At 41.2% G+C, this 72,089-nt stretch overlaps 1 long non-coding RNA gene across 1 annotated transcript in view; it reads right to left on the reverse strand.

Moving 5' to 3' along the window:
* Positions 1–72,063: 72,063 nt before the first annotated feature.
* The window catches only part of LOC143267769 (uncharacterized), a 3,051-nt gene continuing 3,025 nt past the window's right edge, over positions 72,064–72,089 (reverse strand). Inside the window, exon 2 of the long non-coding RNA XR_013043202.1 lies at positions 72,064–72,089. This exon is cut by the window's right edge and continues 772 nt beyond it. This is a non-coding gene — a long non-coding RNA (uncharacterized LOC143267769).

The raw sequence follows: 72,089 nt of genomic DNA on the forward strand, positions 1-72,089 counted from the left end.
GTCATAAACTCCAACTCCTAAAGTTAGAATGACATATTCTTAGAAACGTGGCTTTAGAAAGCCACAGACTGTGCCAGAGAACCTTAAATTTGCATTGAAAGCACCAAATTTGGGTGTATGGCTTTAGGACAGAAGTGTTCTGGGAGAGCATCCCTGTCCAAATGGTCTACTTTATACTGAAATCCAAATCTGAGTGGCAGTGATTTCTGAGTGAATGTCCAGCAGGGTATCTGCAGTGACTTTTCCAACTTACTAATAGAAATTGGTTTTCAGAAATTCAGCTATCAAATCTCCTGGACCATCAGTGCTCTCAATTTTTGAGTCTTTGGACAGCTTTCAAGTAGCCTGAGATTTGCCCAGTGTGTAAAATGAAGAAACATCAGGGTCTGGGGAGATGGCTCAGTCGGTACAGTGCTTGATGTGCAGGCTTGAGAACCTGAGCTGGGATCCCCAGTACCATGGAAGAGCCAGTCTTGGCTGTCAGCAACTGTGACCACAACATTGGGCATAGAGCAGAGACAGGCACATCCATGGAGCTTGATGGCCAGTTCAGTGAGACGTGCTGTCGCAAAACACAAGGTGGGGAGTGATAAAGAAGGACAACCAATATCAACCTCTAGCTTCCATAAATGTATTCATGAGTATACACACACACACACACACACACACACACACACACACACACACACACACACACACACACACCTCTCAAAATAAATGAAGGGAAAAGAGAACAGTCAGTCAATATAGAAATGTGTTTGTTCTGTCTAAAAAGGATAAAAGAGAATAAAATATATTCGAAATGGTTATCAGGAATTTTGTAAATATCAGTCTCTTGTAGGCATTGTTTCTATTTGAGTGCTGAGTTAAGACACAAAGAACCACAGCAGTTCCTCTAACCTGGATGCCACCCAGGGACTGACAGTCAGAATGCCAGCACACTCAGCCTGGACATAGTTAAATGCCAACAGTGGTGTTCTGTAGTCATTACATTTCCTACTTTAAACGTATCTGTCAGCTTAAGGAAACTCTGGGAATTCAGGGTGAGATCCTCCCAAAGAACGTCTTAGGTTACAAGGCAAATACCACCATGACTGAAGCAGAGTCAGAACAGGAGGCCCCTGTCATTGCACAAAGCAAGGTCTAAGCTCTGCACCACTTGGCTCACTCACTGACTCGTCCCCTGATCTTACTTTATCCATTCCTCACTTGTCAGCCATTCTCAGGACACTCTGGAGTGGGGCCAACTACTCAGATAAAAATAACACTGAATTTCAAGCCAACATCCAATGATCCAGCTAAATTCTTTAGTATGTCTTCTTAGCTTTTTTCCCCCCTGAGATCCCTAGTGCGCTCACAAAAGGTTCCAAATTCCTACTTTATATCTTGCTGAATTATTCATCACATTTCCCCAGCATGACTGGACTGTACCACATTAGAATTATACCACGTATTCTTTATCCTTATTCTCCATTTTCTCCAGGGGAAGGTGTTTCTCTTTAGTCTCTGAGTGTACCTGTCAAAGAACAGCCTTCAGTGATAAGAATAATCGTTTAATATGCTCTTCTAGAGAGTCTACGATTCCCCAGAAAATAAAATTCTACATCATAAGAAGCAATAGAGGACACAAGAAAATTAGTTTGAACCAAAGCCTAGAGCAAGGAAGGGGGAAAATGTCTTCACTAACTCTTGTTTTCATCCTTTATTTAATAGCCATTACCAGATGTTAGTTCTGAGCACTCATCTCCCATCTGGCAGCCAGGGCATAAAGTTAGGACATCTGATCCACTTAGAGCACGCAGAGTTGTGTACCTACGTTATTTGTGTAAGCTGGCATTGCTCCTGCCCTTGCCAACATTGTCAGTGCATCTGTGACACTTGTGAAAGTCTTACTTTTCAACTTTATTTTCATTTTAATTTTGTGTCTACGAGGGTTCATGTGCAGGCAAGTACAGGTGCTCATGGAAATCAGGCGACAGTGTCCGAGCTCCTGAAGCTGTAGCTATAGGTGGTCATAGTTGTAATCTACCTTTCATGGGTGCTGCATATGAAGGTCATCTGCAAGAGCGATAGGAGCTCTTAATCACTGTGCTACCTCTCCATCCCCTACTCCACTTTAACCTGAGGAATCAGAACACAAAATCAACCCTTGTGGTTCGTGATCCCTCATTCTAAAGCACAGGGGACACCACCAGCTTAACGGTTCACAGCTCTTGGTCTGGCCAAACAAAATCTAGCTTCTGGTTTTCAACCCTGAACTAACTAATTTAAAAAAATATTTAGAGAATAAGAAAAGATAATATGGATTACATAATATTTTTCTTTCCACGTTAACCAAAGAAACTGAGTTTTCTGAGGTTTGAATTGTCTAGATAGTAGATGGGGCCACAGTTGAAAGCTACTTAGAGACTTAACTGCCTTACTCGGGCATCTGTCCAATTCACTGATTCACCCCAGATCTCCTACATTAGCTCTCCAGAGCCCAAGAACACTGAGGAAATTCTGTGGAGCTCCAAGAGGACCAGGACAATAGGGACCTCTCACTTTGTGGATGGAGTAGCTAAAGTGTTCTCCAGCTCTCCAGTGTGCTGATGGCCACTGTTGGACTATCAGCCCCTATCAGTTAGAAGCCATTCTCATAAACCTCCTTCATAACATGTACACATTCATTAGTTCTGAAGTTTATAGCTTTATTAGACTTCACTCTTCATGGTCTACCTGATCCATGTTTTCTATGTCTAGGTCAGAAGTCTGGGTCCTCGGCAGACTCACCTGTATGCTTAGTGTGGTTCAAAGTTGAAATATCTCCCAAAGAATTGTGTTCTGAATATTTGATCCCCAACTTCTCACACTATTTTGAAGTCTGTGGGTGACTGGGCTCACTAAGGCTGGGGTTTTGAATGGTGAACCTATCCCTGGTTCTGACCTGTTCTCTCTGCTTTCTTTTTCTTTCTCTTTTGTTTGTTTTTGCTTTTGCTCTTATTTATAGGTTTTTTGTTTTTTGGGTTTTTTTTTTTTTGAGACAGGCTTTCTCTACATAGTCCTGGCTATCCTGGAACTGACTGTGTAGACCAGGCTGGCCTTGAACTCAGAGATCCACCTGTCCTCCTCTCTGCTTTCTTATATACCAAAATGTGAAACAGCCTTGCTGCCTGTTCTCAGTCCCTGAAACCAGGCTAGTCTACCATGCTTTCTCTGCTATGACTGTCTGAAACCTTCTGAAACACTGAGTTAAAACAAACATTGACTTGGCTGCAAGTACATAACAGACTTGATCATTGTACACTGATTGAACTACTTTGAATGCAAAGTCATTTTAATACTAATGTAAAGTTCAACTAGATAATTTTTTAAAGTTCCAATAAAGCAACCAAAAGAAATTAAAACATTTTGAATGGTCTCAATGGTGTTGTTCCGAAAAGCATACTACAGAGAAGTGGTTAACCACTTAGGAATATTTTGCATCTTACCAGTAAAAAGGAAGGAGCATTCCTGTATTCCGAGTGGACCACAATAGTTCTACTTCAGGAAACAGAAACTGATGACTGATAGACTTTAAGATAACAATCTTCAACCTTGGCTGCCATTTAAATAATCTGAGCAGCTTTTTTAAAAGTACTATGGTGTGGGTATACCATCAGGAGAAATTTTTTATGGACTTGGGCGAGGCTCAGCCATGAATATTTATTCAAACCTCATCATTATTTCCAGTTTATAGCTAGGATTGAGAACTGCTTTCCTGAGATGAGTGTATTAGGTAGGAGTCTCAAGAACAACAATAGATTGTATTATTAAAGGAATTTACTAGACTGGATTACAACTAATAAGAGTTGGATCGTCCAACAATGGCCATCTGTATGCTGGAGAAGCCTGAGAAGCCGGAAGTTGCTAACTCCATGAAGCCAGACGACTCAGCAGTTCCAGTGTGGCTCTTAAGGGTGATAGTCTTCAAAACACAGTAGAAAGCTAAAGAAGCTCGTTTCTGATGGCTGTGAAACATGGCATCAGCAGTAACACCAAAGGGATAGATGCACTTACCAGCAAGAAGAAAAGGCAGGAAAGCAAGCAGCCTGCCTCTTCCTGGGGCTTCTTTAGACCCCTTTGAAAGGTACCATACCCGAAGGAAAGATCCCTTTACCTCAGTTAATCCCTCCTGGAAATGCCCTCAAACACTCAAGATCTAATCAAGTTGCCAATTAAGACTGAGGATACTTCAGAGATATTACTGGTTTTCTCATTGTGTCCCTCAAATTTCACAGGTTGTCTTGCAAAAATCTCTCCCATTTCCATAGCTATGTAAAGACAGGTCCTACAGTAGCTTTCTTCCTAGGAAAAAAAAGTTTCCCACTCCTAAAACACTATAACACTCTTTCTTAGATGTTACACTTCTGAGGGCTCGAGACTCCCCCAAAGCCTGGAGGGCTTGCAAAATCTATCCATCACTCTCCACACAAGGTAACTTGTTTCTTACTCAAGTGAATTAACCTAAATAACAATTATTATCCACAAATGTGGCAAGTCCTATAAATAATGAACTCCCTTTTATCTTGGTTTTTCAAAGAGATCTTCAAGGGTAAAAAAAAGTAAAATAAACCGCATTTATGATTTCACATTATTAAGCTACTAGCATTGTGTGGCCTAAAACTGCAAACACCTGTCTTTTGGGGTCTTTGATAACTTTGTTCTAAACTTTACTCAACTAATTAGAAGTGTTCAAAGGCTCTTATTTTGAACCACTTAGCTGATGAGAAATGCATGCTTAATAGGCATCCTTGAAGACAATTTAATGAATCCAGAAGCAAAGCAAAGCAAATTGATTATTATGCAATGATTTGAGAGTGCTCCTTGTGACCAGCTTGCAAACAGCGAGACACAGAGGTAACCAGGACATGGAGGTTGGCAGCTTGGGTTATTAATGAGGACACCAATTGTGCTAATGATCAAGGAGCATTTTTTAAAAATTAAATCTTTGGGGGCTCTGACAAAATATTCCAAGTTAATATTATTCAAATAGTACTTTGAAAAATCTCACTTAACCCCCATGAGCTATTTAAACAGCTTCAGAAGGGATAGAGGGCAAGCTATTGGGTTTCTTTGGCTGAGAAGACTTAAAAGGCATCCTTCCCCCAAGAATTCTGTGGCCTCCACATGCAAGGTAGATTATGCTAATCTGTGGTGTTTGAACTGAGGTCCATCTGTATGGATGTCACAAAGTTTCTCTTCTGTTACTTCATACTTGTTTGCATTAGGAATGTGGAACGGAGACAACCAATTAGGTACCCTTTTGATTATTTCATAAGGGAAGTGTGATGGTGAGTATTGATGATCAAAATGATAGCATCTAGTATCACCTCGGAGATGAGCATATCTCTGAGAGAGTTTCCAGAGTTGCTTACATGAGGTGGGAAGACCTGCCTTGAACATGGGCAGCACAATGCCCTGGGCCAGACTGAATAAAGAGAAAGAGCAAGACAGACAACAGCATTCATCTCTCCCTGCTTCGTGGCTGTAAATGCAGCGTGGCCATTGCCTCACACTCCTGTAGTCATGCCCTTCCCACAATGATGGACTGCGCCCTTGAACTATAAGGATAAACCCTTCCTCCCCTAAGTTTTTCTTGTCAGCTATTCGGTCATATTAATGTACACAATAGCCAACATAGAAGGTCATCAGTCATACCACATTAATAACTTGAGATCCACCAGGCTGAGATTCTTATCTCCTCTGCATTCCAAGGGATTAAAAGGATGAAAGTGAATATCACACCCAACTGATGGAGAAAGGCTATTATAAAGTTCAACTCTTACCAGCCTGTGCCTACCTTTGTCCCTTCAACACTTCCCAAATTTACACACACACACACACACACACACACACACACACACACACACACACACACAATTCCCCTGTTTGTGTAGATCAAGAGGCCTTAGTATCACAAGGTTTAGCTCTCACAGTTTCAGACTCAGTAGCTATGGGGAAAACTTTAATAATTTGCTTTTCTAACAAGTTTTTAGCGGTGTGGGGTTCCTGATCTAGAAACCATACTGGAATGCCTTCTCCTGAGTATTCATTGATTCCAACAAGCGGGGATAACTGCCATTATTGTGTGCATACATCTCGTACCATTCAACAGCAGCTCCACCCCTCTCCACGCACCCAGACTCAGTCAGAAAAAGCTCTGGGCACTGCCACCATATTCATAGCCTCCTTCCTAAGTCACATTGTGTGTGTACATGCATGTTTACTGGAGGGAGCTACGGTGCGATTTCAGGTCAGAAGATGACGTCCAGAAGTCACTTCTCTTTCACTGTGTGGGTTCCAAGGATGGGACTCCAAACCTCAGGCTTGGCAACAGGAGCCTTTATGCACCCAGCAGTCTACCTGGCCCTTGATTCTTACAACTTTTGTCTCAATCAAAGCACTTGTATATTTTAAGCTGGGATTTGGGTATCTGTGTGTGCATATGTGTTAGTGAAATAGTATATCCTCTCATAGCATATGTGTAAAAGTAAAGGTCAGGGCAGGGAGAGATAGCAAAGTATAAATATACATAAGTTATAAAGATATTATAAGGGTCAGTGGGATGGTTCAATGGGTAAAGGGACATTCTGCCGCATCGAAAGAGCTGAATTCAATCTGCAGAACCCACATGGTAGGAGAGAACCAGCTCCCTTAAGTTATCCTCTGACCTCCTTATACATACCTTATCATGCATACACACACACACACACACACACACACACACACACACACACACACACACACCACAATTAATTAATAAGGATGGTCATATAAAGAGTTAGAGATATTTTTATTTTTTATAAATAAATATGACTTTTTAAAGGTAGATTTGACCTATTTATGGCCATTACAAAGGTTCTTACCTCTCAGGACTGAGCCCCTTTCCTCGGGACTATATGGGTTCTGAGATGCTGTGTCCCAATCCTAGTTTTGACTCATTTGTTCCCAATCAAATGTATCTCTTTGGCTCTTCATTAGTGAGATGTAAGATGAACCAGAATACTGTGCTTCCTGCTGTTCTCTTTCAGAAGGGATCTTCCTGTACTGGGGAGGCAGCATGCTAGGTAAAATGCTTGCTCCATCTCTAGAACATCTGTAAACAGCGGAGCCTTGTGGCACAGGCCTGTCATCTCAGAGCTAGGGAAGCACACACAGACCCCTCAAGCTGACTTCTAGTTTGGATCCCCGAACTCATGGAAAAAAGCTATGCACAGTGGCTGGAAGGAACATATAATCACAGTGCTGTGAGGTAGGAGGTGCCAGCAGATCCCTGGACACTTATGAGTCAGCTAGCCTGGTGAAGCTGCAAGCCAGTGAGGAACCTTGCCCCAAACAAGACAGTAGCTGCCTAAGGAACAACATTCAAGGCTTCCCTCAGTTTTCCATACATGCACTGTGCACGCACACATGCAAACACACAAATCAGAGCACATAAAGCTACTTTTTGCCTACACTGTGACTGGGAATAGGGATTTGGGTGATGTGCTGTCTGGTTTTATGTCAACTTGACACAAGCTACAGTCATTTTGGAAAACGAAACTTCAATTGAAAAGTGCCACCACCAGGTTGTCCTGTGTTCTTTTCTTGATTGATGGTTGATGTGGGAGGACTCAGCTCACTGAGGGCAGTGCTACCCATGGGTTGGTACTCCTGGATGCTATAAGAAAGCAGGCTGAATATCAAGAACAAGTCGGTAAGCAGCACTCATCCATTGCCTCTGGATCAGTTTCTGACTCCAGGTTCCGGCCCTGAGTTCTCTGCCTTGACTTTCCTCAATGATGGATTTGTAAGTTGAAAGTTGAAGGAAACTGTTTCCTCCACGAATTGTTTGATCATGGTGTTTATCACAGCAACAGAAGTCCTAATTAAGACAGGTAGTAAAATGAAAATATTGCACAAACAGAATAGTTTATGGGAAACATTATGCCTTATGGTGTGCCTGTGATTTCTTCCCATCATTGTTACATTAAGAACTGCATTGATTTCCCAAACTCACACAGAACTCCCTTCTGTTCCGCAAGTGAACATTGCCTTGACAGATGTCTGTCAGAAGACATGTTATCACTGGCTACCAGTGCTGGTTTATGAACACTGGACTGAGCTGTTTTTTAAGGTTCATACATCAAGAAAATTGGAAGTTAATGGCTGCTGGAGACAATGTGTCTTTTTTCTTCAGAAGTTTAACAACTGGTAAATTGCTCGTTCTCCAGGAAATGACCTCTGCATCTGTCCTTGTGTAAGTTACCCTAATCAAACTCAGTGAGTCACCAAAAAGAAAGTCTGGAGATCAGGCTAAGGGCTAAGAGCACTGGCTGCTTTGGGAGAAGACTGGAGTTTGGTTCTAAGCTCCTACAAGAGCTAGATCTCAACAGCCTGTAACTCCAGCTTCAGGGGATCCAATGTCTTCTTCCCCGCATGGTCCTCTGCATACCACATACACATGAATAAAAACAAAAACATAAAAATAAAATAGTTTAAGAAACCTGAAAGTTGCAGAAGGATTTGGAAAGAAGGTTTGAAAGGTAATCAAACTACAATATATGCATGGATAAAACTGTCGAAGAATGAATTTAAAACTATTAAATGTCAAGAAAATGCTGCATATTTAACACAGTTTGCAGGTAAGCTCTCTCGCCCCTGATATCCTCAGGCCTCCGTTAGTATTCAGTTTTCTTGCCAAGCTGTAGCACAGCCTTTGGTAATTAACATTAGTATTGCAAAAAGCTGAACAACAATAATTTGCTCCTTAAATATCTGCTATATTAACTCACTGTCACTTGGTAATTTGCATAATTACTTTATAATTACTTATAATTCACTCTAAGCATGTATTTACAAAATGAATTTGTGGGTATTATCCCATGTTTTCTTGCATTGGTTCTTAAGTGCATTGATGTTCTTCCATCTAAAACCACATTTTTATTTGCATACGATATTTCAACAAGTTATGGCATAAGAATAAGCATATTTCATCAAGATATTACCAAGTGAATTGGTTGTAAAAGTTATGCCTGGTCACAAAGGTCCAAATTAAGGGTGAAATTGGTAACATTCCATTTCTATGCTGATTCTCTCCCTTCCTGGCTAAGCCTCCTCCTCCTTTCTTTCTTAGTAGCTAAAAATCTGATCGGCTCAAACATCCTCAAGATGTTTCTAGCACTTTCCACTTCCAGGCATCTAAATCTACTCTCAGTAGAAAGTCTCAAATTAGTTAATTGTGTCCGGTCATCTGGAGTTTTGTAAGGTTCTCTGAATACTTGCAAATACCTCATGGCTTTCTTGGGAATTTATCACATTTTACCAACTTGATGTTTTGTATTGTTTCATTTTGCTTTTTAATTCTCCACTCCAATTCTAACGCATGTAATAGCTGCATGCATCTTTCAATAAATAGAATTTTTTTTCAAAAGTTATTGTGAAGATAAGCAGAGTAGGAGAGGAAAAGGGGGTTTGTCTGGAGGGTATACCGGGAGATGACAGAGCAAAATGTGGAAAAGGAGACAGAGCTAACAGAGGGTCACAGGAAAGGTCTGGTATCTGAGTCTTTCCCTCATAGGCTGAGGACAGGGAGAGGGATGAGTGTCCTTGTGAAAGTGTGTCAGAACCCAGGTCAGGACTTGACCTTACAGATGATACTTTCTCTCTCACAGAACCCAGTCCCAGAGAGTCACACCAGGCAGCAATGTATTGAACCAATATGATGAGGGCAAGGTTGCTAGCTGACCATACCTGAGCTGCTGAGTATGAAGAAAACCAGAGCTCCAAGCACATGAGGCACACACAAATTCTCAGCACTAGGGAAAAACAGTAAGGAAAAGCAGGTCAGATGTGGTAGTCTGTATTTTAATCGCAGCAGGAAGCCATGGCAGAAGGATCTCAAGTGTGAAGCCCGTCTGCTACACAGTGAGGTTTTGAGTCATCCTGAGCTGTATGATGAGACACTGTCAGAAGAACAAACAAGAGAAACAAAATGAGGAAGAGAAAAAGTTGGCAAAAAGGAACAGGTGGACCAGGGAGAGAGGGAGGAAATAAATACCAGTAGGGAGAGGAAAAAAAGGCAGAGAAGAGAAAGGCAGGCAGCAAAAGAACGGAAGTGTTACAAGCAATGCTTCTGTGTGCAATTTACATATTCATTTTGCCTAGTTGTTGCACAATGAGAGTAACAATTAATAATTCTGGTGATGTCTTATTGCACTCCATGTTTTACGCATAATTTTTTAGACATTATGCTCATTTTCAAATCACAAGGGCTTGTCCTATACAAGAGCACACAGCTACGAAGTGGTGGCCTGAGAGCAGACTTTTATGCGAACTTCTGCCTTGTGAGCATGATGTCACATGGCAAGTTTGTCACCCACTGGAGAGGGGGAGACAGGAGGATCTGTGGGGCTCATTGGCCAGCCAGGTAGCCTGAATGACCAAGCACTAGATCTCAGTGAAAAGTTCTGTTTAAAAAAAAAATTAAGCTGACTCATCCTTGTGGACTCCTGAGCACTTCCCTAGCACCAGGTTTCTCCCTATCCCCACGATGTCTCCCTCTATCAAGATATCTCTTTCATTGTTCTCTCACTCTGTCCCTGTTCCAGCTCAACCATCCCATTCCCTTATGTTGTCATTTCCCCATCCCCTACCCTCCATTGCCCCCCTCACCCCCAGTTTACTCAAGAGATCTCATATATTTCCCTTTCTCAGGCTGATGCATGCAGCTCTCTTAGGATCCTCCTTGTTAGCCAGCTTCTCTGGAGGTGTGAATTGTGGTCTGGTTATCCTTTGCTTTACATCTACTATCTATCCACTGATGAGTGAGTACATACCATGGGAACTCATGAACTTTAGACCAGCAGCTGTTCAGCCTCCATGGGACTGGACTAGGCCCTCTTCATAAGCGAGACAGTTGTGTAGCTTGGTCTGTTTGAGGGTCCCTGGCAGTAGGATCAGGATTCATCAGTGATACATGAGCTGCTTTTTGGAGCCCTGTGGTTGGACATCTTGCACAGCCTTGATGCAAGAAGAGGGGCATGAACCTGCCTCAGCTGAATGTACCAGGCTCAGCTGACTCCCCATGGGATGCCTTACCTTTTTGGAGGAGAGAATAGGGGATGGATTGGCAGTGGAAGGGCTGGGGGGGGGGGAGTAGGATAACAGAAGAGAGGGGGATCTGTGGTTGGTATATAAAATGAGTAAAAAAAAATTCATAATAAAGAAAAAACAAAACAAAAAATTAAGTGGCCAGCTCCTGAGGAACAATGCTCAGGATCAACCTCTGACCTCCATGCCTATGTACACGTATATGTATGTGCTCAGACATGAGGATGCACATATACGCATGCTTTGGCTTGCTTCTTTCCATAATGATGCATATGTTCTTTCTCTTGCATTAAATATTTTTCAAGTTCCTTCTGTGTAAAGTTCAGCAAGGTCAACACTCTCAAGAAGATGCTCCATCTCTGTAAGGCCCAGCTAACATGGAGTCTGTCATTATAACGCAGAGCCAGGCATGTATGACCCTCATTCTATGGAGTGTGACACAAATACTCAAGACATGGAATTTTTTCTGTCTCTGCTTTTCTTTTCTTAGATTCTATAGAATAGTTAAACAAAACCTGCTGATTTGCAAATTCATCTCCCCTGTATGGAACATATTGAATGAGGTCTAGGAACACAGGGCTGAAGATGGCTTAGGGGGTGAAGGACCTTCCTGCCAAGCTTGATCACCTATGTTGAATGCTCAGAACCTACATGATGGAAGAAGAGAACTCACTCCTATAATGTGGCCTCTGATCTTCACACAGATGCTGTGACATTCTTCTACACATATACACATACACACATACACACATACACACATACATACATACATACATACATACACATACAGTTTTAAAAAGTATCTGAGAAAGCTGATAACCAAGTTCCTACTTTTCATTCGGACCTATTCAAGATCACTTCTAGAACCCAAAATGTTGGTCCAGTCTCACAAGTCAACATTATATATCAGATTCCTGTTCAAACCTATCTGCACTCGGACTCTATCCTAGGGAATTCTTCTAACCCAGTACTTACCTCATTCCACTGCAATTGCACCTTTGATAACTGTCTTCCTGTGAGAGAAGTAGCCCACTACTCTTCAGAGATGGAAATTCACCTATCTTTGTAGTCCCAAGGGCAAGAGCCATGTCTGGCCCACGACGGCCACTCTGCACATGTGGAGTGAAAGGATGGGTGGGTTAACCCAGATTTAGTCCTGGACCAGCACCTCCAATGCTCTAATGATAGGGGACAATAAAGACTGTGACAATTTGAACCCCTGTCATCTGGGGCTATAGGAAAAGGAATAAGTAAATGAACCATGTATTTTCAAATAATGATTTATATGGTTGGATATGAAATGCCTCCCATAGATTTCTGTATTATATTCTAGGCCTCAACCTGATGGCTCTATTTCAAAAGATTCTGGGAACTTTTGGAGGTGGGATCTAGCTAGAAGGTATAGGTCCCAGGGGATTTGGGAGGTCATCATGACCCTGGTCCCTTGTGCCTCTGCTTCTTGTCCATGTGAGGAGAACAGATCTTCTTGGCCACACACTCTGACTGCCATGATGTTCTTCCCGAGCATGTGAAACCAAGCAACTATGGACTGAACTTCTGAACTCATCAACCAAAATAAATTCTTTGTCTCTGAAGTGCTGTATTTCAGGTATTTTTCTCACTGTGATGAGAAATGTAATGATACAATATGAATGCCCTTTATTGCTAGGACACTCTATTCCACTGACTTGCTCCAATATAACCTGACTTAGTAAAGTGAAGACCTCCTCAGATGGCGGTCCACATTACTACAGTCATATGACAAATATATTGGTGAAATTATTTTGGCCACTCCACATAGTTAAAAGGATATTTATTTAATGGCGTAACTCACAAATTAAGTAATAGGTAGGTCGCAGGGTCTGGGGAAGGTGTATCACAATCCAGTGGTGTTCTCTGGAGCTCTGCTCAGTCGACCTCCACCGTTCTGCATCCCGGCACAGAGAGAGCACACAGAGAAAGTGCTGGTCCATCCAGCTCTCGCCAGTTGCCAGGTACCTCCCCTGGCCCCGCCTCGTAGGCATGACAGTTGCCAGAGTCTCAATGGGGGTTGGAACTTCCAGATCCAAGCTGGAATGGCTACCCACTACACAAATAGGAAAAACTAAGAGGGGAGAAATTAGGTAAACTTGGGCAGGATTTTGAAAGATGAAAGATTTTCTGTGGCTGAAATATTTTTGACTGACTTGGAAAGCGATTGAGTAGTACTTACACTTATTAAAACTCACTCTGACTCATGAACAGAGAACAGTACTATTAGGAAAGGTGGTCATCAAAGATCAAGGTAGGGACTTTCTCCTGCAGAGGATGGTGGCTTGGGCCAGGGTGTCTGGATGGATATGATGAATATTAGTAGTAATCACACATCAGATATCTGAGAGGCAAAGCAAAGGAATTCACTGATGGCCCTGGAAATGGCAAGCTAAGAGAAAGACAGCAATCTAGGTTCACTAGCAGGTCACTGAGCAATACCAGAAAGTGGTAGGACTGTTTTCAACCATGGGAAGTGAAAGGGAAGAGGCAAACTTGGAAAAAATCCAGAGTTCTGTTTCAAACATTTAACTTGACAAATACTCAAATGAATGTCCTTAGTGGAGAGACATGTTATTGGGAATCCATGAGTATCTAGTTTGAAAGCATATTAAGAGAATATGGTGTTTTAAACCTTAGGGTTATATACAGTTTTTTGGTTGACAGAGGAGATGGAGAAGTAGACTGCAGGCTGAGGACTGGGCTCTAGAACCACAAACAGGTGAAGGTTGACATGAGCAATGAGAGAATCCAGACTGAAGGGGCAGGGGTGACATGGAGATGGAGAATCCAGGCTGAAGGGGCAGAGATGGCATGGAGATGGAGAATCCAGAATTGTAGTTAGAGTTTTCCTGCCTTGCCCACAGTCAGGACAAATCTCGTCACCCGCCAGTCCCACAGCCGCTCAGACCCAACCAAGTAAACACAGAGACTTATTTTGCTTACAAACTGTATGACCGTGGCAGGTTTCTTGCTAACTGTTCTTATAGCTTAAATTAATCCATTTCTATAAATCTATACCTTGCCATGTGGCTCGTGGCTTACCAGCATTTTCACATGCTGCTTGTCCTGGCAGGTGCCTGGCAGGCAGTCTCCTTCTGCCTTCCTATTCTTTTATTTCTCTTCTCTGTTAGTCCCGCCTATACTTCCTGCCTAGCCACAGCCAATCAGATTTTATTTATTGACCAATCAGAGCAACTTGACATACAGACCATCCCCCAGCACAGCCAAGTACAGACCATCTCAGACACCTGCACTCAGGCCCGTGGTCCTGATCATCCTCTATGCGGACCTGCTGGGTAAAGCCACGAGGAACCCAAGAACCGGCTCCCATAGGACATACAGAGCATCCCACAGCACAGAATAAATGGGCAGAGGTGACATGGAGATGGGAGAATCCAGACTGAAGAGGCTGGGATAACATGGAGATGCAGAATCCAGACTGAAGAGGCAGGGAGAGTTTCAACAGAAAGTACAGTCATAAAATAAACTGAGAGAAGTTATTTTGGAAAGAAATGTGATGAGTTAGATCTTTTTGCTTAGCCTCCACTAAAACCAAGTGAAAGTGGCCGATGGAATGCACAATTATAATCTAAAATAGAATTAAGATTTACGTTTCAACACATGCGCACACACACACACTTTCTTTAAAGTGTCAAGGTCACAAAATATTTATTTAAAAAATAAATGAAACGTAGGCTAGGGAGGTGGCTCACTGGTAATGTACTTACCACACAATGTGAGGATCCAGTGCAGAGCTCTGATGGGGGCACAGGAGCATGCAACTGGAATCCTAGAAAGGCTGGGGGCTGTGACAGGCAGATTCTTAGGAATTTGTGGGGCAGCTAGCCCAGCATATGTAACAGCAAATGACAGAAAGACTCTTCCTCAAACAGGGGTAGAAAATGATGAATGACACCTGTACACACTCCATAGCATGTGTACATCCAAATTCACACATACAACCATGCTCACATTCACACACAGTACACACACACACACACACACACACACACACACACACACCACCCCACAAGATTAAACCTTAAGAGAAATCAAGAAGCAAGGGAAGTAAGAAGAAATATGAATGTGTGTGTTTGGTCCTAAGGATTTTTTCATAGAAGGTAAGCCTGAACCTTTGCTTTGGTCATGAGGAACAAAGCTCTCTCTAGCTTTACTAATGAAATGGAGCCTCATACAACCATTCCAATGGCCTTAAAGTTGGGATCTCAAAGTTCTCAGCACCAGTGGGAGAATGGTACAGAAGTAAAGTCTCCAAAGTTTTCCAATTCTGCTTGATGTTATCCAGAGAATGATCTATAAATTAGCATGTTTTCTGTTTTGAATGAGTAGTATGCTAAGCATATAGCAAATCCAAGCAACATAAATGGCAAATTATAGATAGATCATGATGATGATGATGATGAAGATAGATAGATAGATAAGTAGACAGATGTTAGAGAGATAGAAGATAGATGATAGATAAATACATAGAGAAATAGAGATAGATAGATAGAGAGATAGAGAGATAGAGAGATAGAGAGATAGAGAGATAGAGAGATAGATGATAGATAGTAACAAAACATCATCATATGGATATTAAAATCATCTACCAAAACTTGCTGTGGAAGCCCCATTAAGAGAGTCAACTGAAACTCTTGATAGAGGAACTGTGGAGCAGGATAGAGAGAGCATGCCCTAGGGTGAGGTTTCTAAGTAATTTAGCAATGGATAGAGATGACGCACTTACATACACATGTGTACACATAACATGCATGCACATGTACACACACACACACATATGTAACATACATGCAAGCATGCATGCATAGGCACACATGCTCACATACACACACCACATCAAAAATAAAACCTTGTCTTACACATTTATTTTACAGAATAGGGAAGAAAGGGCAACCTACAAAACAACTATGTCCTTCTCTGGTGTGGTTCAGAACTGAAGGGCTCTTCCTTCACGTCTCACCACACACTTCAAAGTCAGCCCCAGGGTCAAAAAAATCTAAATCCAAATCAACTTTAACCAAATCAGTTCAACCAAATGATTTATTCTTACATTTTCAGACAGGAGGATGCAAGAGTTTTTTGTTTGTTTGTTTGTTTGTTTGTTTTGTTTTGTTTTGTTTTCTCTAGTATTTTCTTCTCATTTGTACCGACAAACACTGTTGATTTCTGGTAAAGCTCAGTTCCAAGGATGCATCCACAGAACGTCTCCTCTCAATCCAGACGTCCAATCCCACGAAAAGAGAGCCAGAGAACTTGACTTTCAAGCACATCTTCTCTTTCCCTCAATCCACCCCCCACAAAATGCCTCAGTTTCCTGCCAAAATTATCTTAATCATGCCAGCAGAATCTCTACTTACTACACTTAAGACAATAACTGAACTCACTTCACCAATTATTTTTGGAAGCCAAACATTAAGCAACTAGAACTGAGAAGTAGATCTTTGAGCCTTAACGGAGAAATGAATTGAGCATTTTCTTAACCTTTAAAACACGTCAAGATCGTAAATCAAAACACACCAAATTGCCTTCAGGAGAAAAGAGCAATTCTTTAGTACAAATGCCTTGGCAATTCTGTAGGTAAGAGGTCATTTTCTTCGAAAACATTCAGAATGGTATGGTTCTTTAAATGTGTTGTACAAAGAAAAAATCCTCCCATTCATATTGAGCAGCTGACAATTCAAGGTCTAAGAAAAGCAAGATGAAAATGGAACCAGGAAAAGGTTATTTGAGAAATTCTCAACAAGAGTTGCTGAACTCCTAAAAAATAATAATAATAATAAAAGTAACCATGTAGCATTTGAAAACTTTTCCTTGAACTTAAAGTGATAAGATTTTTTCTAGTTACTGAGTGTTCAGGAAACTGTCACCTCAGTCCCTCTGAAACTCATGGAGACTGGATACGAACATATTCTAGAATCCTCCTTATTTAACCTAAATAAATCCTATTTCTGCAATTTCTTTGGAATCACAGAAGGTTCACTGATTTGATTTTCTTGTGAAGTCCCTACAACCTAGAATCTCCAGAGAAGAGGGAACCTCTATTGAAAAATTGCTTCAATCAAATTGGTCTACAGACATGTCTGTGTGGTATTATCTTAATATGGGAGGGCCCAGATCACTGTGGGGGGTACCATACCTAGGAAGGTAGATCTTGGTTATATAAGATAGGTAGTATAGAGCCAACACTGCTGGTGGAGGTGTGAGTGAGCCAGCCCCCGAAGTAGGGAGCTCAGGAGACCTAGTCCCACTCCTCATCTGCCATATGGTGGTATGGGCTGGGGAGAGCTCTCTGGCTCTCATGACCACAGTTCACAATGACTGAGGCACGTGAGAGAGCAGGCCTTGAGGTCACAAGAGCAGGAGAGTTGTCCCTGCCCCCCACCAGTGGCAACACTCCACAGAGTGGGCTCTGTACCTCACCAGGGCAGCACAATAGAGCCAACCCTGTTAGCAGAGGGGTGGGTGAGCCAGCCCCGGGTTTGTGAGCCTGGGAAAACTGTCCCCATGACTCATGTATCATGCTGCAGTGTGGGTTGAGGGCAGATGCCCTCCTTAACCATTTCCCCTTACTGCCTGCAAAAGAGGTCTTACATTCCCCCTTATCAAATGAAGCATTCAGGAGAGCTGGCCCTGTTGTGGGAGGTGTGGGTGACCCAGAGTGTGTGTGTGTGCGCGCGCGCGCGCGGGGGAGGGGGGGAGGGGCTGCCCCTATTATTCATCTGACTCCTCCCACCCCTTCACATCGATGCCTGGGACAGGTGGAGAGCGGGCCCTGAGGTCATGGGAGTGGGAGGGCTGTCCCTGCCCCTCACCAGCTGCAGCACTTGGGAGAGCAGCCCTTATACCTTGCCTAGGCAACACAGTGAAGCTGGCCCTGATGATGTAGGTGTGGGAGAGCTGACCCTGAGGGTGTGAAGGCAGGAGAACTGGCCCCGCCCCTCACTCATTGTTGCAAGGGGTGAATTATCCGGGGCAGTGTTGGAGAGCTCCCCCTGGTGGTGAGGACAGGGGAGAATTGGCTGGCTGCCCAACCCTGCAGATGCCCAGAAGCAGGGTTATGACTTGGGTCATCCCAACATCCACCCCATCTGTGATCTGCTGGAGCACGTAAATGGGTCTGACCCACAGCCCCAAGGCTGCAGAATCTCCACAACACAGGGCAACAACAGGCTATCCAAGAGGAGTCTTTGTGAGGGCCCAGCATAGATAACATAGTAGAAACCAGAGGCCTCAAACAAAACCAATGACTCTTTACAATGACCACTTGCAAGTCAAGATGTGTGGAAAAGGGGTTTGTTGAATGACTGTCCACACTGAAGCTTCCATGACTAGATTTTTATTTTTTCCTTTTTTTTCTCTTAAATTTTGTTTTATTGGGGGGGGGGTGAGGATGTTTGCAGGGACAGAAGGAGGATGCAAAGGGACAAGGAAATGAATGAGATCAAAATGCACGACGTGCAAGACACACAAAATGAAAAGAAAGTAAAAAAAGAAAAGACATATGGTGAGTGAGGGAATCCAGTAAGCAGTGTTCCTCCATGGTTTCTGCTTCAGTTGCTTTTTTGAGTTCCCTAAATGATGGTTGTAACTTGGAAGCATAAGCAGAAATAGACTTTTTCCTCCCTCAAGTTGCTTTTGGTCAGAGATTATTATTATTGCTATTGATTATTATTATTATTATTAATTATTGCAGCAGAAAAACAAACTAGAACTGGTGGCCACAGTTAAAGCACAACTAAACTACAATGATTTTTTTGACTCCAAGAAGGTCACAGCCAAACACACATAACTCTATACTGATCTAACAGCTTCGATTCACACATGAGGCATTGAAAAGTACTAAGATCTTCATTTGGAAATGGCCTTAGTTGATTGAGGATTCCAAATAAGACTATGTTTTTTCAGGCTCTGTGATCATTTTTTTACTACCATCATTTGTATAAATGTCTTTCTGAACTACACTCAGATAGTGGGACAAAATTATTTTGTTCCTTTTCATTTCATTTATGTATCTATCTCTATCTCAATATATATATATATATATATGTATATATATATATATATATATGATGCAATATGCTTTCCTTTGTTTCTTTTTTCACATCAGACAGTGGTTCATGAAGATATGGCTTTCTTTACATCAGGTATTCTTGAATAGATTTTGCTACAATTTTATTTTAAGACATAAAGGAGCAAGCAAAAAGAAAATTGCCTATAAGAGGGGAACACATTTGAACTAAAAGAATAGACGAGGAATGATGGAAGATAAACCTTATACATGTGACTGCACTGTTCCTTCAATAAAAAAAAAATTGAGAGCCAAGTGGCAATTTCTCCAGAACGGTTTTATTATAAAGTCCCAATCTCATTCTAAGCAGCTTTCAGATTTAGCCGCAGGGCAAAAGACCTTCTGCCTTAGTAAAGGCCAGTTGCTGTTGAATATATTAAAATTGCAGTTACCTCAGAACACAGAAAGTTGTGTATCAGGCTCATTAGTGCACAGAGAAAAGAACAGTTACCGTAGTTCTGAAAATGAGACAAATTCAGTGCTTCGACAGTCAAGTCTGGTGTTGCCGTAAGCAGCACTTTCAGCGGGTGCCAGTGTAGTACGGTAACATGGCTACAGCCTAGGATGGTGTTCTTCTGTCTTGGGACCTTTGTACAAGATTTTCTAGCTAATTTAGTCAGGGTTTTATCAGAGCTCTGGTCTCAGATGAGAGAAGAATGAGGCCATTTCTTGTGAAGTGTTCCACTCCAAGAGTTAAATTTACTTCAAACTGTCTTTAAGTGGGAATCTGAAAACTTTAAGGTTAAATATATGCCTAAGTAAGCCTGAAACCCAAGAGAGTAAAAAAAAAGGGGGGGGCGGGAGAAAAGATTAATATTAGCAAGTCTTCTCTTTCTCAAAATCTAGACAGCCAAAGCAAGATATACGAGAAACAAAAATGTGTTGGGTATGGTCCAGGTATATTTCTCAGTGGCTAAAGCTATTGCCAGGTAAGCATAATAGCCAGAGCTCAGATCCTCAGCACCCACACAGAGTGAATGTGATATCTTGGAAAGATGAAGAAGGGATTCCCCAGAGCAAGCTGGCCAGTGAAAATAACCATGTTGTTGAGCTTTGGGTTTGATTGAGAGACCTGCCTCAATGAATAAGTTGGGTGGTGGTGGTGGTGGTGGTGGTGGTGGTGGTGGTGGTGGTGGTAGATGATTCCTCACACCCACTTGCTTTTATGTGCACGAACACCCATACCCACATGCAAACATACATATATACTCACATGCATAATACACACATACAGGAAAAATGTAAAAAGAAAAGTGAGTTAGGGAATTACTTCCATTTTCTGTTCTGCTTAGGTATACACATACATTCTAAATATAATTTGATGAACTAAGCAAGCATCTTGTATGCATTTGTACATGTTCATATAGGTGCAAATGTGTGTAGGCAGATGTGTACATGGGTACACAGAAAGCAGAGATCAACACTGGTACCACTCTCTGTCACTCCACCTTAACTTTTGAGGCAGGGTCTCTTACTGAATTTGTAGCTCACCAATTTGCCTAGACTGCCTTGCCACGAGCTGAAGGAAACTGCCTGTCTCTGTCCCTGTGGCACTGTGATCACAGACAGGTGTTGCCATGCCCAGACTTCTGTGTGGGTTCTGGGGATCTGAACAATGGTCCTCTGTTTCTGTGGCAAGCACTTCATTTCCCCAAGCCTATGTGCAAACATCTTCATAGTCTAATACTTGTATATTCCAGCCATAGTTGAAAACCTCTTAAGCACTCAAGCATACTCATATTATTGAGAGGTCTTACAATGACATAAGAACCCTACCAGGAAGGGGAAAGCAGAGACTTGGTTCTGTTTTGTGCTTTTGTGGACTTAGCCCTGTGGTAGAAGTCATACACATTTGCTGGGCTACACTGCAGGAACACATCCTCCCACTACCATGTCCCAATGGCTTACAACAGTACAAGTTTATGTCCTGCTCATGCTTCACATCAGATGATGGCTGGCTACATCTCTGCTCTAAGCCTAGAGCAGGGAACTTCATTTGCCGGAGTTCTTCATTCCCAGGCTTAGAGCTTAAGGAACATTTTCCACCGAGAATATGCTGTTTTTGTGACACCCAAATAAATGCTGGTATATCCATGTACTTGGCTTTTGTTGTTGTAAATGGAGGGTTTACTTTGAGATTATAATCTAATTACATAATTTCCCGCTCTCTTTATCCTTCTAAACCCTTGCATAGTACCACTCCCTACTCTCTTTCAAATTCATGGCCTCTCTTCCTATACATGTGTGCATGCAGGTGTGTATTCTGTCTTTATAATATACATAATTTCCATATTTATATGTATATACACTTAGTATATATACATATATTATTTATATATTATATATACATATACATTCAGTCTATATAATGTTACATGTATGTGTATGTTTTTATAGCTTACTATTTGATATTGGATAGCCAATTGTATACTCTCCAGTGAGGAAGACTATTTCTCTCACTATCAGCAATCTTCTGTTGTCTATAGTTCTTTGTTTAGGGTTGAGGTCTTGTGAGAGTTCCCCTGTTCACATTAGCATGCCTACTGGTGTTGCCTTTGTTCAGGTCATGGTCAGGGAGCCAGATTAGTGAGGCTTGATGGGTGTATCTTCTGACATTTCTAGGAGACACAATTTAACAGCAAACTCCCTGTTCCTCTGGTTCTCACAATCTATTGCTCTCTCTTCCACAAGGATTCCTGAGCAGGAGTTGTTTTTGTAGATGCGTTTGATCAGTTGTGGTTTTCTGCAGTGGTTTTCATCTGCTGCAAAGGAAGTCTTTGATGAGGCATGAAACACTCATCTATGGGTGGAAAGACAAATATTTAGAAAGTAGTGCAGGATGCAGGATCATTCGGCTTTAGAAAGGAGCAGTTGTAGTGTCTCCACTAGTTGGCTAGATTTCCAGTAGGAGGCATGATTTCCCTCTTGTTGAGCAGGTCTTTTTGATTCGAGAGCTATCAGTTACTGCCAAGGTATAGGTACCACTACTGCATCTTAGGGTTATAATACCATGCTGGTCTTTGCATGGTTTATGAGTGTCATAGATAGTGGTTGCTTCCCTCCATTGGAGGTGTGCATGGTACCTTCTCCAAGAGGAGGCTTTCAGATCAGATCCAGCTCAGGAGACTCTGGGCCCTGAGTCCAAAGAGCATGGTGTCTTCAGGAATAGCAACTCAAATTCCACCTCTGTCGGGCAACCAACTACAATAGCAATAGCCTGTTGTGTCTTTCTTGGACAATCCTGACCAACAACTCAAAACAAAAAGGTATTCTTGTGCCTGGTGTCAGAAGTGTTTTTAGATGATCTTTGGCTCTTGGGGAGAACATTTTCATTTAAACTACATATGAATATAGCAACTTAATGTGCATTATAAGTATTTTTAGGTAGGTAGCTAAGAGTATGATTTCTTAAGACCTTTTCAGACATCTTTACAGTTATTTTACCCTCCTATCTCTTTCTTCTGTATTTACCTTCCTAGCAGGGGCCATAAATTTTTGCTATCTACCCATTTATTCAACTTTTACCCTGTTATTCCCTTCTCTATATGCACATATCTGAAGATATGGAGATACAAACCTCAGATGAAAGAGAACATGTACCTTTTGTCTCTCTTGGTATGGGTTACCTCATCCAATATGATCTTTTCTAGTTCCACCTATTTACCTGCATATTACATGCTTCTTTTTTTTAGAGTTGAATAGCATTCCCTGGTGTAGATGTACCCCATTTTCATTATTCATTAATCAGTTAAATAGCATTTACATTGTTTCTATTTCCTAGGCTGTTTTAATAAAGAATCAAAGAATGTGGCTGAGCAAGTATCAGTGGAGGAGAATGTCAAATCCTCTGGGCATATGTCAAGGAGTAGTCTAGCTGAGTCAGGTCATACGGTTGATTTATTTTCAGCTGTGTGATAATTCTCCACACTGATTTCCATAGTGTCTGCACCAATGTTCAATCCCGCCAACAGTGACTAGGTGTTCCCTTTTCCACGAATCCTCCCCAGCATTTGGTTTGGGTGGTTTTGTTGAATTTTGCAATATTGACTGGGATACAACAAGATCTCAAAGTTCTTTTGATCTGCATAATTGATAAGGCAACGCACCTTCTAAAAATATTTTTTAGCCATTTTTTTTTCTTCTTTTGAGAAATCTCTGTTCGGATTCCAGGTCCAGTTTTTGAATGAGTCATTGGGTTTTCAGACTCTTTGATTTTTGAATTCTTAAATGTTCTAGATGCTAACTCTCTGCTTGATACATAGCTGGTAAAGATTCTCTCTCATTCTCTGAGCTTCCTCTTCACCCATTGGTTGTTTCTTTAGCTGTACAGAAGAGTTTTAGTTTTATAAAGTTCCACTTAACGATTGTTGTCCTTAACTCTTGGGCAAATATAGTCCTGTTCAGAGAGCAGAGAGTCCTTTCCTATACTTATATCATGTAAGTACTGCTGTGTGTGTGTGTGTGTGTGTGTGTGTGTGTGTGTGTGTGTGTGTGTGTGTGTTCCTCACCAGTGTCAGTCTTTCAGGTTTCACATTTAGGTGTTTGCTCCATTTAGAGTTAGTTTTTTTACAAAGTGATAAATCACTCTAATGTCATTCTTCTGCATGTGGACATCCAGTTTTCCAGCACTGTTAAATATGCTTTCTTTTCCATAGGTTCTGCTTTTGGTGTCTTTGTTAAATATTAAATGACTGAAGTTAGGTATGCTAATGTTTGGGTCTTCCATTTTCTTTCATTGTTCCACATGTTTGTGCCAGGACCATATTGTTTTTATTACTATGGCTCTGTAATATATCTTGAGATCAGGAATTATAGTCCTTCCAGCATTACCTCCTCCCCTCAGGACTATTTTGACTACCTGTGGTATTTGGGGCTCTGTATAAATTTTAGGATAATTTTTTTTTAATCTCTGTGAAGAATGAAATGGAGATTTTGATTGGACTTGCACTGAGTCTATAAATAGGTTTTTATAGAATGGTAATTTTCACAATATTAACTCTACCAATCCATGAGCATGAGATGGCTTTCTGCTTTCTAATGTCTTTAGATATCTGTTTCCTCCGAGGTTTAAAGTTTTCATTGTAGAGCTCCTTCACTTCCTTGCTTATGTTTATTCCTAGATTTTTTTTTTGAGGCTTTTGTGAATGAGAGTGTGTCCATGATCTTTTTCTCTGTAATTTTGTTGATGGTATATAGAAAAGCAATTCATTTGTATAAGTTGATTCTGTATCCTTCCATATTACTGAATTTGCTTAATCAAGTAGTTTTCTGGTAGAGTTGGGGTCTCTAATGGACAAAATTATGTCATCTGCAAATAAGGATAGTTTAGCTATTTTCTTTCCTATTTGTATCCCTTTGATTCACTTCTTTTGCCTTATTGCTCTAGCTAGTGTTTCAGGAACAATATTAAAAAGGAGTGGGGATTCTGGACAGCCCTGTCTCATTCCTGAATTTCAGATGGATTATTTCAAGTTTTTTCTTGATTTGGGATATTGGCTGTAGGTTTCTCATATATGGTTTTTAATATGTTGACATATGTTCCCTCTAGTTCCAATTTCTCTAGAACTTTTATCATGGAGGCATGCTAGATTTTGCTAAAGGCTTTTTCTGCATCTCTTGAGACAATCATGTCATTTTCTTTAAATCCATTTTGTGGTTTATTATATGTGTGGTTCATTCACTTCCATTGTCCCAGGAATAAATCCAACTTGGTCATAGTAGACAATCTTTTTGATGTCTGTCTGTATTCTGTTTGCAAGCATTTTCTTGAGTATTTTTTAAACTATGTTCATCGGGTATATTGATAAGGGCAATGTACAATTTAAAAATATTTTTAGCCATTTTTATTTTATGTGTATTATTAACTGGTTTGGGTATTGGAGCAATATTAGCTTCATGCAAAGTGTTTGTGAGTGGGAGTACTTATGTTTTGTTCAGCTCTTAGATTTGTTGGTTCTTTGTATTGTTTTCTTTGCTTCTATTTCATTGATTTCTGTTCTGGTTCTTATTATTTCTTGCCTTGACTAGATTTGAATTTCATTTGTTCCTGGTTTTCCAAATTTTTGAGTTGCAACATTATGTCATTTCTTTGTGTGTCTTCTAATTTTTTGTTTGTTTGTTTGTTTGTTTTTTGAGACAGGGTTTCTCTGCGTAGCTTTGCGCCTTTCCTGGAACTCACTTGGTAGCCCAGGCTGGCCTCAAATTCACAGAGATCCGCCTGGCTCTGCCTCCCGAGTGCTGGGATTAAAGGTGTGCGCCACCACCGCCCGGCTAATAAAGGAGTACCAGTCCCAACTGATTTTTTAATGTAGGCACTTACTTCTATAAATTTTTCCCATAAGACTGATTTCATTGTGCCCCAGATGTTTTATTATGTTGTATTTTTTGTTCTTAGTTTGAGGAAGTTTATTTCTTGATTTCTTCTTTGACTCACTTATCATTAAGTAATGAATCATTTAATGTCTGTGAGTTTGCATATGTACGAGAGATTTATTTGCTGTCAACTTTAAGTTTTACTGCATTTATGGTCAGAATACAAAGAGTTGTTTAAATGTTTTTGAATTGGTAAACATCCATTTTGTGAACCAGGATGTTGTCTACCATAGAGAAACTTCTGTGTGCTATTGAGTGGAATGTTTTGGTGGCATAGTCTGTAGGTGTTTGTTAAGTCTGATATGTGATGTCAGTTAATTCTGATGTTTCTCTATTTTTTTCTGGATGACCAGCTTATTGGAGAAAGTGAGATGTTGAAATCACCTACTATTAATGGCTTAATGTTAATCTTTGTCTTAAAATACAGCAATATATTTTTAATGAAATTGGGTGTACCAGAGTTTGGTCCATACATATTTAGGATAATAATGTATTTTAACCAAGGACTTTCCAGTCTTAATTTGTACTCCATTTTTTCAGATATTAGGATATCAATACTTCCTTGCTTCCTGGTCCCATCTGGTTGGAGTACTCTTGTCCATCCTTTTATTCTAAGGTGGTGCGTATCTTTAAAGCTAAGATATGTTTCTTGTAGACAATAGATAGGTGAATTTTGTTTATTAATCCATTCATCAAGCCCATGTCTTTTGATCATAGGATTAGGATCATTAATATTTAAAGTTAGTGATGAAATATGTGTGTTGATCAAGGTCATTGGTTTGTTGATTTTTGGTGTTATTTGTATTCTTAGTGATACTTTGTGTTATCATAATTATAACTCTGTATTTCTTTCCACAGTCCTTGGCTATTCTCATTTGCCTCTCTAATTCAAAATACTGCTTTCTCTATTTTCCTTAGGTTTGGCTTGTTGCATATAAATTTTTAATCGTGGAAAGTTTTTTTTTTTCCCTTCAACTATGGTGAATAGTTTTCCTGGCATATTAGTCTAGGTAAGCCATCATGATCCTTTAGGACTTGAAATGCTTTGCTCCTGGCTCTTCTGGATTGTAAAGTTTCCATTAAGAAGTCACCTATTATTCTTATGGGTTTTCCTTTACATGTGGTTGTGGTTTCTTTTTTTTTTTTCCTTGCAGCTTTCAATATGCTTTCGTTGTTCTGTATACTTAATGTTTTGATTATGGTATGCAAAGGGAAATTTTCTCTTCTGGTCCTGTCTATTTGGTGTTCTGTGCATTTCTCGTATCTGTATATTGTCTCTTTCATTAATTTGGGCAAGTTTCTTTCATGATCTTGTTGAAGATCTTGTCTATGCCATTGGCTTGGGATTCTTTTCTCTCATCTATTCTTGTAATGCAAAGGTTTTGGTTTTGGTTTTTGTTTTTTCATGGTGTCCCACATTTCGTCTATGTTCCTTTTTCTATGTTTTTTTTTTTTTTTGATATTCTTGGCTTATCACATCTAGACTTTCGCATTTATCTTTGACTCCTTATGTTTTCTCTTCCATTTCATTCACTCTGGTTGTGAGGATTTCCTTTGAATTTTCTAGTTAGGTTATTGGGTTTTTAATTCCACCTCCATTTCATCTTGAGTCCTCTTCCAGGTTTCTTTTTTATCTCCTCGTTAAATCCCATTCTCAAATCCTGGACTGTTTTCATACTTTCCATCAGTCTTAGGTTAGTGTTTTCCTAGGCATCACTCAGGTGCTTCCGATCTTTAAATCCTTGTTATTTCTCTTTAAGTTCACTAAGTTGTTTCCTTGTGTCATCTTCAAATTTCTTGAATTGTTTGATGAAGTTTATGATTGTTCTTTTAAATTCTGTGTCCTCTGGTTGATTTAGGTAATTTTCCTTGGTAAAGATTTCTGTAGGACTGGTGGGTTTTTTTTGTTTGTTTGTTTGTTTGTTTTAAGGAGGTGGTCTGCTTTTATCTTTCATATTGTTTGCTGTAGCATGAATCTTCAAAGTTCTTATTAATAAAATCAAACATGAGGCGAGTTATTGGAGTCAATGCTGGTAGATCAGAGAGACAGAACAAGCCACAGCTATCTCACCTTGCCAATTCCTCAGCTGGTCTTGTTTCCTCAGACTGGAAGCTTCTGTGTCCTCATCCCAATGGCTCTCAGCTGAACTGCTGCTCGAAAGCCTGAAGCTTAACCAGCCAAAATGCTTAACTAGCCAAATGCTTAACTAGCCAAAAGCTGCTAGTTTCTAGTCCTCACACCTTATATACCTTTCTGCTTTCTACCATCACCCCCTAGATTAAAGGCTTGCTTCCTGGGATTAAAGGCGTGAGTCATCATACCTGGCTGTTTCAGTGTGGCCTTGAACTCACAGAGAGCCCAGATGGATTTCTGCCTCTGGAATGCTAGGATTAAAGGCGTGTGCTATCACTGCCTAACTAGTGGCTTTTCTGTTCTCTGACCCCAGATAAGTTTATTAAGGTACACAATATTTTGGGGAACACAATGCCACCACAGCCAACCTCTAGGTTTCTGCCAGGACCTGACCTGACTGCCCCTGAGCCACAGGCTTTACCCATGCCAGGTCCTGCTCAACTGTCTCCAGGGTCTAGCCAGGTGATTGTGCCTGATCTTCTCCACACATCCTCTTCCTCAACACTCAGATTTACTGTATACTCCAGATTTGGACTAGGATACACATTCATCTTACCAGCCAAGTCCTCAATGTCCACCTGACTTCAATACATCTAAACCACACCCAACCCCTAGACCCAACCCAACGTGCACAGCCTCTCTTCTTCCCTAACCTGTTCTGTCCACATCAGACAGAGAACTAACAGAAGAAGGCCACATACCTGGGTCTCATTCCAAAATGCAAACTAAGGCATGAGGACCAGAAACTAGAAGCATTTGGCTGGTTGATTCTTCAATATGCTGAGCATTTAACTGTTCTTCTACCAGCTCTTCTAAAGCCTGGAGTTTCTCTGTTGTTAAAGGCCATTGCTGGACCCATACAGGCTTGTCTGTTAACCATTTTAAAGGTAGAGCTGTTGGTGTCTTTGTAAGATCATCAGTTGTTGTGCCCTGTTCTTGTATAATATGGATGGCTGGTGACCACTCATTAGAACAATATCTTCTAATATTTCTCTCAGAAACATGTGCTAGTTTATGATTTGTTTCTGAGATTGGAGGGATGTTAATCTGAGTATTCCATTGTTGCAACAAGTCTCAACCCCACAGGTTCATAGCTATGTTAGTCACATATGGTTTTAATCTTCCTCTCTGTCCTTCTGGACCTATACATTCGAGCCATCTTGCACTCTGTTTCACCTGAGATAATGTCCCAATTCCTAACAGTTGAACGTTTACCTCCTGAAGAGGCCAAGTTGGATGCCAAAATTCTGGTGCAATTATGGTAACATCTGCACCTGTGTCTACCAGACCAGACAACAAAACAACATTTATTTTTATCGTTAATTTTGGTCTTTGTTCATTAATAGAAGTTTGCCAAAAATTTTTCTTTATGTTTCTCCTGAATTTTCTATTCTCTCTCTTTCATCATCCTGACCAGCATGATTTATTCCAATAGGCATTTGGTTATTTAATCGCTCTGAGCAGGGGTTTCCTCTATGGCTGCAGGAAAGGTTTGAACTGGATTTGCTATGGGGGCCTGAATGAGGCCCCTCTGGGAGTTTCCCGAAGACTGAGGCAAAGGATTACCCTGTCTGTCCTTTGATGATCTACATTCATTGGTCCAGTATTTTCCTTTACCACACCTGTAGGCCATGATGCAGAGTAGACCTGGGGCACTGGATACTGGACCCAAGCTAGATCTGAGGATGATGCTTGGAAGGGAGGATCACAAAGACTCACCTGGGTACCAGACTTTTTTAAGGCCACCAACCAGCTCCCAAATCATAGAGACAGACACAGAGACTTAGTAACAGTTTAGAAAGCTCAGCCTAGCCTAGGCATGTTTCTAGCTAGCTCTTTTAACTTCATTATCCTGTTTCTCTTTATCTACCTTTTGCTTCAGGGCTTCTTACCTTTCTTGTTTCTGTCTGTCTTGCTTTCACTGCTTCCCTATGTCTGTCTATCTGGCCTATGCCTGGCTTCTTACCCCAGGTGTGTCCTCATTCTCCCTCCTTCTCTCCTTCTTCCATTCTCTCAGAAGCCTAGATTTTGCCTCCTATTTATTCCCTCTGTCTGGCAGCCCTGCCTATCCCTTCTCTGCCGAGCTCTCAGCCATTCAGCTCTTTATTAGACCAATCATGTGCCTTAGACAGGCAAGATGAAACAGATGCAACACATCTTTACATAATTAAGCACACATCCTCACATCATTAAACAAATGCAGCATAAACAATAGTAACACATTTTTATACCATTAAATAAAGTAATGTTCTGTAGCATAAACAACTGTAACACATCTTTGCCTAGTGAAAATAATATTCCAGAGCACACCTGGATAGACCATGGAGAATGATATCAACATGCTGATTTTTAAAGCAGGTCATGTCGCTGGCTAGACTAGACCAACCTGAAAAGAACAGAATGGGTTATACCCTCACTGGGTGACAAGCAGATTAACACATAAATACCTTCTGCAGCAGATCATTCTTTGAGTTATGTATCCACATTTCTTTCTCTTTTGTCCTCCTGATGAATCCATTCTCCATCAAAAAAAAAAATACATCATAAGATACATGACTGCAATTTGAGTTCAAATCCTAGAACTTCTTAAGAGTGTCTATAGTCGACTCCTAGCATGATTTCTCTCAACTTGGGAACCTATAAACTAACATGACCAGTGACAAGCTCTTCAGACATCCAAAAAGTAACAAATAATGCTAGGAATTGGGCAGAATGTCTGCCATAAAGAACCCCACAGTGGAAGAACTGACAGCATCACCAGTCACAAGTCAAGTGACCTATAGTCCAGGCTGTCCTCTAACTCATTCTGTATCTCAGGATGACCTTTAACTTGTAATCCTCCTGCCTCCACTTTCCAAGTACTGGAATTACAGCTATGTGCCATCACACCTGGTCTAGGGCATGCTGAGGCCTTTATGCATTCCAAGCAAGCACCCTCCAAACCGAGACATTTCTCTTCCTCTTGGTCATGGATCGTAGGCCTTAGTTCTGAAATTCATGCTGACCAGTGTTGCAAGGACCCTTTTCCTGGGGCTGGGAAATGATGTTTGGAGATCTCCAGCTCTAGTTCTTGGCTCAGTTCTCCAGGAAGCTCTCCATTTCCCCTTATCCCTGATTCTACATGAAGAGAACACAAATGCCTCTTAAAAGACGGCAAAGCTTCCCCAGTAAATGAAAGCCTCAAATCATATTTTCAATAGCCACGGACTTACTATATTTCAACTAGAAGCTTTGTGTGGGCATCTGTGTGTGTTTTTGAGTGCCTTTGTGTTTCTGTGCATGTGTTTCTGTGTATTTGAGTATTTCTATGTGTGTTTGTGCCTTTCTGTGCATGGGTTTGTATTTGTGTGTGTGCATTTATGCACAACAAAGAACACTCTCAAAACATAAATTTCCTTTAGATTCTCTTGACTCATTCCACTGCAACTTCAGAAAGCCTCATGGCCACTTTCCAGACTGGGTTCACTCTTCCCTCTGGACTTGTCTTCAGACACTTTGAGTGTACCCAGCTGAGGCTCTTTCTGGTTCCCACATTCTTCTTTATTCCAATGAAAGTAATTATTGGACATCACGTCAGTAGAGACTGACACTTCACCCCTAACTGGCTCTCTGCCTCCCCTGTGAGTGCTAATTGGTCCTTTCTGCTCAAATTATTTTCCATATAATCTTTCACTGACTAAAAACAGGAAACTCACCCTTTAAAACTCACAATGGAGCACATGAAATAATTGCCAATAGTTGGTTGTTTTTGATCTTCAAAACCCTTAATAGAATCTAATTCAGTCTAATATTGAAGTGTTTTTTTTCTGACAAGACAGGTGTGTGCATGTGTGTGTGTGTGTGTGTGTGTGTGTGTGTGTGAGAGAGAGAGAGAGAGAGAGAGAGAGAGAGAGAGAGAGAGAGAGTTTGTAGGCAGGTCTTCTATACCCCAGGCTGTCCTGTAACTCACTCTGTATCTCAGGGTGACCTTTAACTTATAATCCTCCTGCCTCTACTTTCCAAGTGCTGGGATTACAGTTATGTGCCATCATACCTGGTACAGGGGGTGCTGAGGCTTGAACCCAGGCCTTTATGCGTTCCAGGCAAGCACCCTACCAACTGAGATATTTCTCCTGCTGAGTACTTCCTCTTGGTCATGGAACTTAGGTCTGCCTTCCTATAGTCATATTAAATTCAATATATTGAATTTTTATAGGTGATGTTGAAAATTTAAATGTTGTGTGTAAGGTAATACACATAAGACTAAGTAAAACAAATTATGTTTCTGTGTTGAAAACATCTCTAAAATTGAGAACACAGAAACATGACATCTATACCTTTTACTTTGTGGAGAAAACTCCTGATTGTCATTTTTCACTAAAAATCAACCCACAGTTGGAAATTTCTATTGACTTTTTTTTTTACATTAATTTGAATTGTCCTGTTGCTAAACACAACTCTGTTCAGATCTCTTATCCATCCCTGGCTACAATTAACAAGCTCTCTTTAAACCAACCAAAATTGAATAGCTAGCTCTTATTTGAACCACTAAACTAATCCTACATTGGTACATTTCTTTGAATAGTTCAGTCATTCACTGAGAAACCATAGAAAGTGTAAGTCTATCCATCTAGGAAGAGATGCCAATGTGGATTATTTTTCATTGCTGTGACAGGTTGGAAGGAAATCAGAATGGCTGAGATACAGAAGGATCCTCGCTCACTGTCCATGTAACAAACACAATAAAGTGAGCAGTCTCAAAGCAGCAATTAATGCAATGATTTTCCTAAACCTCTGGCCATGCATGTTTCAGTTGGGTGCTATTTTTATTTTAATATCATTCTAATATTAGCTCTATTTTTCAGTGATGCAGCCACTGATGAGCTGTCTATGTTTCAGTAAATACTTCCTGACTCATGTTCACACAAGCAAACCTAATTAAACTCAGTGGATGAAGAATGAAAAGACATTCAAGTAGAATGGACTGAGTGGGAGGAAGCAAAATTCCAAGGTTTCCATGGGAAATAGAGGGGGTGGGAGGAAGAGAGAGAGTAAAGAGGGGTCAAAATGACCAAAATTCAATACGTGCATATATGAAATTAACAAAGAATTTTTTAGAAAAGAAAACAATTGTGGGCTAGGAGGCTGACTCATCAGTCAAGTGATGGTTTAGCAAGCACAATGACCTGAATTCAAATCCTAAAACCCAGATAAAAACAAAAGCCAGGCAGGGTGCTACATACTTGTAATTCCAATGCTGGGGAGGCAGAAGATCCTTAGAGCTCACTGGGCGCCTAGCTTAGCCTACCTGGTAAGTTCCAGGCCAGTAAGGGATCCTGTCAAGACAAAGCTAGACAGTGCATGAGGAGCAACAGCCATCCAAAATTTTTCTCTGATCTCCACACATCTTGTGAACATAGAATTATACACATGCATACATGTGTGAATGAGCATACACACACACACACACACACACACACACACACACACAAACATACACACACACACACACACACACACACACACACACACACACACACAAAGAAAGCAATGATTATCCTAAAAAGTTCTTCAAACCATAATGCTGGGTAAATATTTCAATATAATATATTGTAACATATAATGTAAAATAATTTATTTTGTAATTACTATTTGTATCAACTAAAGTTAAGTTCCTACTTATATAAAACGATATAATGTTTTGTTTGGAATACATTGTTTTAAATTAAAAAAGATAAGTCAAATAAAAAGACTTCTAGGAAAACAATAATTTGGCACAGAAATTAAGAAAATTTGAGAAACTTCACTTAATTTCTTAGGTCCAGTGGTACTCAGAGTTTACCTCCCTGGTGAGAGCTGGAAATTTTGTGCAAACACTTAGATATAACAGTACAAGAATTTGCTAATTAGCAGACAGGATACTGGTAATGTAAACATATTTCTACCCTAAAAGAATGTTCCAGGACTGGGGAGACATCTCAGCAGTTCAGAGAGCACACTGCTCTTGCCGAGGACCCAAGTATGGTTCAAACTACAGCAGGCAGTTCACAACTGCCTGTAACTCCAACCCCAAGAGATCTGACATGCACTTGTTATCTTCAAGGACACCTTAACTCATGTGCACACCCCCCCCCCACACACACACACACAAGTGATTTTACAATAACTTTTAAAAGAATGTCCCACTAGTCAGAGAGGTAAATCCTTAGTTTCATAAACTTTTTTTTTCCGGAGCTGAGGATCGAACCCAGGGCCTTGTACTTGCTAGGCAAGTGCTCTACCACTGAGCTAAATCCCCAAACCCTTGTTTCGTAAGCATTTTAAAAGTAAATTTTACAAATTTTAACTAAATAATTGTAAATGTCTTCCTAAATATGCAGCTACTACTCAGAATACTCTATAGGACATGCCATCATGCCAGGATGACTCCCTTGTCCCTCATCCCTCCTGCACCACAGTTAACCACACTTCTCACTGTTTTCACTAAAAATTAGTCCGGGTTTTTCTAAACATTTTTACACAATAACATTACTATATACTCTTTCAGATATATGTGTGCATGGCAATTATTCAATCATTGTATATGTTGTAGGGTGTGTGTGTGTGTGTGTGTGTGTGTGTGTGTGTGTGTGTGTGTGTGTAGAGGTTAGAGGACATCTTTGGATGTCATCCCTCAGGCATTATCCATCTCCTGTTAGTCTCTCCTTGGCCTGAAGCTTACCAAGGAGACTAGGTTGGCAGGGCAGGGAGCCCTAGTCACCCTCACCCACATGTCTCAATCTCTCTATTGCTTCGATTAGAAGCACATACTACCATCCTTGGCTTTGTTATTTTTAAGGTGGATGCTGGGGATCAAACTCTGGTCCTCTTGCCTGCAAGACAGCACTTTTGATGGGATTATCTCCCCGGACTCTCTAGCATCTTCCATGATCATTTTTGTTTACATTTTATCTGTGAGCTTCATCCATAATACTGCACATGACAATAGTACATTCATTTTTATCGCTAAATCAAACTCTATAAGTACATCATAAATTGCCATTTGAATGGCAGTGGACATGATAGCCTCTTTAAATACTGTACTGCTATAAAAATCTCAGCATGAGGGCTGGAGAGATGGCTCAGCGGTTAAGAGCACTGACTATTCTTCCAGAGGTCCTGAGTTCAATTCCCAGCAACCACGTGGTGGCTCACAACCTTCTGTAATGAGATCTGGTACCCTCTTCTGGCCTGCTGTCATACATGCTGTATACATAATAAATAAATAAAATCTTTAAAAAAAAATCTCAGCATGTATCTTTTGTGAATAGAGATGTTGCTTTGAGTGGGTATCTATTCCTAGGATCATTAGAGATATTGGATTATTGAGTTACGATATGCTCATTTCGGCAAAGCTTACAATGCAGTTTCCTAAAGTGACCTCTCCACCTTCTACCCCTGTCACCAGTGTTTAAACCCCTCTGGCACTACACTCCTCCCTTGGTATTGTCAGTTTGTTTTCTGGAGTTTTGTTTTGTTTTGGCCATTATTATGAGTGGGCATCTTTAATTCTAAACTTGCCTACCTTGATGTAAAATACTCATAAACTATAGGTGCTTGGCAGGAGTTTGATATTGATTCTTTGGCATAATGTTTGTAGAGCATGTGTGTATGTATTTTCACGTGTCTGCGTGCATGTGTGCGAGAGTATGCATGCATGGGCATGCATGTGGAGGCCTGGGGTTGACAATGGGTCTTTGTGTCAATCATGCTCCGTTTTATTTATTGAAATTGGTCCTTTCACTTAGCCCGGAGCTCCCTTCTTCCAGCTAGTCTAGCCAGCCAGCTAGACTAAGGTACTCCCACCTCTGCCTTTCCAATGCTGAGGTTACAGATGGCCACCATACCTGCCTGGCCTGTATATGGGTTCTGGGTATCTGGACTTGAGTCCTCACACTTGATCCAAAAGTACTTTATCTGCTGAGCCATCTCCACAGCCCTAGTATTCATGAGTTTTATGTCTAGAATTTAACTTTAACATAAATGGAGAGATGCTTGTATTCTACTATATTTTAAGCCATCAAGTAGTTCCCTCGATTGGAAAACTATGTCACTGAGGGCAGCTTCAGTCTTAGTCTTTGAGTTTGTAGTAAGTTCATATTTGTGGATATTTAAGCACAAAGAGTTTTGTATACTAAATTACCCGGGGCTGGAGAGTTTGCTCAGTGGTTCAGAGCACTTATAACTGTCTAAAACGCCCAGCTCTGGGGGATCTGACAATCTTGTCTTGCCTCTTTGGGCACCCACATGAATGTATGTATGTATGCATTGCCACAAACAGACAGGCACATACATAAAGTTAAAAAAAAAATAAACCTTTAAAGAATGCCTATTCACCTTCAACAAATGTTTACTTCCTAAGTATGTCTAAAAGAAAAAATTATTTTTCTTTAGTGTTCCTATGTTATACTTAAAGCATTAAATTATTATTTAGAATTGTCTATAATTAATGTAGTTATGTAGCCATTAGAATAGATATACACATTTTAGGATACTAATAGAGACTTTTAAAAATGCTTCTTAAAATAATATGTGCATTTGATAGAGTTGAGAAGACTTCAGCCAATACAGCATTACCACTGATTGTCAAATTTTACAATAAGATATTTGGGGGAAAGTATGTATTTCCAAGAGTCTCTTGGGAACTAGTGTCCACTGATAACTTGCAATTCTGTTTTCTGATTTCAGTTGCCCTCTGCCACACTATTCCCAGTTTTTCCAAGCCAACTCAAATGTGCATGACACTACATTGAGACACTTTAGCAATCCCTCTACACCTAGGAATCAGTGCCACAAGTCCCTTCTCAGTGATGCCTAGAAATAGCTCCTTTAACACTCACGTGTATGCTCCTGACATGCTGTCACTTTGGAAATTACATTTTGTAAGTATAGAGTTGTGCTCTACCATGCCAGGACTGCAGCTGTGAAGAGCTAAGGGAAGCTTAAGAGCTTTGTAGCACCTTCGTGACTGTCTGGACAGTAATGACTTGGCCATATGATGAGGGGAGGGTGTACTGGCCCACAGAGGCTTCCTAGTAAGACCTTACTCAGGGCCAGAGAATCTGGGCTTGCTTTACCCAGCAGGGCTGCATAAATAGATGATTTGTCCGCAAGCATGTTTACCCGGTGTTTGGAAGGGTCTATACTTGGCTGTACAGAGTGCTTTGATCTTGCAAGTGGGAGGTCGTTTGCCTCTCCCCTTGGCATATTATAAAAAGCCCTTTTGAATAAAGCTCTAGGCAGCTGGACCTCCCAAAGCTATCTCGTGTCTCTGTTTTTCTTATCATCTCTTTCTATCTTTCTACCTAATATTTCCTCATTCTTCTCTCCTCCACCCAAGAACCCTTCGAAAGGTGGTAGCAGGTTGAAGCTGGACTCCAGCATACTCCCACAAGAGGGAAAGGAAGTACTATTAATAGATAATCTTAATTTTATTGAATATCTATGCCCATGTTAAGCCTGCCTGATGTCTTATCGACAGTGCTATAGTTCCCATAGTCCTAAAACTCAAACCATTGATCCCAAGTCCTGGGGATGATGTCATCAATCTCACCATCATGAGTGGTGATGCCCATGCAGGCACACATACGCCAAAGTGAAATGCTAGACAAGTAAAGACATGGGCTACAAATCTTCATCAAGAGAGAGACCAAGATTTTTCAGCATTACCAAAACTGATGTAATCTGATGATGAGTCATGATTTTTCTTAATACATAGTCTCAGTGATGCAGAATGAAATTAACCTCCAACCTTCAATTTATAGGAACTTTGAGGGTGTGTGTGTGTGTGTGTGTGTGTGTGTGTGTGTGTGTGTGTGTGTTATAAGATCATTTTGTGCCAGTAAGGATGCTCACATACTGCAGCATGTATGTAGAAGTCAGAGCAAGACCTCAGGTATCAGCTTTCCACCTTGTTTGACACAAAGCCTTTTATTATTCATTGCTGTGGACTACAGGCTGACTCACCCTCAAGTTTCCAGTGGGTCTCCTGCCTCTAGTTCTCATCTCTCTATAGGAGTGCTGGGATTGTAGACTCCTGCTCACATGTCTGCCTTTATGTGCTTTCTGGGGATCTGAAGTCAGATCATCATGCTTCCACGGCAAGAGCTTTGCCATTGAGCCATCTCCCCCAACCAAACTTTTTGTACTCAATTTTAGAGAAAAGGAGTTGAATTCTCCAAAAGAAGACACCTAACAGAGACTGCCTGCCAGTAACAAGAATAAAAATATCAGCAGGCAAGTGTGTAAAAATGTATGCCTAATACATAATCAGGAACTGCAGTGCTAGATTACAGCATTAAGACTTAAAATGCCCTGAGAGCCGAAACACTGAACCAGCAGTTCTAAAACATGGATGCACATTATCACCAGCTGGGGAGCTTTGAAACTCCAGCCGTGCTGGGGCCCTACCTTCAGAAACTCTAATTTAATTAGCCTGGGTCAAGACCCAGGCATCAATAGTTTTAAGTGCTCTCCAGGTGATTCTAAAGTGTAGTCAAGGTTAAGACCTGTGCCTCGGTTCCTGTCTAAGTTCACTGTAATAAAGGCTTAGATGTCATGATTGTCAGAAGTGATAAGAAGGTGGCAGAGATCAAAGTAACTCAGTGCAGAACTGCTGTGATGGAACGGGAAAAAGGAAAACTCAGAGAATGATGTGACTCGATCCCCAAAGCCACAGGAATGGATGGTGGCATGTGCTTCCACTTCCCTGGTCTTGAGTCAAAGCACAAAAATATGACATCAGAAACCTCCTGTGGTCTTTATGAACAATAGGTAGAGAGACAAAGGGAAGGTACATGAATATGCATAGAATGTTAGAACAAGGTTGATCAAGAAAGTAGTCAATACTTACCTCCAAAGCATGGGATGAGAGGTGTACTCAGTTTATTTCATGTATGGTATGGAATGCCTATTTTTACAATGATTCTAAAATACCATTTAAGGGATGTAGCCGAGTTTAGTAGAGCCTTTGCCTAGCATACATGGAGCCCTGGGTTCAATGCCAAGCATTGCATAAATAGGGCATGGTGATCCACTTCTGTCATCCTAGCATTCATTGGGAGGCTGGAGGCAGCCAGAGGATCGGAAATCCAAGATCATTCTCTGCTACAGAGCAAATCTGAGATGAGCAAGGGAAACATGACACCCGTTTCAAGCAATAATAATAAGCCAGATAATAGGAAGGGGGATTGTGAAAAACTACCTCTGAGCATCACATAGCCATTGTAATCATGAACATATTCACAACAGGTTAGCTACAGTTACCTCCACTGAGCCCACATGAAACTGGGACCTATCAGCAGTCAGCCATAGAGAGAAGAAGGGTTCCCTGCTCCCGGGGGAACTATTGGCTATTAAACAATGCTAGTGGTGGGGGCATTGTCTTTAGTTGTACCCACTGGTGATCCCACCATGTTCCTATGGATACTGTTAAACCCGTGCTCATATTGATGGACCTCGTTAAATTCAGTGGGTCACAAAACAAAACAAAAAGACATGAACCCAGGCAAGGGATCTGTGAGAAAGAGGGGGAGTTGACTAGGATTGGAGTGATATAAGAGAGACAGTAGGAAGAGTAACCAGAATGCATTATATACATGAATGAAATTTTCAAAGAATAAATTTAATAACAGATATCTAATGGTGGCGATTTCAAATGAGGGGCATTATCTCTGCCCATTGTTTCCTGCCATTGTGCCATCTATTTCCACTTAACCTAGTGAAAACACTGGCTTGATTTTGAACAATCCCACTTATTGCTCATTTATTGTCCTTGCCTGCATTGAGCCCTGCTGATAAACAAGCAATGCCACCACTTAGATGTGACATAGGACTGGGAACTTGCTGAAGGCCAGTCTGCTACAAAACATTGTGGCATGGAAAACTGGAAATTGGGAGCATGCCCCATGGAATACAGTGACCGGCTGCTGAAAATATCCATTATACTGAATGTCTAAAGGAAGGGGACAGGTTAGAGAGAAGCCACAGCTGATGTGCAGTAACAGAAGAGGAAGAAAATGAAATGTGCATTATCTTGCAAGGTTTCCTCCTTCGATAGCTCCCTGGAGTAGCCATAGCTCAACAGAATTTTAGCACTCTATTCTACTGATCAAGTTCACCTTTGATGTTCTTTTCAACACGTAGCCCTGGAGCAGAAATGTAGGTGAGGGAATAAGAGAAGAGACTACCCAGAGTCTTTTACTCAACCCCCTACACACATGTTCCTCCATTCATAGGTGAGAAAATGTGGTGGTATTGTGTTCCCCAAAATATTGTGTACTCTAATAAATTTATCTGGGGTCAGAGAACAGACAGCCACTAGATACAAAGGCTAGAAAATGGTGGCACTCACACCTTTAATCCTAGCATTCCAGAGATAGAAATCCCTCTGGATCTCTGTGAGTTCAAGGCCACATTGGAAAATAGCCAAGCATGGTGACACACGCCTTTAATCCCAGAAAGCTAGCCTTTAATCCCAGGGAGTGGTGGTAGAAAGCAGAAAGATATATAAGGCGTGAGGACCAGAAACTAGAAGATTTTGGCTGGTTAAGCATTCAGGCTTCTGAGCAGTAATTCAGCTGAGACCCATTCCGGATGAGGACTCAGAGGCCTCCAGTCTGAGGAGACAAGACCAGCTGAGGATCCGGCGAGGTGAGATAGCTGTGGCTTGTTCTGTCTCTCTGATCTACCAGCATGGACCCCAATAACTCGCCTCGGGTTTGATTTTATTAATAAGAACTTTTTTAAGATTCCTGCTACAAGAAAAGATGTCCTTTCCTCAAATCATCTGCCAGCAAGAAAACACTTTTCCTTTTGTTGAGAGGAAAAAAACCATCATTCCAGAGGATATGAACACTGGGGATCTGTGGCTAATTTTATCATGTAGTTTATCATAGCCTCAGGCTCTCCACTTCACCTGTGAATGCAGAGCACTTTCAAAGACAAATTCCAACTTTTTACCTCTCTCCCACTCTTTAGGTGATGCTGTTTATTAAACAGTGACCTTTACAATGATAGCCAACATATTCCCAACTTCAGGGCATTTAAGTCTCATCCTATGAAACTGACACTCAGAAAACAAATAATCAAGACAAATAATCAAGAATTAGATGTAATTCAAGCATCTAATTACAGAAAACAAGTGCTGTTCTGTTTGTATACATCAACAAATCAACTCTTCTCAGCTGTCTACTTGGCCCAGACATTATATTGTTCTCATGGCCACGCTAAAATTTGGTGTTGTGTTCCAAACACTAAATGACTTTGTTAAACATAACTTGAGGGTTTTATAGGTACATACTCAGTTCTGTACAGATGCAGAAAACAATGTCATAAATAATATTATAAGAAGACATAGGCTGGATTAGGACCTTCATTTATATTTGACCAGTAAAGTATAAAGGAGAAATCAAGTCTGCTATTTCAGGAACTCTTTCCCTGAGGAGATGGATATAAACATCCACTCTCTGTTACAGGGCTCCAATAACAAAGCAAACCACAATTGTGCCAAAGCCCAGCTTGGGGAACCAATAAATTGACAGGGCTTGCTTACAGAGTATGGGGGTTCTTACAGGACCTGGGATGACCCCAAAGCAGATACACCACTAAAAAGTTTTGCCCTGACCACAGCTGTCAAGATGTGTCCTGCTTCAGTTAGCCTCCCACAGTCTATGGAACATCTAAAGACCACGAAGCCACTGCTAATTAGAGCAGAATTACAAAGCCTGAAGGAGGTGCAAGAGAAAGCAGAGGACTTTGGGTGATGACCCAATGATCCCCCTGACTCCCTTCTAAAAGTGGGGAATGTCAACAGCCAACAAGCCAGACCCTGGAGTCTCTTGCACTCAGTCACAGCTGCTCTGATGAGGATGTTCCTCTACAATACCTGTCAGGCAAGAAATATTGATCTTTTAAAAAATTTTTCTAAAATGACAACCTATGACTCAGATGGAAGAGTCTGAGAAGAAAACATCACAGTGGCTTGACTACAGAATTGACAGGTTATTGAACAGTGACTAATATAGGGAAATCAGTTTCCTTCTTGTCAAAGCAAGGTCCCAATGAATATGCATTCATGCATGTCAGCAAAAACTGTACATTAAGCTGTTTTACAAGGGCAGTTATTACAATTTAGTGTTGGGCAATATTATTTTAAGGTGTGTTACTTTTGTTTATATTAAATATATTTAACTTTGTGAAGCTGTGTTACTCTGCCTGTCTAAAACACCCGATGGTCTAATAAAGAACTGAATGGCCAATAGCGAGGCAGTGGAAAGAAATAGGTGGGGCTGACAGGTAGAGAGAATAAATAGAAGGAGAAATCTGGAAAAGAGAATAAGTAGCCAGAGAAGGATGAGGATCCAGGGGCCAGCCACCCAGCTAAACAGCAAGCCATGGAGTAAGAGTAAGAAGAAGTAAGAGAATGGGAAAAGCCCAGAGGCAAAAGGTAGATGTAATAAGTTAAGAAAAGCTGGCAAGAAACAAGCCAAGCTAAGGCCAGGTATTTATAACTAAGAATAAGCTTCCATGTGTGATTTATTTGGGAGCTGGGTGGTGGGCCCCCCAAAAGAGTAAAAACCCCCAACAACACTTTAGTTTCCAGAGTTTTATCAGAAATGATCACCTAGCCAAAGGAGAAAGAGCTAATGTGGGATCAAAGGGGAGAATCTCATTGTGATTTACAACTTATATTTTCTGATCAGACTTACAAATCCAGCTAAAGTGTTTAATCAATATGGAGCACTTAAAATGATGTCAGTTGTGGAAAGAAAGCTTTTACCTGAAAGCAGGGCTTAAGCTAACTTCCTATTAAAATTCAAATTAAAATTTAAAAACGTGCTTCTTTTTAGCATTTATTTCTCTAAATGAAATCTAAGCCTAAGATGGAAAATCAACTCTAACCTGCTCCTTGAACTTTCATTGAAGTGGTTGTATAAAACAAGGAATAAATAATCAAAAATAGCTGCCTAAGTATTCCCAAGATGATTTGTAGGGGCTTTGAATGGCCAGTTCAGAAACCTCTGTCTCTGCATTTAGAAGTCTGTATTTCACTTGGAGGTCACCAATGGATGCTGGGAATATCTCCGTCATGTTCTAGGTGTAGGGAGTGAATCATGAGATTCCTGCTTTTCTATACTAATATTTGGAAATTATGCCTATTTAATTAAAAAATAGAAAACTAAAAAAGTTTTCAAGATAACTCAGCAGAGTGTAAATGAAGTCCCAAACTTCCACTGTCTGCTGTCACTGACACAGACACTCACATCTGGTCCTGACTACAAAAAGCAGAACTTCAGTGTTGAGTTCCAATTATATTATACTGATGAGTCTTGTAACAATACTACAAATATTTACTGTAAGGATTTAGAATAATTTTTATTTTTGTCAACTGTTATTGAGACTATATCAGTGAAGTCCCCAGGTGCCAACCAAGGACAAACCTTGCAAAGAAATCCTCCTAAAGATCATGGCCTCTGGCTGCTGTTTGTTCTTTTCTGAACATTGCCCTTACAAGGTCTTAGTGTAGATATCTAGCACTTGAATTGTTCAATTTTTCTCCTCCTCCTCCTCTTCTTCAGTCTTCTTGAGAAATTCAGGATTCATCCCACATTGAATTTATGTAGCTCTGTCAAACAAGGATCAAACCACACATGAGAAGAGCGACTGAAATTTAGGAATGCAGATTATTATAATATTATACCTTGTGGTGGTATTGTGTTCCCCAAAATATTGTGTACTTTAATAAATTTATCTGGGGTCAGAGAACAGACAGCCACTAGATACAAAGGCTAGAAAATGATGGCACTCACACCTTTAATCCTAGCATTCCAGAGATAGAAATCCCTCTGGATCTCTGTGAGTTCAAGGCCACATTGGAAATAGCCAAGCATGGTGACACGCCTTTAATCCCAGAAAGCAAGCCTTTAATCCCAGGGAGTGGTGGTAGAAAGCAAAAAGATATATAAGGCATGAGGACCAGAAACTAGAAGCTTTTGGCTGGTTAAGCATTTGGCTGGTTAAGCATTCAGGCTTTTGAGCAGTAATTCAGCTGAGACCCATTCCAGATGAGGACTCAGAGGCCTCCAGTCTGAGGAGACAAGACCAGCTGAGGAAATGGCAAGGTGAGATAGCTGTGGCTTGTTCTGTCTCTCTGATCTACCAGCATGGACCCCAATAACTGGCTTCGGGTTTGATTTTATTAATAAGAACTTTTAAGATTCATGCTACATCTGGCGCCCAACGTTTGTGTTACAAATTCATAAAAAAGCTGTTTGCCTGTGGCCTTGTGAGTCCCAGCTCAGGCCCAAGCTACACTCAGGCGGTTGTGGTGGCACACACCGGTAGGATTTGCTGAAGGAGACAGAGGCAGTAGGATCCCGAGTTTGAGCCAGCCTAGGAGGCTTGGGAGAAGCTTTGGCCTGGACTGAGCCACAAACAGTGTTGGGACCATGGAAGCAGTGGCTACTGCTCCACGTTGCCAGCTCCTTCTCATCATGTTGGTGATTGCGGTGATGCTGCTACCTGGGATGAAGGGTTTACTGCTGCTGGTTCAGAGAAGAATTGCCCGGACCATCGTGTTACAAGAAAGCATCGGCAAAGGTCAGTTTGGAAAAGTTTGGCAAGACAAATGTTGGAGAGAAATTGCTGTGAAGATTTTCTGTTCTAGGGAAGAATGTTCATGGTTCCGAGAGACAGACATTTATCATACTATGATTGCTCCAAACCACAGAGGAGGCAAAAAAAAAAAAAAAAAAAGTCTGCAGGAAACCATGACCATGCCTAACAGTGACTTTGAAATCTTCAAAAAGATGACAGGATCCTACAAAGATGATTCCACATGGACTATGATAAAGCCATTAAGCCGATTAACACCATGGAAAAATCGACTTTGGACTACAAACTGGTCAGGACAATTTCGAGAGGACTAGTTGAGAGGATCCAGCCTGACAGACTACTTGAACAAGGACTTGAAACAAGCCCTGAACTTTCCTATTATGCAGAGACTGGACAAATGATACAGGACTTGATGATTAACCCAAAAATTTTCTTTTCAAGATTCCCTAAAGATATTTTCACCCCTAGAAAGCAAAAAGAAAAAGAGAATATAGATATGAGATAGATCATCGAATCTACTCTGAGAAAAAAGGTAAAGAAATAATAGGATAAATAGGTAGATCACTGAATCTACACTGAAGAAAAAGGGGAAGATATAAAAATGACAAAAGGTAGACTAATGAATCTATTATGAAAAGAAAAAAGAGAAAATATGGATATGATAAGATAAAAAGGGAGATTATGGAATCTACTTTTAAAAAGGAACTACTTGTTTTAAATAAGATAAGTAATGAAAATTTTTTTGGTCTGAGTTTATCAGATGTTACTGGACTGGACATTGTTAATATATATAATGGAGTTTTTTGTCTGGATCTGTCAAATGTTAATGGACTAGACATTGTTAATGTAATCTTGACTGTATATTGCATATACTTATTGAAGATAGTTTTTCTTGTATTAGTTATAAGCTTTTTTAATTTTAGACAAAAAGAGAGGAAATGTGGTGGTATTGTGTTCCCCAAAATATTGTGTACTCTAATAAATTTATCTGGGGTCAGAGAACAGACAGCCACTAGATACAAAGGCTAGAAAATGGTGGCACTCACACCTTTAATCCTAGCATTCCAGAGATAGAAATCCCTCTGGATCTCTGTGAGTTCAAGGCCACATTGGAAATAGCCAAGCATGGTGACACGCCTTTAATCCCAGAAAGCAAGCCTTTAATCCCAGGGAGTGGTGGTAGAAAGCAAAAAGATATATAAGGCATGAGGACCAGAAACTAGAAGCTTTTGGCTGGTTAAGCATTTGGCTGGTTAAGCATTCAGGCTTTTGAGCAGTAATTCAGCTGAGACCCATTCCGGATGAGGACTCAGAGGCCTCCAGTCTGAGGAGACAAGACCAGCTGAGGAAATGGCAAGGTGAGATAGCTGTGGCTTGTTCTGTCTCTCTGATCTACCAGCATGGACCCCAATAACTGGCTTCGGGTTTGATTTTATTAATAAGAACTTTTAAGATTCATGCTACAATACCTTTTGTCATTTACTACTTGAACAAAATGGAATGGTTTAGAAAAGTCTAGAAGAGAAAAGAAAGCATAAAAGTATAATATCATGCTACATTTTATTTTCATCATTTAATTGTTTAGTGCTTTGTGCTTGTTTCTGTATGTGTGAAGGTGTCCATGTGCCTGTGTGTGGAGGCCAAAGCTTGACAAAAGATGGTCTCCTCTATTCCTCTATTGCTCGACACCCTTCTTTTTCTCTCTCTCTTTCTTTCTTTCTTTCTTTTTTTTTTTTTGGATACAGGATCTCTCTCTCTCTGAAAACAAAGATCTCCAGTTGGATAGAATGGCTGGCCAATGAGCTACAAAAATCTTTTGTCTCCACTCCTAGGGCTGAGATTACAGACACATGCCGTTTGCCTGGCTTTTACATGAGTGAGGGAACCTGAACTCAGTCCTCATCCTTAAGCAACAGCCATTTTATCCCCTGAGCCATCTCCCTAGCCCCCCCAATAGTGCATTTTATTAGTAAGAGTATTGTTTCTTGAAATCTTATTTGAATGCATTATGTGTGTATCTCTCTCTCTTCTCTCTCTCTCTCTCTCTCTCTCTCTCTCTCTCTCTCTCTCTCTCTCCACACACACACACACACACACATGCATGCATGCTCACACACACATGCGCATGTGTGCATTCGTGCATGCACATGGATGCATGTGTGCTATGTAAGAACAATGTATTTTGTGCTTGGTCATTTTCAATACATTTGAGAAACATCACTCTAGAGCAATTATAACAAATGATTCTTTGTAAAGCAGAAGTCTCTGGTCTTCACTGTGAGCTTAACCTGAAGTCACAGATACATCATGAAGAGGCAATGCCCACTCAACACCCTGCTGTGATTCCCACTGAGTTTCCAGGACCCGTGGAAGGCTCAGCTTGTGCAGTTTCCTGGAGCACACCCAGACCTGCTCCAGTTCCCAGCAGGTGCCTTCATGCTGCCCAGCTCCTTCACTTTACTACCTGGCTCTGAGCTGCTGAATAGTTCCAGTTCATAAAGATAGGCTTTTTACTCCAACTGTTGTGGGTACTTATGCTTCTACAGGAACATTTGGGGACACTTTGGGGATGGTGATTACATTACCTGGCTGATAGTACAGTTGGAAGTTTAAAAGGCATGTGCCAAGTCAAATTTTCTAACAGGACATCCAGTGGGCATTGATTTTGCAAAGGAGACCTGGTTACTACCATTCCCAGACAGGGGTATATTGCTGGCATCTTCAACAAGAGTTACTAGGAAGTCAGAGTCTGCTTACAGGAGACAGAGCTATGCCAAAACTGGTCGACATATGTTCTAGTTTGGTTTTCATTACCATGGTAAAACACTGACTAAAACCAACTGGGGGGGGTGCTTGGTTTATAGGGTACACCTCCTCATCTAGGGAAGCTAAGACAGGAACTCAAGTCAGGAACCTGGAGGCAGAACTGAAGCACAGGCCTTGAGGAAGGTTGTTTATTGAGTAGCTTTTCATGGCTTTTTGGCTACCTTTCTTACTGAGCCCAGGACCACCTGACCAGGGCTGGCAGTGGGCTAGGCATTCCCTCATCAATTAGCAATGAAGAAAATGACCCCCAGACATGCCTCCAGGCCAATCCTATGGTGACAATTAGAGTCCCTCTTCCCAGATAGGCCTGCATTTGTGTCAAATTGACAGCAACTGTAACATCAACAATCCCAATATTCCCCTGATGACTTGTTTCTTGGGAACTCCTGAGGAATATCTAACCCCAAACTTTCAACCATAGCTCGGATTCTAGTAAAGATTGCTGCCCTGAGTTGTGTGGCTGAGATGATGCTTTATGAATTGGAGACAATTTTAATAACTTTACAAAGAATATATCTTCCTAGCCTGCCCTTACTATTTTGAACTGATCAATGGTAATTACATATATTCACTGATACTATGGGATTATACATACACATTTTGGGATGGATGTATCAAGTGTGAAGGGTATTAACATATTCACCACTGCATCTGCTTATTGTTTTTATGGTGTGAATCTTTTAAATCTACATCTTTAACATATAGATATAGTGTACATTGTTAACTACAGTCACCATGCCATATAGTAGATCAATAAATTATATTCCTTCCCATCATAACTGTCTTTTGAACAACACCTGCCTATGTTCACTCACTCTCCACTAAAAGTTCAAAACATCCAGGTGTGTAATTTGAATTCAGATGTGTATTTTAAAAATATGTAAGGTATTCACATGTCAATAATATTATAGAATAACTCCTGTAGCGATTTTGTTCTCTACTTTTATGTATGAAATTTTTAAAGTCTACATACAAGTGAGGACGTAGGTATTCATATTTCTGTGCTGGGTTTATTTCACTAGTGTCTTCCGAATTCATCTATGTAATTAAAGTTGATATAATTCCCTTCTCTTCAAGGTTGAATAAGATGTATCTATATGCATATTTACTAGTAGATATGTTTATACATGTGTTGTGGAGTATTAAGTTAACTAGGCTTTTTGTTTATGCTGCAGAATATTACTTTAACAATGTAAAGGCGTGTTACATTTGTTTATGCTGCATTTGTTTAACGATGTAAGAATGTGTGTTTAATCATGAAAAGATGTGCTGCATTTGTTTCATCTTGCCTGCCTAAGCCACCTGACTGATCTAATAAAGAGCTGAATAGTCAATAGCTAGGCAGAGAAAGTATAGCCAAGGCTGGCGGGCAGAGAGAATAAACAGGAGGAGAGATCTAGGCTCCAGAGAGAAGGGAAGAATGAGAGGAGAGAACAAGAGACATATCTGGGCTAAGGAGCCAGGCACAGTCCAGACAGACAGACAGACATGGAGAAGCAGTGAAAGTAAGATAGACAGAAGTAAGTGTTGGGTTCAGTGTCAGGGTTCAGCCTCGACCTGTCAACGGGTTCCTCAAAGTGAGTGAGGAATTGAGAAATGCTAGATAGAAATACAGATGAAGAAAAAGACAGAGACACAGAATACCTTCAGGAGGGCCCTGGGTCAATACCCAGCAGGATCGAGTTTATTCATCATGGGCTTTTTATACATCAGGAAGGGGGGAGGCTAAAGACCTCCACCTTTCAAGGTCAAAGCACAATATACAGCGAAGTGTAGACCCTTCAAAACACCTGGTAACCACACTGCACGGCAAAGCACCTTGTGGTTAGACCTTGAAGTATAAGACACATGGTAACCATGCCTTTGCACCCTATTATGCAGCCTTGGAGAGCAACATAAACTCTGACTCTCTGACCTTGAGTCAAACCACAAGTTGGAGTCTTCATAGGCTCCCACAAGTAAGAAAGGTAACAAGCCCTGAGGCAAAAGGTAGATAAAGAGAAACAGATTAAGTTGGAAGAGCTAGTCAGAAATGAGCCTAAGCTAGGCTGAGCATTCAAAACTAATAATAAGTCTCTGTGTCATGATTTGGGAGCTGGTTGGTGGCCACCCCCACAAAAAGCCTAATATATACATCATTATCTATGTGTCAAATTTTCTTTATCCCCTGATGATGCTCCTACATTTTCTTTTTAAAAAATCACAGTATTTCGGGACTTGCCTGATATTCTATTACCTATTATCTTTATATTATCTTTCAATATTATCTTATTATTATCTTACTATGTGTCCATAATAGCCTTTTTATAAATAAACGTGCCTTCCCCAGCTTAGCATAGGAGTACAGATCTACATCTGTTTCCTTCACCTGCTTAACTTTCTCATCCCCTATAGACCTCATAGCCTAAAATTTTGACATGGATATACTTCAAAACTGAGGGAGGGGCTGGAAAGAGACAACACAGTCAGAAGAGTGTGTGCCACACAGCATGAGAACCCAAAATCAAGCCCCAGAATCTGTAACATCAGGGCATGGTGGCACACATTTGTGATCCCAGTACTAGAGAGCCTGAGACAGGTGAATCCCTTAGCCTTTCTGACTGGCTAGTTACAGGCCAGAGAAAGACACTGTCTCATCAAAATCAGGAATACTATGCTTAAGGAACATTGGTTGAGAATGATTGACCTCTGTCCTCCACAAGCATGGGCACATAAGCATGGGTGTATCCACCCGTGCACACATGCACACGCATGCGCACACACACACACACACACACACACACATCATAGATGAGAAAACCCAGAGAGCTTAAGCCTGGGAAATAACTTACTCAACAATTTAGGTATCAGTGCTCCATTTCTTATCCTGAGCTCATAGCTTCCCATTGCTGTATTAGAAAGAGGCCTGGGAGACATAACAACCCCCCACCCACAGAAATGTCTCCATTAACAATGAACTTACTTTTTCTATAGCACTTAAAGTTCAAAAATTCTAGGTGTAATGTTTAAATGCCACCATGGAAAGATATTTAAGGAGGCCAAGATTTAACAATAGACAGCAATCCCTCCGGCTCAGTGCCACTCACATGCCCCATGGTTGTCCGAACTGAGGCTTTGCTGAAAACCAACCCCTTTACCTGCCACCTCACGCATGGCACTCTGAAATGCCAAAGGAACCACTGATTGCTGTGCGGGAATGTCACAACTCACCTTGCCTTCTCCATCCTAGCGGGAAGGAAGACTTAGCATCTCCTTCCTCACCCTTCCCTCCCACACAGATTCAAAAAGCAAATGTTTGTTTCCACACTGTGTTTGTCTTTGTGTTTGTTTTTGAGACAAGGTCTCACCATGTAACTGGCTGGCCTGGAACTCACTCTGTATTCTTGGTTGGCCTCAAGTTTTGCAGAGATCTCTCTCCCGGGAGCTGAAATGAAAGGTATGTGCCACCCCACCCCTGGCAAGTTTTAGCTTTGTTAAGACGGTGGATTAATCACTACCAAGTTTTCAAATTGTATGAAACTCTTTTCTTCTTTCCTTCCTTCCCTCTTTTATTTCTTTTTCTTTCTTCCTCTCTTGTTTTGAAACAAAGTTGCATATAGAAAAGGCTGCACTTAAACTCCAAACGTAGCCAAGGCTGGTTTTGAGTTTCTGATTCCCCTGCATTTCCTTCCTGAGTGCTAAGACGACAGGCATGCACCCGACATCCCCAGTTCATGTTGTGCTGGGGATTGAACCCAGGCTTTGTGCATACTAGGCAAGCACCCTACCAGCTGAGGTACAGGCCTAGCCCTGAACACATTTTCTTGATGTTCGCATAAGTGGCCCTTGACCCTGTGTGACACCAAATGCCCAAAATTTTTCAGGTAATAGATTCCAAGAAAATGTCAATTAAAAACATTACTGAACCTCAAATGAATAAGTTTAGGGTGAGCAATTGGCAGTTAGAACAAAGCACTTTTGTGTCTTTTAGAGTATCTATCATTTCACTTTTAAAATTTTTACATTGTCACCATGGTGTGCCAAGCCATATTCACAGCCATAAACTGCTCCAACCCGACAGTCCTGCATGGTGCTACTCTATTTCTGTGGCTTCCATGGTAACAAGAAAAGACTCAAAGGATGAAGAGAATGGCAGCTGGATGTGATTGAAAACATGTGGAGAATCAGGAATGTAGAGACAGATTTTGAGTCCAGTGTCTGCCTGGCAACAGTCTTTCTGAGCTTGTAATTCTGTGAAGATGGAGTACTGGCCAAATCTAAGACAGTTCACTGGTTGAGTGGATTGGTGTCAACGCCAGAAGGCCTCCAGCAATCACTAGCTGTGGCCCCTTTTCCTTTGTTGTTGGTGGTAGTGATGGTGATTGGTTGATTGGTTTGGTTTGGTTTGAAATTTGGGGATTTTTTGAAATAGGGTATCACCATGTACCCTGGTAGAAATGGAACTTGCTATGTAGATCAGGCTGATGTCAATCTCACAGACATCTACCTGCATCTGCCTCCAAGTGCTGAGATTAAAGGTATACATTACCATTCCTAGCATTTACTATGCTCTTGATTAGATATGAGAACACTGCAGATAGGTTTGCTCCGGTGTTTAAAATAGATATTTATGAAAGCAAATAATGACTATTAATTAGAAGAAGGGAAAAGGAGGTGAAGGAAACAAAGGGGGTAGAAGGGGGACATAAAATTTTCTTGCCATAGCTTTTGGGGCCGGACCTTTCCCTATAGAGACAGTTATTCTACAGGGCTAATAATAATCCAATTAACTGTCAAATATAAAAGGGCAAAAATCATTTGCTCTTTTTCCATGGTCTTTGATCTGATCAATCGTAATTGCTGCTTATCAAATTGACTTTAGTGTACTTGACTTAAAATAATTTTAATGGAATAGATTCAGTTTGTCTACATATTCACTTGATGTGTTCTAAAAGTCCCTCTAGAAGGAGACATACATGGAGTGAGTATGTTCAAATTTACATTGTTACAGAATTATCTGGAGTAATGTTCAGGCACACACGTCTGAATCTCACCCCAGATTTCTCTCTAGAATGAAGTCTAAAAGTTATATTCAAAACTGGTTTCCAGGTGAGTGGGAAGACTACACTGCAGAACCACTCTCTTCTCATATTTCCTGTCTTGGTCCGTGTGTGTGTGTGTGTGTGTGTGTGTGTGTGTGTGTGTGTGTGTGTGTGTGTTTGTGTGTGTGATGGGTTCATAATGCACATTAGTGCATGTGGATACTGTGCACATTCCTGCATGAGCATATAGAGGCCAGAGGACAAGGTAAGTTTTCTTCCTCTATCTCTTTCCATATTACTTTTTGACATAGGGTCTCTCACTGAACCAGGAGCACACTGATTTAGCTCAACTGGCTGGCCACCTTCCCTAAGGACTCTCTTGTCTCTAACTGCTCAGCACTGGAGTTCCAGACACACTGTACATGGATTTTATATAGGTGTTGAGCATCCAATCTTAGGTTTTCATGATTGTGTATCACACACTTTACCCCCTGAACCATCTCCCCAATCCTGTGGCTTCCCTTCATAGCCACCAAAGGAAAGTTTGGGATCCATGAGCACTAATTGATTACATTCAATTCAATAAGAAGAATTTCTAGAATTGAATTTGTTAAAAACAGAAACTCCAAGTTCTATGTGCAGGAAGTCTCCTAGGGTCTTCAGACAAAACAAGCACTACTTAGGGGCCCCAAAATGAACAACCAAGAATTGGGGAGACTGTTCAATCAGTAGAGTGTTTGTCACACAAGCATGGAGACATGAGTTCAGTCCCCAGAACCCATGTACCCATATAAAAATGTGTGGCAGAGCACCTCTGTAATCCCAGCACTGGAGAGGAAGAAATGGGTGTATTCCTGTGGCTTTCTGACAGCATACATAGCCTAATTTCCTAGCACCAGCTCCCAGTGAAAAGCCCTGTCTCAAAATACAAGGTAGACAGCTCCTGGGAAACAATCCACAGGTTGACTTCTAGCCTCCACAAGCACACATGGGCACATGATCTGCACACACACATGAACATACACACACCTTTACATGCTTACACACACAATTCCAAAAGATCTCTAAAATTTGATGTGTTTAGGCTGCTTCAGAATCCTGAATGAATGAATGAATGAATGAATGAATGAATGAGACTAAGAAAATAAGATGTACTTGCTGTAGCCAGTTTATCCTCTGGTCTACATCCCTGCATCAACTTTAGCGAGATCTTCCTTTGTACTTGTTGTCTTTAATGTACTTCAAAAACCAAAGTTCTGTATTCCTTGCATGGGAAGAGGGATGAGATGGCCAAGAAGCTAAAAGGGGACTAGAGAAAGAGAACTATGTTCAGGGAACACTTGCTTTTATCCATCCATCACATCTTCAAATAAGTGGAGGGCTTAAAAGGGTCTTCACTCTCTCTAGTATGCATTCTGACCAACAGAGAACAAAAATTTTAAATGAGAAAAAAATCAATTATTGATCAGCATTCTTTCTTCATGGACACTTGTGTGTGGTTTCATGATGGGACACCGTGCTTAGATTTCAGCAGTATATATCATGCAGATGGATTTTGCTTTGTTGAAATAAAATTGTAAGGTTTCGAGATCTGCTTTAACACTTTGCCCTCAGGAAAATGATTATAGCATGAGCCAAGTTGCATCACAATAAGATCCTGTTTTGAAGTGATTTATTTTACTTTTCCTTTTATTTGAAGAAATCAAATTTTTTCAAGAAGAAGATGTGTGTGTGTATACATTTTCCTATGTGTGTGTGTGTGTGTGTGTGTGTGTGTGTGTGTGTGTGTGTGTGCACATGGGGGTGCATGTGCACATGTGTGCATGGGTACATGGAGACCAGAGGTCAATGTCAAGAATCTTTATTTCTCATCAGTTTTTGAGACAGAGCCTTTCATCCAATATGTGGTTTGCTGATTTGGCTAGACTGGCTGGCCAGCAAGCTCCAGGGATACACCTGCCTCTGTGACCCCAGCACTGGGATGACAGGTCACGCTCAGCTTTCTCACCGTGGGTTCTGGAATGGTTCAGGTCCTCATGTTTGTGCAGACAGCACTTTACTGATTGAGCATCTTCTCAACTTCCCAACTGTCTCTTCACTCTTGTTTTTCCATGCCAAAAATAAGATACTAGTAAAATGTTTCAGACACTGTTGGTGCATCAACTTTCCTTTTTGAGACATTGTGAACCATGTAAACAAATGAACTGTGTTTCTTTAAGGAGAATGGTAGTAAACGCATCCTCACAGCACCTCGGGATTTCTGTGGAGTGTCCTAGACTCTAAACAATGACAAAAAGTGCATTAACTGCAAGACCGAGATGCCTAATCAATTTGCAACCACATGGAAGGTCTCTGAATGATGGGTAATAAGCAACTTGACTTTGCGACCAACAAATCATGTTAGAGCAATTCACTTGCCTCCTCTGACAGAGCAGCAGGCCTTGCATGTAGGGAGGAAGAGACAGACATAATATATTTTGACTTCAGGGAGGTTTCCGACTCTGTTCCACATGACATGGTCATCAACAAGGTGGGAAAATATGGCTTGCTGTCAGAGATGGATTAAATTGATTAGAGAGATGGCTAATTGGGAAGAAAAGCAAAGTCACCGCTGCACAGACACTCAAGTGCCAAGGCAATATGCTGCTGATTTGCATCTGGATAAAGACAAGGGCAAACCCATATAGCAGGCAGACCAGAATACAGTTATACCGAGAAATCTTGCCTGTCAATGGAATAGCTCATTACTTTTAATGGCTTTTGTCCCGAGTCTCTGGGCATTAGCAACTATGTGAATGATGGTTTTCTATACTCCTATACACATAAAAAAGTAATCACTTTGGATTAAAGGATTCTATCTCCAAAAATGCTGTTAAAATGCAAAAAATAATTCTATGTAATATTTTCTATTAAGCATTAACAGTAAGTTCTTATCCAGGATAAATTTGGCAGAACTTTCTAGATGTGACAGAATGGGCACAGGGAAATATAACAGCTTGTTTTCAAGGGGAAGAAATACAAGGGTGTTAGATGGGAAAAGCAGAAATCTCAAGGACTTCAGACTGTGACTACAGTCAGAGGGACCTGACTTTAATTTCCTCTCTTAATTCAGTTTTTAGAGCAAGACAACCAATACTTTGATCTAACAGGATACGCTAGAAAAACTGAAACAGAAATTTGATCCAGGGGGTGGGGAGAGGATTGTCAGTAAACCACTGGCTATACAAACATGAGAACCGAGTTTGACCCCCAGAACACAACAAATAAAAAGTGGGCTATGGTGGCTTATGCTTATAATCCTAGCATTGAACTGACCAACTAGCCAGGCCGAAACAGTGAGTTCCAGGCCAGTGAGAGACCCTGTCTTGGAAAACAAGGTGGAGACATCTTGAGATATGACAGCCAAGGTAGACATCCGGCCTCTTCCTGCAAGTATGTATATGTGTATGTGTACACACACCAAAAAAATTAAAAATTAAAATTAATTAATCCTTGAAAGAAATTTGGTCAGGGATTAAGGACTCATTTATTACAACAGATTTGTCAATAACTAAACTAAGTCTCTGCTAGCCACAACTTCGGCAAAAGCTAGAAGCATGGAAGGTGATCACATCTGTGAGAAATATTGTCTATGTATTCTAATTTCTTCTGTACCCAACATCTGGAGTCTCCTTCCTGAATGTATATTCTGCTCCCTTTCTCTAGAATTTTCCCCTGGTGTGATCCTGTGTGATGAATTCCTCTCCTTTAATCATAGGCAAGTGATTCTAACTAATCAAATACAGGAAAAAAAATGATGTTCTGCCATTTTAATGATTGGCTCATTATAAGTGCCGAAAGTATTGTACATAATGGAAGATAGCTATATATTTGACAATGGGGCAATGATGAACTTCTTTACTTGTTAAAAGAAAGTTAAAAACAAAAAATAAGCCAAGATATGACAACTGTTTTTTAGCAGTTTTACTATTCAGTGGACCTATTTCCAGAGTAAACACAGGGGTAAGAAATTGTAAAAAAAAAAAAAAAAAAGAGAGAGAGAGAGAGAGAGAGAGAGAGAGAGAGAGAAATCAAGAAAAGCCACTGGCTGAAGACTCAATGGGATATTTCACAGTAGCCAGACATCCAGGAAACCACTTGTTTGTTGTGTGACAGACTTTTCCTAGGGGAACACAACACACACACCCTCCTCACTTCAGAAAAGGAACCCAAACCAAAGCAAAGACTACACCAAAGCCTAGCAAGCTAAAGTTAAGAGTCCTCATTGGTGTCTAACAGGACTATGGGTGAGGGATGATTCCAAAGAGCTCCATCACTGAGAAGCCCACACCAACACAAGTGATGACTGATGAAAACTGTAGATCTGGAGCTCTCTGCACAAGGACCAGTAAGCTGTCAGTTTCAGAATCCTTCACAACTTGGCTGGTCATGGTCTCCTCCCCCTGCAGTTGTTTACTTCTTATATTCCTGGGGAGAAAGAAGCCCAGAGAATCTTTCAAGCTTCTGTTCTCCAAAACTTGTGACCTTTTGTTTACCTCTCAAATCTAAATAAGTGCTCCCCCAACCCCACCATCCTTGAGAGTATGTTTCAATTCCAGGAAAGCGCCATGTATCACCAATAAACAAACTAAGATCAACCATCTGGTAATCAGGAAAATATAAATGAACCCTCTAGCAAGGTATAATTATACATACATACCCATCAAGCTGAATAAAATAAAAATCCAAAAAAGGCTAGTACTGGTGCCCAGGTAAAGCATTATCGGCTGAGGGGCTGTAGAGATGGTTCAGCAGTTCAGGGCATACACTGCTTTTGAAGAGGACCTCAGTTCAGTTCCCAGCATCCATACAAGGCAGTACCCAACTACCTATAATTCCAGCTCCAGGGGATCCAATGTCTATTTGGCCTCCACAGGCACTACACTCACTTGCACACTCACATATGTTGGTGTAAACACACATACATACAAATAATTAAAAGAATAAAAATAAATCTTAAAAATGCATTACTAACTGAAGTTGAAAACAGGTTGACACCATGACTCAGCAGTTCACATCCAAGTAAACAGCACACAGAAAATACAGACTCATAGATACATTGGTGCATAGATAATATTTTAATATTAGCATATGGTATTAGATCCTAAACCAAGGCAAAGACCACTGGGGCAGTAAGATAGCTATGTTGATGAAATGTAGCAAAGAAATAAAACTTAAGGCAATATGCATCAATTTAAACAAATCCTGTAAATGAATATTGAGGGAAATAAGCATGACAGGAAATAACACATGTATTCCATAAATCTATATTAAGTTCACAAAAATGCAAAACTAATCAAGCAGTGTGGAGTAGTCTGGGTGCTGCTAAAATGAGAAAGCAAAGCAGTGAAGTGATTACCACAAAATTCAGTAGTTGTCTCCACCACATGGAGAGAGGGAAATCCCACTGATCCGCAATGAATGTTCTAGAAGTTTCTGGAATGTTCTGTAGCATTCTGTTCTCAGCCTGCCTGCTAGTTTGTGGGTTTTATTTCCATGACACTGGTTATTTTTATTTTATACCTTTTCCTGAGTGTTAAATACCAAAATAAAAACTATACAGAATAGCAACCCATGTATACCAACCACAGCCCTGAAACTAACTTCACTTCTCACCAGACTATTAGTGACTGTTCTCAGATTTTTTCTGCCCCCAAATCCTATCAATAGTTGGAACAATACTAATTCTCTGTATTTTTCTCTTTGAGTTATAAATGTTCACTGAAATATTGAAAAATGGGTATGAATATCATTAAAATATATGAATGTGTGCAAAAAATGTCAAAATTGAAACAAAATTAATACACAGTAACAAAAAAGAAAATATTGATTGCTTATTGTATGACAAGCATCATTCTAGACACTCAGCTTCACAACAATGAAACAAATAAGGAGGAAAATCTTTACCCTCACTCGCTGAAGGAATTCAAGCCTAAACATAAAGTAAGGAACTATGTCTTAGAAATTATATGATTATATGACTAAAGTAAAATCAGCCCTAGAAAAGACTGCATCCAGGGTTCAAACAGCATCCCCCCTTCTCTCTCTCTCTCTCTCTCTCTCTCTCTCTCTCTCTCTCTCTCTCTGTGTGTGTGTGTGTGTGTGTGTGTGTGTGATATCTCTCTCTGTATCTCTCTGTTTCTCTCTCTGTTTTTGTCTCTCTCTCTCTGTGTCTCTCTTTCGGCATAAAAGCATATTTTAGCCTATTTTTTTTTTCAAGACAGGGTTTCTCTGTAGCTTTGCACCTTCCCTGGAACTCACAGAGATCTGCCTGGCTCTGCCTCCTGAGTGCCAGGATTAAAGGCGTGCACCACCAGTGCCCAGCTAGCCTAATTTCTTTAGACCTATTCACAAATTACAATGGATAACATAATTTGATTTATAGCCATATTCCTCCAATTTGTACTACAGGGGGATAAAAATTATCCATCCCCTTCCATATATATTTTTTAAAAATTAAGATAAGAAAAAAAATCCCAGGAAGATCTAGTGGTCCACTTAAAGAGTCATGATTTCATTAGAGAGCCCATGAAGGAGGACAAGATAATATTGACTTATGATGGGTACAGCCCAGACCTTCTACCCAGGCCTTCAACCTGAGCAGCTGCTCCTAGCATCAAGGACTGTGTTATGAAAGTAAGGAATAGTAAAAGGTGTTCTCAAAAGTATGTACTGAAATTAGAATTGAGAGAGCTGGAGAGATGGCTCAGCAGTTAAGAGTACTTTCTGCTCTTGCAAAGGACCCAGGTTTGATTCCTAGCACACAAGGCAGGTCACACCTGCCTGTACCTCTAGTTTCAGGGACTCTTATGCCCTCTTGGGGTCTTGACGGGCACCTGTGCTCATGTGCACATACTCACACACAGGCATATACATTGCACTGTTTCAAGAAAAACTGTTGATATTTTCTGTACCAACCCACGCAATCTTCGGCCTCTTGGCTAAAATAAGTGTAGCGTCATTTTACTAACCAATAACCAGACATGGAACAGATGGGATCAGTCTATGACTTTCATGCAATCATAAAGGAAGAGAGAACACAGAACAGAAAATAAAGCACAGCAAGAACTCAGACACAGAAACCATGATGTCCCACTGAAGGATGGAGGAAAACTGAGCAAGCCCTCACCCTCATAGCGGCTTGTCAATCCATTTCTGAAAAGACCAAGTGGTATGACTCTTCGAAAAATCAAATTAATTAATTAATAAACTCAAAGGCTAAGATGGCTCATCACTAAAGTTCTAGGTGTGCTGGGCAACCATGAGGACCTGAGTCTGAACCTCAGAGTTCACATAAAACACCAGGTATGTTGGTGTGCACTTGAAATCCCAGCACTGGGGAGACAGAGGCAGGAGTATTCCTGTGGCTTGCTAGTCAATCACCCTAGCCTACTTTGTGAATCCCAGACCAGTGAGGGACTCTGTCTCAAAAACTAAGTAGAGGACCTGAGGAATGACACCAGAGGTTGAACTCTGGCCTCCATACACAAGCTCACACAATGTGAATGTGCATGTGTGCATGCATGCATGAGTGCGCGCGCACGCACACACACACACACACACACACACACACACACAGAGTCCGAGAGGACATTAATATCATCCTGGCTTCAGAAGACAGTCTAACTAGAACCGGTGATGACAGAACCGTGAGTTCTATGTCAAGGGAAGGCATCCCCAAGTCTGTGTCAGGAAGCAAGCTGGACTTTAATAGCTCTTATCTGCTCCGCCTGGATTAAAGGCTGCCTCTCTTAAGCAAGCCAAGGTTGGAAGTTTATAAAACAGTCAATAAAAAACAAGGATGCAGTCAAGGAAGAAACTGGAGGGCAGAAAAGGCAAAAGAGGGGAGGGGCTCTGAGCGTATGCCTTGCCCTTAAATCACACTTTCTGGAGTCCTTTCTTTGGGCTCATGAAGACGCAAATGGCCCTCACAACATAATTCCCCACCCTACCCCCATTTGCCCCTGCTGCAAGCTTAGCCTGAGCGTTTGAAGTTCCATTACCAGGATATTTCCTGTAGGTTCAGGGAATGGATGACTATGATTACCTGGTTCAAACAGTGCTAACTTTCCTTCCTTCATAATCTGGGAACAATCTTTCCATACTGAGAGTAGAGGACACTGGTTCCTATCTATATTAGCTCTCCTTGTGTATGCTACCAGACACTTCAAAAATGAACTATATCTCTGTGATGAGAGTAATAGCCCATACCCTTAATCCAATCACTTAGCAGGCAGGATCTCTGTGTGTTCAAGGCCATACTAGGGAACAGAGCCAAGCGTGGTGACACACGCCTTTAATCCCAGTACCAATGATAGAGACCTGGAGGTCTGTACAGACAGACAGTGACAAGGAAGTGAGGTAGCTAGGCTAAAAGCCAATGAGAGGGCAGAAAAGCAAGGCAGTAAAGGCATGGGTAAGACAGGAAGTAGCTCACTTTTGGAAGCTGCAGAGCTAATGAGGTAAGCCCTGAACATTGAAAACTAACATCAGGAAAACTGGTTTTCACTATTCTTCTCTGTCTTGCCTCTTGAGGTATATTGGGCTGGTGTGGGGCAATACTGAGATGTAGGTAGGATGAAGGCCTGGACCAAATCTTCAAGCAGTCTAGGCATCCTGCCCACTGTTTCTGCAGCAGACAGGCAGGGCACTTGTGATCTGTAATCCTTTTCTGGCTCCTCAGTACTTTCCCTATTCCTGGGGAAGGGTGCCCAAAACTAAGTGTCCCATTTCTAAAAGACTGCTTTCAAATCAAAGAGGAGGCTAGGTCTAGGGCTCAGTAAGTAAAGGGCTTGCCGAGCATGCACAGAGCCCTAGGTTCTATTCCTAGCACCACATAAACCAGGAATGGTGGCATATGCCTCTAATCCCAACACTTGGAGGGTTCAATCAGGAAGATCAGGAGTTTAAGGTTACATATAGAATTCAAAGCCAGCCTGGGCTATATGAGACTATCTCAAATTTTTTGTAAAAGTAGGAAAACATGGCATTTTTAAGAAAGATGAAAGAAAGAAAGAAAGAAAGAAAGAAAGAAAGAAAGAAAGAAAGAAAGAGAGAGAGAAAGAGAGAGAGAGGGAGAGAGAGAGAGATAGAGAGAAAGAAAGAAAGAAAGAAAGAAAGAAAGAAAGAAAGAAAGAAAGAAAGAAAGAAAGAAAGAAAGAAGGAAGGAAGAGAGGGAGAGGGGAAGGGAGGGAGAGAGAGAAAGAGAGAGAGAGAGAAGGAAGGAAGGAAGGAAAGAAAGAAAGAAAGAAAGAAAGAAAGAAAGAAAGAAAGAAAGAAAGAAAGAAAGAAAGAAAGAAAGAAAGGGTGTGACCAGAGTTACCCTTGCAAGCCCTTCTGTCTCCCTTCTACTTTGTTGCTGTGGGATGGTTTGTATGTTAAATGTGTTGCTCTGATTGGTTAATAAATAAAACACTGATTGGCCAGTGGCCAGGCAGGAAGTATAGGCGGGACTAACAGAGAGAGGAATTGAGAGAACAGGAAGGTAGAAGGAGACACTGTCAGCCGTTGCCATGACAAGCAGCATGTGAAGATGCCAGTAAGCCACAAGCCACGTGGCAAAGTATAGATTTATAGAAATTGATTAATTTAAGATGTAAGAACTAAATAGCTAGAAGCCTGAGCCATTAGGCCAAACAGTTTAAATAATATAAGTGTCTGTGTGTTTATTTTATAAGTGGGCTGTCGGACTGCCGGGGTTTGGCGGGACACGGAGAGAAAACTCTCCAGTTACACTTTGTTGTTTGCATTCCTTTTACAGATCCCTTTCAGTCAGGTATTTCGTTTTCTTTGTCTTCTACATAAATACGTATAAGCCTTTCCTAAATATATTAGGATCCTTTTGTTACCTCTTTTCCTACAAACTGCATGGCTCAGTCACCCAGCACATCCCCACATACCAGTCCAAATTCTGGTACTAGTGACATATATTTTAGGATACTGCATTTTTAAATATGGAGGGGAGCATCATGTCTGTGTATGTATATGAGTGGTATGTCTGTCTGTCTGTCTGTCCTTTATGTCTGCATTGACTTCAAACTCACGATGTAGCTAAAGATGATCTTGAACTTCTGCTCCTCCTGCCTTCATGTCATGCATGCTGAGAACACAGCTGTGAGTCACTGTGCTTCAGGCAGTGCTGAGGATCAAATCCGGGGCTTTGTGCATACTGGAAAAGCACTCTAACCAGCTGACCACAGTCTGTGCACATCAAATATTGGGAAGGATGTCGGGAAAAGGCATAGGCTAAACAAGGTCAAAGAAATGGAAGATACTGGTTATGCATGTAAGGGATTTTCTTCTTTTTAACTTCCTTTTTATTTATTGTTTGTGTCTTTCACAGCATGCCTCCTAATCCCACCCATCTCCCTCCCCGCTCCTAGAATAAAACAAAATAAAATTTAAGAGTAAAAAGGAAAAATAAAAAGGGAAGAAGGGAAAAACCTTGTCTTAGAAGCTGCAGTGTGACACAGTGAGTCACACAGTAAACCCCTTTATCCATACATCATTACATGAAGGCATTCATTACAAAGAATCATTGGTCTGGTTTGAGGCCCCTGGTCTCTGCTACACCATCCACTCTGGACCCTCACTGGCACTCTTCCTGGTCATCCTGTTGCTGCCCTGTCTTGGAGATCCCATAGCCCTCCGTCCACAGGACAGACCCTGCCCCTTGCTCCAGCAAATCACAGATGAGGTGGATGTTGGGGTGGACCAACACATAACCCTGGTTCTGGGCCTGGGTATTTACAGGCTTGGTCAGGCTGCCAGCTCTCCCCTGTCTTCAACACCAGGGTGAGTTCTCCGGAACTGCCCTGGCTCGTGTACCTTTTGCCCTTTTCCCCTTTCACATCCTCGGGGTCAGTTCTCCCACACCTACACCTTCAGGGCCAGCTCTACTGTGTGGCCCAGGCTGCAGGGCTCTAAGGGCCACTCTCCCGAGTGCTGCAGCAAATGAGGGGCAGGGACAGCTCTCCTGCTTTTGTGACCTCAGGGCCAGCTCTTTCACCTGCCTCAGGAGTTGGTGGGAGGGGGAATGGGTATATCTCCCCTCCCTGTGCTGTTCCATGACAAATGAGTAATGGGAACAGCTCTTCCATGCTCACAACATTGGGATGGCTCACCCACACCTCTGCCAGCAGGGTCAGCTCTACTGTGTTGCCCAGGCAAGGGGCAGGGTCCACTTTCTTGAGTACTGTAGCTGGTAAGGGGGAGAGTCAGCTCCCTTGCCCGCTGCAGATGGCAGGGTCAAGCGGGTTGGGCATCTTTCTCTCACCCTCACCACCACATGGCAGGTGAGGGGGATGTGGCTAGCTATCCCACTCTCACCGCCTCAGGGCTATCTCACCATGAGATATCTGCCAACAGGGTCAACTGTGCTGCGCTGATAGGTGAGGGTCGGGACCCACTTTCCTGAGTGATGCCTTTGGTAAGGGAAAAGGGTCAGCTTTCTCCTCTGTTGGGGAGCAGTAAGGGGCAAGGAGTAAGGGGGCATCTCTCTCCCACCCATACTGCCAAATGACAGGCAAATAGTGAGGACAGTTCCACCATGCTCACAACTTCAGGATGGCTCACCCACACCTCTGCCAACAGGATTGGCTCTATTGTGCTGTCCAGGTGAGGCGCAGGACCTGCTCTCCAGAGTGCTGCAGCTGGTGGAGGACAGGGGCAGCACTCCAACTCTTATAACCTCAGGGCCCTGCTCTCCTACCTGCCTGAGGTGTTGATGTGGGGAGGGCATCTCTCTTCTACCTGTGCTGCCATATGGCAGATGAGGGGTGGGGCTAGGCTGCCCATGCTCATGTCCTCAGGGTTGACTCACCTGTGCCCTCATTAACAGAGTCAGCTCTGCCCGGATAAGGTGCAGGGCCTGCTTTCCTGCGTATTGCAGCTGGTAAAGGGGTCAGCTCCCTCCCCACCACCACATTGCAGATGAGTGAGACAATACCAGCTATGCCCCTATCATGGCCTCAGGGCTGGCTCACCCATTCCCCTCTCTACAGGGTTAACTCTACTCTGCTGCCCAGGTGAGGCAAAGGACCCCTTCTCTTGAATGCTGCAGCTGGTGAGGGGTTGGGTCAGGTCCCCCTACCTGCTGCAGGTATGGAGGGGTGAGGAGAGGAGGGGATCTTCCCATCACCCACGCTATCACATGACAGATGAGAGGGATGCGACCTGCTCTCCCATTCTCACACCCTCAAAGCCAGCTATCTTATGCCTGGGAACAAGTTCAGCTCTTTTGTGCACCTGGGTGAGGTGTAAGGCCCTCTCTCCAGAGCACTTTAGTCATTAGTGAGGAGCAGGGCCAACTCTCTACAGCCCTACTCTCTCTGCCTTCATCAGGGTCACAGACCAAGTCCTGGCCCTTGGCAGCAGCCCAGACCCAGATGTCTGGCCCTGGGTGGCAGTAAAGCATCTGCATCAGCCCATTCCTCACCACCCTCGCCTCTTCAGATTTACTTCTCTCCCATTCACATGACTCATTCTGCTTCTCTCTCTTTCCCATATGGCTGTCCTGTGTCACTCACTCCTAGCTGAGTCCTGCCCCCCCCCCCTCCGGCTGCATAGCATTGTGGGGAGCTCTTACTGTTGCTGTATTCTGGCCCAGGGCTAGAGTCCCCAGGCAGCTCCAAGTTGAGTTCTGCCCCTGCCAGTCCCTATGCCAGACTGTTTCCTTGCATAGTCATTTAATTGTACATGCTTGTGGGGTTTGGTGTAGTATTTCAATATATGTATGTTATGTGTAATGATTAAAGTCAAAGTGATTGGCATGTTTATCACCTTGAATATGTACCATTCTTTGACGTTGGTATCTTAGTATCCTATTGCTGTGATAAACACTGTGACCAAAAACAACATGGGGAAGAGAGTTCATTTCATCTTACAGCTTGTATTCATAATCCAGGGAAGTCAGCACAGGAATTCAAGGTGAGAACGTGGAGGCAGGAATTGATGCAGAGACCATAGAGGAGTGCTGCTTACTGGATGGCTAACTCTATTTTCTTAAGGCTTAAGGATGACCTAAACCAGATGTTCTCAACCTGTGGGTCATGACCCCTTTTGGGGGTCAAATGACCTTTTTTACAGGGGAGTTACCTATCAGATATCCTGTATATCAGATATCTTTACATTGTGATTCATAACCATGGTAAAATTAGTCATGTAGTAGCAGTGAAAATAATTTCATTGTTGGGGGCATCACAACAAGAGGAACTGTATTCAAGGGTCACAGCATTAGGAAGGTGAGAACCACTGACCTAACCAGATGAGCTGGGCTATCACACATCAATCACCACAGGCTTGACCGCAGGCCAATCTGGTAGGAGAATTTTCTCAGTTGAGGTTCCCTCTTTCCAAATGACTCCAACTTGTATCTAGCTGGTGTAACACTAGATGACATAGTTGGGAACATTCAAAATTCTCTCTACTGGCTATTTGCAAATACATCATCGTTAATAAACATAAGCAACATTTTATTTCTTAAGATGGGAGGTGCTTATACTTATTTTAGGGTCTTAACTATTCCTTCAACTATGTGCATGGTTTATATAGTTTTTATATGATTGTGTTTTGCACCTTTAAAAGTTTGTTTCAGTAAGGCCAATAAGATATCTTCACAGGTCCAAGTCCTTGCCACCAAGCCTGGGAACCTGAGTTTGATCATTGTGACCTTTGTAATAGAAAAAGAGACACTACTCCTGAATATTGCCCTCTACCTCTGCACAAGCACCATGGCATGCAAGCAATGCACATGCATATGTACGTGCACACATACACACACACACACACACACACACACACACACACACATGCACACACGTGCACACACGTGCACGCACACACACACATGTCATGTTTAACTAAAGTGAAAATTAATGACAATAAAATGAAAATTTAAATCAACAATCACAAACATTTTCAAGTCCTGTGTCTTGATTAAGGAGGTATAGCTATAAAACACACCTGTATACATGCAGTAGGCTTAGAGACAGTACCTTAGAGAAATGTTTCATTATTGCCAAAAAGTTTTATTAGAAGGTGCCAGCATCAGGATCTGGGGAGATGGCCCAGCTAATGAAGTACTTAAGTGCCTGAGCCCCATCCTCAGAGCCCACAGAAAGGCCAGACATGGTGGCAAGGACTTGTAATCTCATGGCTGGGGAGGAAAAAACAAGGAGATCCATGAAGCTCACTGGCCTGGCTGCATAGGCAAGTTCCAGGTAAAAGTGAGAGATCCTGCCTCCATAAACAAGATAGCGGACACCCAAGGTGGACCTCTGTCCTCCATAGATATATGCATCCACATACACCTGAGTACATATGGATGTGTGCACACTTACACATGTAAGACACAAATAGAAGGCACAAGTCTTAAGAGAGACATTCAAGGAGGCTGGAGATAAACAGTAAGTAAATAAAAATAGTGTCGTCCCTCAGAATATAGATGTGAAAGATGAAGGAAAGATGGACACAGATGGCAGTGTTTTTTGTCAGTCACAGCCGTGTGATGGCTCCATTTAATCTGCTTGGTAGGCAATGAGACAGAGCTCCAAAAGCTAGTTCACTTGGCAACAGGGAGCTGTCAGAGCTTTTCCTCTATCCTCTCCAGCTTATTGGGTCAAAGTCTCTTGCTGGGAAGCCAAGAGCGGCAGCAATGTAGATTATGCCCAGTGCAGATGCCAGCCAGTCCACCAAGGCCAGTGTTAGGGGCATCCCAGCACAACAGGAGCTCCAAGGCTGTGTCTCACACTTGGCAAAATTGCTTGCGTCAACACTACAGGGGACTGCTGAACCCAAAGCCCACACAGATTTTAATTTCCACCAGTTGTTTTATTAAGCTCATCATATCCAACTTATGAGAACAGAGCCAGAGGGTGTCCAGCCTTCCCTCTCACAGCACCCTCTGCCCATGTCATCACTTTTTCCTTTAGGCTCTATCTAGGACAGGAATCTCTGGGTATAATGTTTTCCAAAGTGGAATGGGTAGTTTCTGGGCCAGTTGACCATGAGACAGCCTAAGATGCTCCATCTTTAGCAAGCTCCCGGGTGACCTCAGTAATGTTGGTCTCCACAATCCACTCTGAGTAGCAAAGTCTTAATTGCATGTATAAAATGCCTGAAAACTCAGCCTACCCATCCACATAACATTCCAAAACATGCCTTAAACTGTGTGTAAATATAGCTCAGGTTCAAGCTGGGACATCCTACAAGACTACCCATTCAAGCCAATGATTAGCACAGCTGTCAGTCAAGACTAATTGATCATCTTTTCTGTTCCCATTATGTGGGGTGAAGACAATTACTGATTATTGCTTCTGCCTTTGTTGAATTTATTTTTGACTCAGTGAGAGGCAGGAAGATACTCAAAAAGTACCATGAACTACTAGGGATGCTTCAGCTATAAATAGAGTATTCAACTAGTCATGGCCCTCTGCAACTGCACCTGCATCCTTCTTCCCTTTTGCTTGTTGATGCGATACTAAATTCCATGGCCAAACTTGAGCAAAATTCATGCCACAGTAAATTGAAGCCATTCTCTCTGCATTAGTTTCTTCTATGGACACTTAGCTAAAGAAAATACATCCCATTGATAAGTCATAGAAACGTGGCTACTTGGTTTACACACTTCATTTGGAGTGGTGATGCTGCGCATTTCAGGTGCCTTTGCAAACCACTTTCAGATATTCAAATATCTTTTTATCTCTTAAGAGTAAAATCAAGTGTGACTTCCAAGTTGCAAGGACGGACAACTAATGGTATTCAGTTTGTAGGTGGTATTTCATTTTATTCAGTTTTCCTTCCTCATTTTTGGTAAGCCAAAGGGTGCTAACTCTTTGTATTTTAGAAAATTTTAATGAGAAAATTCTCAAGATAATTTTTATATTTTAGTCCGAGAGAAACACTCCTACGAGTTAAGTAGTCAAGTCAGCAATCCTGTCATGGTGGAGCAGATTCTAGCTGAGACACAATTTCTCTCTCCAAACAGGAACAATTAAACAAAACAACCAGTGTAGTCTTAGGTCAAAAACTAACTAGAAAGGTGGTAGGATGGCTCAATGGATGAAGGAACCTGCCACCAAGCAGGACATCCCAAGTTTTATCCCAGGTACCCAGAGGGTGAGAGGAGAGAATGGACTCTTGCAAGTAGTTCTCAGACCTCCACATATGTGCCATGGATCTTGGAAGAGATCCTGAGTGTCCTGGCCACTCTACACAACATCACCCCACAGCTTCTTTCTCAGGACCCTCTCCTTTCTTCTGTGGTGCTGTAACATCACTGATACACAGAGACGTCATGACTGTAAATGTAAATACTGCACGTTATCACAATGTCAAGCAGTTCCTCCAGTTTTCACATTCACTAAAACTATATGAAATTAACCCTGCAGATCTTGTTTGTTTGGGGAATTTGTTTAGTTTCTGTATGGTTTGTTTTAAATGAAAGAATGAGAGAATTGATGAAGTAAGTTTTAATGTTTATCACACAAAAACAAACAAACAAACAAAAAACAATGCAAAACCAGACAATCCATGAAGGACTAATACAATTTTGAAACTTAAATAGGAGAATGTTTTTAGTGGCACTCAGTATTAAATGCTACAACTGAGTTTAATTTTTATAAACTTAGGACAGATTTTTAAAAAGAAAAGAAAATCTGAGAAATAGCCATTCAGATTTGTCTGAATTTAATGAGTTTCAGCTGTGGTGTTTCTAGTGAAAACAGAAGAGAAAGGCTAGTTACAAATAATACCAAATCTGTTCACTAATTAGAAAAATAGGAGTAAATCTTTGTTCACATCCGACATCAAAATGAACTCCAGATGGATAAGAATTTAAATACGAACAAAATAATCATTTAAATGTAGAAGTAACTCCAAGGAGTTGTGGAGCTCAGTCCCTATGTAGGCATCTACAAAAGAGTGCACCTAAGGCTCAGGGAACATTGTAGAAGAGGGGGTGGAAAGATTGTAAGAGCCAGAGAAAGAGGGAGTGTGGGGTGGAAATGGGTCTCCAAGTACCTGTAACAACAGAAGCTATATCAACAAGGTCTCACTAACATGACTACCCAAACATGAGCTAAACATGAACACGACAAACTGGATGGGGAAAGCCCATAGGCTTTAACCCTACACACACACACACACACACACAAACTACAGGCAACTGAGTAAAGCTTGCAGTGGGAGAGGCGGTTTTCTGCAGGAAAGAATGCACCAATTGTTTGTACACTGCCGAATGGTCATTATGGACTTAATAGGTTGTATTTGGGAACGTGTGTGTGTGTGTGTGTGTGTGTGTGTGTGTGTGTGTGTGTGAATGCATAGAATCGCAATTAATGAAAAGGGGGGCATAAATTTAAGGAGGTGATGAGGGGTATATGGGAGGGCTTGAAGAGGGCAAAGGGAAAATGCTGTAATTAAATTATGATCTCAAAAATAACAATAAAAAATTAAAAAGTGAAATAAATTTTACTAAACTAATTTAAATTCTTTGAACATTAAAAATCAAAACAACTTTAGCAATCCAGCAACAAACAGTGTTTGTCAGAAATAAAGCAAAGGTTTAATAATCTTAGTATCTACAGTTCTTAAAAATCAACATGATAAGCATTAAAACTCTAATAAAAATAGATACTAATCATAAGTCACAAAAACAGAAATTTAAACACCTAACAAATATTCCATCTAAATAATAATTATAAAGTGAAGTTATCATTTTATATGTATTAACATAAAACTTTAATTTTTAAATTACATCTATTTATTTTGTGCATGTACATGGTTGCATGCATGCCTCAGCATTCCTGTGGAAATCAGAAGACAACTTACAGGAGGCAGTTCTCTCTTTCTACCATGTGGATCCAGAAATCAAACTCAGGCCATCAGGCACAGTGTCAAGCGGTGGCATCTTGCTGGGTTGAAATACAATTTTAAAGCTAAGATTTCAAAAAATAATTTACTCAGTATTACGGAGGATGAAACAAGTAGGTAGGTACCTAGGAGTATATATTGTTGTTATTGTTTTATTGAGATAAGATCTTGCTTTGTAGTCCAGACAGGTTTGAAATTCTCTATGTAGTCCAGGCAGGCCTCAATCACATGATCCTCCTGCCTCACATTTCTGAATGCTGGAATTACAGGAAAACTCCATCATTTTTAGCCCCAGCAATCTTCTTAAAGAGTTTGTAAGCAGGCACATCTTTTCTGTCAATCAATGCTGTAATGGTTATTAAAAGATTTAGGAATTCATGCATACTAAACCAATGATACTCTTTTTAAAAACTCATTCATGTGGCTGGAGACATACTCAGTGTATAAGAGCACATGCTGTTCTTGGAGAAGACTTGGAGTTCACTTCCTAGAACCTCCAAACGCCTGTAACTCCAGCTTTGGAGATATAATGCCCCTTTCTGGCTTACATGGATGTTGTACTCATGTGGTGCAAACACATATGCACATGCACGCATGCACAGCACAGACAGACTTCAAAAAATAAAACATTTTAAAAACTTACTCTTGCAGATCAAAAGTCTGATTTTTGAGTGATTGAACAAAAAAATGACCTCTTTCCATTGGCAGCAGGAAAAATGTTCTGTCACAGAAGATTTAAAAGAGAAAACAGAAGAAATTCTTGCTGAGAATGTAGAGTAGTGGGTAATGAAAAAGAAAAAAAAACAAATGGCAAGTATTAAAAATGAATGAGCAGATGAGCCAACTCCAGTTCTCCCCAACTGCCGTTATCCAAATAAACCTTATTATTTAAAAACTATACTTCCTGCTCAGCCATAGATAAAGCATCTATATTAACCCCACCCACCGGATGGAGAGAACATTTAGAAGTGACACAAAGAATTTAAGATGGGGAAGAATGTGAAATTCCACATCTAGACATGCCATGGCTGTTGAACAAGAGAATTCATAGCAGCTGCGGTTGTCTGCGTAAGGCTAAACCAGTTCATCATGGAATGAGAAGCTCCTAACCCTCTGCCACATTAGGGAGTTATTGGCTGTTGATGGCTGCTTGGGGAAAGTGAATCTCTCTTCTTTAGGGGAATGGTCACTGGTGGGTTGAACATGCCCAGTGGATGACTCCACACCTTCCTGTATTAGGGCAGCACTAAGTAGGGGGGGGGGAGAAAGAAAAGAAGACATGAATTTGAGAGAGAGATGTGTAGAGATGTCAGAGGGAGTTGGGAAGAAGGTGTGGGAGTAGATATGGCCAAGATACCTTGTATATCTATATATATAAAACTTTCAATGAATGAAACAAGTAATCTCCACTCTTAATCTCTATCTTGGACCTCTGTTAAACTTCTAATCCTCTCTGAGCCCAGTCCCCCTGTCACTACAGGTCACTCATTGTGGTGATATATTATATATACCCTAATAAACTTGCCTGAGGATCAGAGAACAGAGCCAGCCACTAGATTAGACATAGAGGTCAGGCAGTGGTGGCACACACCTTTAATTCTAGCACTTGAGATCTCATGCCTTTGCTTGGGAAGCACACACACCTTTAACCCAAGGAAGTAATATGGCAGGGCAGGGAAAGGTGTATAAGGCATGAGGAAACAGAAACTCACTCTCTTTAGGCTGAGGATTTTGTAGAGATAAGAACTAGTGGCTGGCTATTCTGCTTCTATCTGGCTCTAGATTTTTTTATTAAAAGACCATCTAAGATTCTAACAACTAGTCATAAACTATGTAAGATCCTCAGTCATCAGAGAAGGTGTTTTGGGGGGTGTTAGTTATTTAGCTGCGTTGTGTTCTTACCCTGCAAGGAAGTGTCACGAAACACGACAGAATCCGCTTATAAGAGTTTATTAGAAAT

The sequence above is a fragment of the Peromyscus maniculatus genome, chromosome 11 (genome assembly GCF_049852395.1).
Source record: "Peromyscus maniculatus bairdii isolate BWxNUB_F1_BW_parent chromosome 11, HU_Pman_BW_mat_3.1, whole genome shotgun sequence".
NCBI classification, from domain to species: Eukaryota; Metazoa; Chordata; class Mammalia; order Rodentia; family Cricetidae; genus Peromyscus; species Peromyscus maniculatus.